General features: G+C 42.9%; 1 protein-coding gene across 2 annotated transcripts; it reads left to right on the top strand.

The window, feature by feature from the left end:
* Positions 1–11,468: 11,468 nt before the first annotated feature.
* Positions 11,469–49,357, top strand: GRP (gastrin releasing peptide). 2 transcript variants are annotated; one of them, XM_033933547.1, is made up of 3 exons: positions 11,469–11,726; positions 31,025–31,266; positions 32,685–32,744. In XM_033933547.1, the coding sequence occupies exons 1-3, from the start codon at positions 11,564–11,566 to the stop codon at positions 32,712–32,714; spliced, it is 435 nt and encodes a 144-aa protein (XP_033789438.1). In that variant the 5' UTR covers positions 11,469–11,563; the 3' UTR covers positions 32,715–32,744. The 2 variants fall into 2 exon arrangements, with proteins under 2 accessions (XP_033789438.1, XP_033789430.1); XM_033933539.1 differs by lacking the exon at positions 32,685–32,744 and adding an exon at positions 49,175–49,357 and having other exon boundaries at positions 11,476–11,726.
* The last annotated feature ends 22,732 nt before the right edge of the window (positions 49,358–72,089 follow it).

Here is a 72,089-nt window from a genome sequence, read left to right as displayed (position 1 = left end):
AAGAACCTTCTCAGATGTGCCAAGTCAAGGGTCCGAAGGCAGATTTTTGTCTTGGTAAGTCAACTGCTGGCAAAAAGAAGAGTGAAGGGGCTTATGGGGAACCACAAGTCTGTCTATTCTCATCTCCCTATGCATTGCCTTCCAGGAAGAGTTTGTCTGAGATACCCCGTAGGGTTATTCATGCTTTGCTCAGGATACACCTTAAAAACAAACACACAGACAAAACTAAGGACAATTTTGAGAGTTTTTAAAAGTTTACCTTTCACCAAACAGTTTCAACGGAGTATGAAAAAGGCCAGCAAAGTCTATTACAAGTATATGGGCTCAGCAAAATGGGAAGCATGGAGATGGAAGCTGGTGGAAGAGGAGTATAGATATGAAACTATTTACATATTATAAGAACATAAGATTTGCCGGTGCTGGGTCAGACCAGTGGTCCATCATGCCCAGCAGTCCGCTCACGCGGCAGCCCTCTGGTCAAAGACCAGCGCTCTAACTGAGACTAGCCCTACCTGAGTATGTTTTGGTTCAGCAGGAACTTGTCTAACTTTGCCTTGATGGAGACTCCTATTAGTAATAAAGAATGAAAACTATCAATTGTCCTTGCCATTATAAAGTACTAGGTACATAGGGACTGAGCGGAGTAGAACGGGTACAAGTGAATCGATTTTTCACTCCTTCAAAAATTACAAAGTATATAAAAGGTTCTACTTATTACTGCCTTATTGAAAACGTAATAAAAATTTCTGAACTAAAAAAATTACAAAGATTAGGGGATAGAAACATAGAAAGATGACGGCAGAAAAGGGCCATAGCCCATCAAGTCTGCCTACTCCATTAACCCTCCCCAAACAACCCCCTAAGGGGTCGCTCACAGGTGGCATCACCTCTACACTGCCCTCGTAAAGATCCGACGTGGGCATCCCATTTTTTCTTAAAATCTTGTATGCTGCTGGCCACGATCACTTGCTCTGGGAGTTTGCTCCAATGGTCTACCACTCTTTCTGTGAAGAAGTACTTCCTGGTATCCCCATGAAATTTCCCGCCCCTGATTCTTAGCGGATGTCCTCTTGTGGCCGATGGACCCTTGAAAGAGAAAATGTTGTCTTCCACCTCTATGCGGCCAGTGATGTACTTAAATGTCTCAATCATGTCTCCCCTCGCTCTTCGAGAGAGTATATCCGCAATCTGTGCAGCCTGTCCTCGTATGAGAAATCCTTAAGCCCCAAGATCATCCTAGTGGCCATGCACTGAAACGACTCAACTCTCAATACGTCCTTAGTGTGGCCTCCAGAATTGCACACAGTACTCCAGATGAGGTCTCACTATGGTTCTGTACAATGGCATTATGACCTCTGGCTTCCTGAAAGTACAGGGAAATACTTTCCTAGAGGAAAAGTCCATAGTCTGTTATTGAGAAAGACATAGGGGATGTCACTGTTTGCCCTGGATCTGTAGCATGGAATATTGCTACTCCTTGGATTTTGGCCAGGTAATAGTAACCTGGATTGGCCACCTTGAGAATGGGCTACTGGGCTTGATGGACCTTTGGTCTGACCCAGTAAGGCTATTCTTATGTTGTTATATTCTTTTGGTTTGTATGTACAGCCTATGGCTCCTTTGCAGGCATAGGATATCAGTTTGATGAATTAAATTATACCTACTGTTTGCAGCCCCTTGCAGCTTGGAATTAGGAGTGTGTGTTTGTTAAATAAAAGATGAATTTAGACACTTCAAACTAAAACAGAAATATTGAGGGTGACACAGAAAAATTATTCTGACTGCATAAATCCGGTTCTTGGATAATACAGGTTTTTGAGTGGAACATCTGAATTGCAAATGTTATTGTTTCCTTCAGAAAGTTCTCTTTTAAGAGGTAATTTTATAAAGGTTTAGACTACTTTACTCACAGAAATGGTCTTTTATGTAATAAAGTGTTAGTATTCAAAGAGGTTTAACCAGACAGTAAGGCTCCAACTCATTGAATCTTGCTGGTTGACTGCAGATACTCAGCTGCATTTAACTAGGTACAAGGGGCCGCTGAAAAGTTCTCAACCCAACCAAGAAAAGAATGATGTGGAGCCGGGAAACTTACAAGTTACTCCACACTTTTCTTGACACTTCATTTCAATGATATGAAATGAAATGAAAAGTGTCAAGAAAAGTGTGGATTACTTTGTACCTTTCATGGCCCATCATTCTCTTCTTGGTTGGGCTAAGAACTTTGCAATGGCCCCTTGTAGTGCCACTGAATATCGTTTCTAACCAGTCGATCCCTAACCAGTTAACTCGTGAGCAGTCCAGGGGTGGAGTTTGGGCAGAGTTTCTGCTTGGCTGGTTACTGACGATATTCAGTCCACTAACCAGATAAGTACGTGGTTAAGTAAACAGTAAAAATACTCTCCTAACATTATCTGCTCAGTTAAATAATAATAACTTTATTTTTATATATTGCCATACCACAAATAGTTCTAAGCAGTTTACAAGGAAAGATTGTATGCAGACAGCAACATTACAGAGAACTTTCGAAATTACATTGGCATGTTAAGTTTAGTCAGGTTTATCTGGAAGTGTTTTGGAAGTACATCAGGTTGAAGTGGAGTCAGAGAAATTTGTCAAAGAGATAAGTTTTTATTGACTTCCTAAACGTTTGGTACAAAAGTGCATTTGAGATGAAGTTGGTTAAACATTTGTTCCAATTGCCTGCTTGGAATGATAGTGTTCTATTGAGGTATCTCTTGTAGGAGCAGCTCTGGGCACTGGTCCAAATATTGACTGGTGCCTGGACTATTTTTAGGTTGCCACACTAACCCGGATATTCAGTGCCAGAGCCCAAACGTGACCCAGCAAGAATATCCAGGGTTAATTCTGCCCGTCGCTGTGATCTACTTACAAGCTTCTTAACTCTACGGGCTGAATATCAGGACCTAAGTATTCTGGTTCAGCAAATCTTATAAAATTTCTAATTTTTGTATTGCTGCTGGATGTATGTACTGCTGTACACAAGTCCCTGCCCCAGAGAATTTACAATCTAAATATATATCTGACAGTGTAACAGGTTGGGTAGGATTTCCATGAGAGGGTCGGCATACACACACCCAGGAGACCTTTTCAGTTGAACAAAAAGAGGTTTATTTCCACCCTGGTTTGATCCTGTTAATTCACAGGAGCAGGAAGACGTTATGCTTTAGAACAAAACACACTTCAGTGGTATCACAATTATCCTTCTTGATTCAAAATTGTTTCACACGCTGGATATGTCAGAGCTGACATAAAACTTCCCAATCTTCAGTATAAGGGTAGTTTACCTTAGCCAGCCATATACCAAAAATCTTGTACTGTCAGCTCTTTCTCTTGTCTCTTTCATCCCAGGGCTTTGATCCAACTTATGGCTAGTGATGTTTCCTATCTCTGAGACTTCTCTCTGGGAAGTCTCTTCCAAAAAATCTCTCTCCCTCAGGGACCTCTCTCTCTCTTGGGGACTCCTCTCTCAGGGACCTCCCTTGAATTACTCCCGGACAGGACAAATATCCTCCTCCCTGCCTGAGTTCCGCCCCTTTGACCCAGCAGGGTTGCATTCCTTTTGTTTAGGTAACTCACTCTTGGGCTACCAGCCCATGCTGTATGGTGGAGGAATGGTAACATTACTGAGGGAGAATCCCTTACTCCAGGGGTGTCCAAACTGCAGCCCAACAAGGAGTTTTGTGCGGCCCAGCTTCTCCTTCCCTCCCTCCGGCGGGTAGTTTTCTGGCTGGCTCCCTTGCTGAAGTCTGCGGGCGTCCTAGGCTCCTCGTGTGCATATTACTGCTTTTTTGGGTTCCTCTCCACAGTGTCCCTTTAATGAAGGTTTATTATTAGATACGTACATCTTCTATATTAGTGATTGCAAATTTGGGACCTGCTTAGCCTTTTTTTTACTCATCAGTTAGTGTTTGTATGGCCCCAGAAATTTTTTTTTCGTGCAATGTAGCCCAGGGAAGCCAAAAGATTGGACACCCCTGCCTTACTCCTTCAAAGATAAACAAAATGAAATAACAAAATGGCACTTTTTTGGGGCAAAAGACCAGAAATCAGACCTTCAAGCCAAAGAAAATACTTTATTGACAAGCATGTAAGCTCCATTATATACTTTGGCCATCTCTTGAATGGACTCCTGATGCAGGCTCGTTAGCTGAAATATGGTCTGTGTCAAGTCCGGTTCCACTGTACAAGGTTGTCAATAAAGTACATTTTTTGGCTTGAAGGTCTAGTCTTCTCTGCTCTTTTTAGCATCCTCTTGGACTTGGTGCAGAATTTAGTGCTTCTGTTTTTGTGGATTTTTTTTGTTACCGGGGATATACTAAAAAGACTGGTTATACATTCATAAACATACTGTACATATATGCATGCATTTATACTGTAGGTACACTAAAGACTGGTTGATATATCACTAAAGATACCTTAAACATACTGGTTATACATACATGTGCACACTCCCAGAGATATACCGTCAGATTATGCATGTGAATTAATGTATCCACACAAGTCTCTACAGCTTTTTCAATACACAAACTATAAAGGAGGTGCTAATATTTACTCACCAAATGCATATACAGTAGTTTACTGACATATTTGCCTATGTATGCACATAAATGCAAAAATCCACCTAAACACACTTGTGCATATGAGTATTTTATAGCTGGGTATACACATGAGCAGAGTTTGGGTGGAGCACAGGTGGGACTCATGTGCATTATTTATAGAATAAGTTATGCATGTATCTCCAGCAACTAGTAGTGGAAATTTACACAGCTATGTGGCTGATGTACCTCATGTCTATCTGGATATGTGTATCTATCCCTGGTTACATTATCATTCAATAATTCTATAAACAGTGCCTAACTCAGTAGGTGCCTAAGAAAACAGCACCTACCGCAAATCAAGGGTAGGCATTATTTCATGTTATGCCTAGTCTTAAATTGCCATTACATAAAAGACAATCTACTATGTACCTTCATTTTTGGAAATTGCTTAAAACTCACCTCTGTGTATCGGATCCCTAAGCATAACTACCTCACCACTGATATCTCCCTAACCCCTTGCCGTTGTGAATACTTCCTAGTGAACAGTCGTACACAAGGCTCTCAATAAAACCAACACCAACTACTCGCAAGAAAATTATCGTACGTCAAATTTTAAATCAAGAGTGTCCAACCTTTTGGCTTTCCTGGGCCGTAATGGCCCCAAAATATGTTTCTGGGGCCGCGTAAACGCTGCAGCAAGACAGAGAAGGGAGCCAGCAAGACGGTAAACACCTGGGGGCAGCAGAGGAAAACACTGCATTGCCCTCGACTGGGGCCGCACAAAATACTTCACGGGGCCACATGTAACCAATCATCAATCTTATTGTGAACCGTAATGAATCCTAGCAGAGACATGAGGGCCATAAGAATCAGTGGTGTAGTAAGGGGGGTGCTGTCCGCCCCGGGCATGGTCTTCCTAAGGGTGCAGTACCCCTCCTCCACTCCCCCTGCTCCTCTCTTTGACGTGTGTCCGTTGCCTTCCCCCATACCTTTTTTACATCCCCATGCTGCTCATGCTGGAGAAGTTAAAAAGGGAAGGGCAGGGGAGGGGGTGGGGAAGAGGGCAGGAGAGGGGCACCACTCACCCTTACTACGCCACTGATAACAACCATATGACAACTGGCAACTGAATTAAGTGATTTAAAAAATTTTTAAAAAAAACCTGCAAAAGCTGCTTTTGGATTTAAATTGAATTACTGTTAAATAACATCAGTTGTGTATTGTCTGCCTTTGATGTGGCAACAAGAGTCTTGTCTGCTGATCAGGCTCCTACATCTGCAACATCCTTCCATCATGTGCCCAGCTGCTTAAGCATCTTACTGTTACTGCAACAGATTCATCAAGGAGCAATTCCAACATTTAACAGACATTTATTTTCCTATTCATCCACTACACAGTTTACCGTAAATATTCAAATTTAAGTCGAGACCCCTCTTTCCCCCCAAAAAAAGGAGGAAAAATGGTTGACTTGAATATAAGTAGGGCGGCTTAATATTCAAGTGTCCTGCACTGCACCCAGCACCCTTCCTTCCTCCCCTGTCAGGCACTGCACCCATCACCCTCCCTGCTAAGCTCTGCACCCAGACCCCTTCCTTCCTTTCCTCCCCTGTCAGGATCTGCACCCAGCACCCTTTCTTCCTTCCTTCCCCTGTCAAGCTCTGCACCCAGCACCCTTCCTTCCTTCCCCTTTCAGGCTCTGCATTCTCCCTAGGCTCTGCCCTCTGTGCCCCCCCCCCCCCCCATCCCTGCCCTATCTGCATACCTCTGCCGATTTCTGGTGGAGATGCAGCGGGCAGGAGCAAGCTTTCTGAACTCCTGCCCTGCTGCTAACTGGCTGCACGGATCCACTTTGTTCATCTTCTTGTGCACTGCTTCTTGGCGCTGAGCAGCTTCCTTACTGGCTTCTGCGAATTTACGAGAGACAGTAAGGAAGCCACTCAGCACCAAGAAGCAGCGCCAAATCGCACTGCTGCTCGTGCCACTGAGATAAACAAAGTGGATCCAGGCAGCCGGTTAGCAGCGGGGCAGGAGTTCAGAAAGATTGCTCCTGCCCACTGCACCTCCACCACAGATCGGCAGAGGACCCACTGCACCTCCACCAGGGATCAGCAGAGGTATGCAGATAGGGCAGGGAAGAGGAAGGGGGGCAGAGCCTTGCGGCGGTGGCCTTAAAAAATTCTGGAAGGGGACATTGACCCGAATATAAACCAGGACCCCCATTTTTGGGCCAATTTTTTACCCAAAAATCCCAGTTTATATTCAAGTATATACGGTAGGTTCTCTTCTACACCTGTGTCTGAAAGACAATCCAATTAAGAGCATAGGATTACCATACTGGGACAGACCTAAAGGTCCATCAAGCCCAGTACCCTGTTTCCAACAGTGGCCAAGCCAGGGACCAAGTACCTTCCCCGATGATGTAAGTGGGGAACAGGCTGAAAAATTGGAGCACATAGAGGTAAGTAAGGAGGATGTCCTCAAACAGATAGACAGGTTAAAATGCAGCAAATCACCGGGCCCGGATGGGATCCACCCAAGGGTTCTGAAGGAACTAAGACAAGAAATAGCGGGCACAATCCAGCATGTTTGCAACCTATCCTTGAAAACTGGAGAGGTACCAGAGGACTGGAAATTGGCGAATGTCACACCTATCTTCAAGAAGGGATCGAGGGGTGACCCCGGGAACTACAGGCCGGTGAGCCTGACTTCAATTATAGGGAAGATGGTGGAAGCTATGATCAAGGACGGCATTTGTGAGCACATCGAGAGAAATGGCCTACTGAGAACAAGCCAGCAAGGATTCTGTAAGGGAAGGTCATGCTTAACGAACCTTCTGTACTTCTTTGAGGGAATAAGCAGTCGGGTGGACAATGGGGAACCCATAGACATCATTTACCTCGATTTTCAAAAGGCTTTCGACAAGGTGCCACATGAAAGGCTGCTTAGGAAGCTGTGGAACCACGGGGTGGGAGGGGATGTGCACAGATGGATCAAGCACTGGTTGTCGGGTAGACTGCAGAGGGTCGGAGTAAAGGGCCAATATTCTGACTGGCGGGGAGTTACGAGCGGTGTGCCACAGGGATCGGTGCTGGGGCCGTTACTCTTCAACATATTTATCAATGACCTGGAAAAGGAGGCAAAGTGCGAGGTTATAAAATTTGCAGACGATACCAAACTGTGCGGCAGAGTTAGGTCCAGGGAGGAGTGTGAGGACCTGCAAAGGGACCTGGACAAGCTGGAAGACTGGGCAAACAAATGGCAAATGCGCTTTAACGTGGAAAAATGCAAGGTCATGCATATAGGGAAAAAGAACCCGTTGTTCAACTACAAATTGGGGGGGGCATTGTTGGGAGACAGCAGACTTGAGAGAGACTTGGGTGTTGGTGGATGCATCACTGAAGCCATCTGCACAGTGCGCAGCAGCCTCGAAAAAAGCCAACAGGATGCTGGGCATCATAAAGAGGGGCATAACAACCAGGACGCGGGAAGTCATCATGCCATTGTATCGAGCGATGGTGCGTCCACATCTGGAATACTGCGTTCAGTATTGGTCGCCGTACCTCAAGAAGGACATGGCGGTACTTGAGAGAGTCCAAAGGAGAGCAACGAAACTGGTAAGAGGGCTGGAACACTGCCCATACGCTGAAAGGTTGGATAGGCTGGGGCTCTTCTCTCTGGAAAAAAGGAGGCTCAGGGGAGATATGATAGAGACCTTCAAGATCATGAGGGGCATAGAGAGGGTGGATAGGGACAGATTCTTCAGACTGAAGGGGACAACAGGTACGAGGGGGCATTCAGAGAAACTGAAGGGAGATAGGTTCAAAATAAATGTAAGGAAGTTTTTTTTCACCCAAAGGGTCGTGGACACTTGGAATGCGCTACCGGAGGAAGTGATCAGGCAGAGTACGGTACAGGGATTCAAACAGGGATTGGACGGATTCCTGAGGGATAAAGGGATCGTGGGATACTGAGAGAGGTAAAAAGTATAGAAACCCAACCAGGTCGTGCATGTGCAAGACCGGAGGGTTAGGACTTCGATGGGAAGATAGGACTTAAATGGGAAACCAAGGTGGCAAGGGGGCCCCTTCTGGTGATCCAGACAGGTCGTGACCTGTTTGGGCCGCTGCGGGAGTGGACTGCTGGGCAGGATGGACCTATGGTCTGACCCGGCGGAGGCACTGCTTATGTTCTTATGCAACTGAATCTTTGGGAAGGTTGTACCAAAACCAAATCAAAATGGAAGGCTCTATTTGTGATTTTTAAACAGTTGTATTGTCCCTTTTTATTGTATTGTATTGTATTTTTATTGTATTGTCCCTTTTTATTGTATTGTATTTATTGTCCCTTTTTAAACAGAATATTGTCCCTTTGTATTCTTTAATAAATAGATTTAAATATACAATCATGAGTTTGAGGCTTGTGCAAATGAGGACAGAGTCCACCAGGATAAGGCAAGGATGAGGACAGAGCTGGTGGGAACAGGGCATGGATGGAGACAGCCTGTGGAGATGGGGGACAGAGCCTGAGTGGGGTGGGGATGGAGACAAACTTGTCCCCATGTCATTCTCTATCAAACTCCTCTGGCTTTGCGGCCGAATTGCTGCTGTTTGAAGGAAGGAAAGAACCTGGCAAGATCGGGTACCACCCAATGTTCAGTGCAGGTTACCTGCACACTGGGCCGCCTTCACCCACCATTCAACCGGAGCCCAGCTCTCAGACTGATGCAGCGCTCCCTGACTTTGCAGCCATCCTCCCACCCAAATATCGTCTGCATCTTCCGATGTTTAATGTACTCTGGTTTTCTTTTGCTCAGCAGAGTGTTGAAATCTAGAGTGCCGGGTGCTGTTTCTTGCTCTCTTTTCCAAAGTAAAGACTTTCTTGCAAATAAGAAACGTGCTGCACTGTGATATTGCGAGCAGACCTGACAGCCTCATCTTTTACGCCTTCTCCACAGTTTCTACCTTATCACGTTGTTTAGGAAGAAAGAAATAGGACAAGATGCAAAGTGCCCTTAAGTGACAGCAAATGCCATTATCTTTGTATCAATTTTCATAGACTGTGGTAGGTTTATTTATTTATTCAATTTTCTATACCGTTCTCCCAGGAGAGCTCAGAACGGTTTACATGAGTTTATTCAGGTACTCGAGCATTCTTCCCTGTCTGTCCTGGTGGGCTCACAATCTATCTAATGTACCTGGGGCAATGAGGGGATTAAGTGACTTGCCCAGGGTCATAAGGAGCAGCGTGGGTTTGAACCCACAACCCCAGGGTGCGGAGGCTGTAGCTTTAACCACTGCACCACTCTAGAAATCAAAATGTAGCAGAAGTGAGCCAAGTATAGGATAATCAAGCCATTGTGACATCACTGATGAGGCTGGCTATTAGGCAGTGGTAGAATGAGGTATTATGACATTATCAGAGGCTGAAGCTTTTCACACTATTTATTTATTCAATTTTCTATACCCTTCTCCCAGGGGAGCTCAGAACAGTTCACATGAGTTTATTCAGGTACTTAAGCATTTTTCCCTGTCTGTCCTGGTGGGCTCACAATCTATCTAATGTACCTGGGGCAATGGGGGGATTAAGTGACTTGCCCAGGGTCACAAGGAGCAGCCTGGGTTTGAACCCACAACCCCAGGGTGCGGAGGCTGTAGCTTTAACCACTGCGCCACACTTTTCCAGAGTAAAAGACTTTATCAAGTTTGCCCTCATAATGTTCCTGCACTGACAAGCATCTTTCATACTGGTAGCTTGCATAGTACATAAAAGATAAACAGGAGAACCCGCACATACACAACACACACAATACAAAGGCATGCATGAACATTTTTTGTGGACCACGCATGCAATTTTGGGAAGGAGTAAAACGTGGACCTCACGGATCTTAACTGCACATCCATAAAAATCTGAGGTCCGTGCCACTTTTAGTCTCAGCATAGGTTAAGGCTCTGACAGACCTCTATGACAAGTTAGCTCTGATGCTTTTCCCTCCCTGAAAAGTGGCACAGACCTCAGGGCAAAAGTTTTGCCACTTTTAGTCTCAGCATAGGGAGGGAAAAGCATTAGGATCTGCCAGAGCTAACTTGACATGCAGTTTTATATAGTTTTCTCCTCCTTAGCCAGTGTAATTCTCTCAGGAGAGGGCAAGACACATATATAGGGAATGTATAGACATCCAGCATACACACAACACTTTAAACACCTACTGTATATGACCCCCAGAAAACCCCTCCCACAGATATTCATGGACAATCACGTGGTTGTCATGTCGGTCCACTTGTTTCACATTATATTTCTGCGCTTTTATAGACAGCACACTCCCAAACTATAAGCCCCTGTAACACGAAAGCATGCAAATAGACCCATCGTCGATTTATGAGGCACAGATAAGGCTGGTCGTAACGGGAAGCAACCTGTACAGCTAGAGATAACGCATCAGCTATATTGGCTGAAATGAAACACACACACGCATTACACAGCGCTGAGGCGTCACACACACACACTCCAAACAGAGCCAGAGAGGCACAAAGAAACAGAGAACTGACCTCAATCCCCCGCTGCCGACACCCCACACACGCACAGAGAGAGAGGATGGATGGCCGCATGCAACTGGCACAGACACGGGGGGGGGGGGTGAACGCGCTGAGTGAATTACAAAGTAGATCAATGTATTCATATATGTGTTTGCGGAGGGGGGGGGAGACCAGGTGCCTTGCTGCACAAATAAAGTTAGCCCCGGGCCGCCTTCCCGTTATCTCCCAGCAGGGACTTTGATGAACATTTGGTGACAGGTGAGCGGAAGAAGGAACCAGTGCAGCCACGTAATTTAGGAAGAGGGAGAGCTGCATTATGTTTTGCTCCCCCCTCCCACCCCCCCCCCCGTAGGTGCGACGCCTGGGCTGCTCCGGGTCGCGCAGACGTCAGGTTCGCGTCCCGCGCGGCCCCTTTATAAAGAGCGCCGGGAGCCCGCCGCCGCCTCACTTCGCGCTCTCGCTGCAGCCATGGCAGGAGCTCGCAGCCTGCTCGCTCTCGTCCTCTGCGGCTTAGTCCTGTTCAAGGTGCAGCTGGGCCGGGCGGCTCCCCCCTCTCAGCGGCAGCAGCAGTTCCAAGGCGAAGAGGCGCTCCTCTCCAGAATCTACCCCCGGGGCAGCCACTGGGCTGTGGGTAAGGGAACCCGCCCTCCTCTTCCTGCTTCCCCACCGCGATGCGAGCGAGCTTCCTCGCTTGCAACCGCCCCCCCCCCTCCTTCTTACTTCTTGCACACTTTTGTAACTACATCTTTGTTAGCTTTCTTTTGTCTTTGTAAACCGTATGTGATCCCCCCCCTCGTTAATGACTGATTCACTCTTTATCCCAGGACAAGCAGGCAGCATATTCTTGACTGATGGGTGACGGCACCGACGGAGCCCCGGTACGGACAATTTTAGAGTGATCTCACTCTAAGAACTTTTAGAAAGTTCTAGCTCGGCCGCACCGCGCACGCGCGAGTGCCTTCCCGCCCGACAGAGGCGCGCGGTCCCTCAGTTTCTTAGTTTCCGCGGAGCTAAGAAGACGCGTTTTTTTCAACGGCTGTTGAAACTTTTTTTCTATTGCCTTCCCGCTCGCGTAAACTTTTGGCTAATTGGCCTTATTTCGTTTCTTTTTTCTTTTTTGTAAAAAAAAAAAAAAAAACAACAATTTTTTCTTTTCTTAATTTGATTTTCCCCGGCGGGGCCTTCTGCCACCATCGAAGCCTCGGCCTTCGATTTGGCGGAAGCCGTTTTTCCTTTCATGCCCCCTCAACCGGGTTTTAAAAAGTGCCAGCGGTGTGCTAGGCCTATATCTCTCACGGACCCACACAACTGGTGTTTACAGTGTTTGGGTCCTGAGCATCAGGCCTCTACTTGCACCCGCTGTGCCACTCTAAAAAAACGGACATTAAAAAATCGCCAAATACAGCAGCGATTACTGTTCGGTGCCGAGATGTCCGACCCCGTTCCTTCGACTCCGGCTTCGGCACCGATTCAGTCGGCACCCTCGTCTTCGACGCCGCGTGATTCCACACCGGCGTCTCAACAGTCAGGTAAGCCGGCTAAGAAGCCTTCCCCGCTGGACCGTCTTCCGGCCTCGAGTGCAGTGAGTCCAATCCTGCCGCCTGTAAGACGCCAGCGGAAGCGCTCCGCCCCTATAGAGGTGAGTCCCTCGACATCGGGCTCCTCATCTCCGGGGCGTCGAGCGGCACCGCAGGTACCGCAGAAGAAAAAAGCGGTACCGGTGCCATCCCTTGATGACCGCATTACGGCCATCCTTCAGGTGCAGCTTAAGGAGCAATTAGAACGGCTCCTTCCTGCTATCATGACACCGAACCTTCCGGTGCCGGCCCGCACCGAGCTATCGGTATCGCCTCGTTAATGACTGATTCACTCTTTTTCTACCTCAACTTAACCTTCAGACAGATTTTTCTCCTCTGCCTTCTCCCTCTTCCTGATATTTCTCTGTTTCTCGGCCTCTGCCACGCTTTTATTGTCTCTTCATTCCGTTTTGGCTACATTTTTGTGTTGCTTCTTGTATAGACAACGTGCATGCAATGGAAGCTTTTTGGTATTTATCAGACATTCTAATATTAGGCGAATACAGTAAAACCTTGCATTGCAAGTAACTTGGATTTGCAAGTGTTTGCAAAGACAAGCAAAACATTTTATTAAATTTTAACTTGATAAACAAGCAAGGTCTTACAGTACAAGTGCATACAGTATACACGTGTTGCATCATCACAACTGAGCCCTTGGTTCTCTCTCTGATGCTGCAGGAGTACAGTGACTGTTCTAAATGAGTGAGGTCTTGCAATACAAGTACCTATAGTATTTTGTATTAAAGTTTTTGGGTTGTGGAACCAATCATCTTTAGTCTCCATTATTTCTTATGGGGAAATTCACTTTGATATAGGAGTGTTGGATTACAAGCATGTTTTCGGAACAAATTATGCTCCTAAACCAAGGTTTTTACTGTATTTTGGTTCAGCAGTAGATGGAAATTATTTCCCCTAGGTAAAGAGACTAAATGATTCTTTAACGTGACTGGCAGGATGGAGAAATTAGTTTAGATTTGCCTTTAAGAAACCTCTGCTTTGCTTCTTGTGGGCAGTAAAAATGGCACACAACCTAAAGAAAGTGAATTATAAAGACAATAAAACCATACAAAAACTGGAGAAAAAGAAACTTTAGCCTTTATACGCTCCTCCTACTTTTGTAGGTTTTTTTTTTTGGGGGGGGGTTCTTTTTCTTATTTGTGGCTTGCATTTTATTGCTTATTAATTCTATCCTAGACTGCCTGGCTGTTGTAGATAATAGACTATTCACACTATACGATCAGATACAGCAAGAAAAAAAACCAATTATTTCATTAAAGGTTTCACTTGTGTGTTTTTGCTGCATCTGATCGTCAGCCCATGCAGATTTTAATTGGAGTATAGAGTGGACATTAGCTGGAAGGGTGAGGTGGTTTGTTATTGTTTGCCAAGATGTGATATTTCCAGATATGTTTCTAACACGTTTTGGTTTGTATTCTATTTTATATGCTGACACAATAGCTCAAATAGATAAGCCTGAGAGGGAGATATTCATTACAGACCCCAAACGGGCTCATTTGTTAATTCTTTTGAGTCACTGCTTTCTTTTTGACCATAATGGGATGATTTCATTGATAAATCTTGGAGGAAAGCTTTCTAAATTATCCCTAGAAGAAAATCCTCTTCCAGAGTAATTTCATAAAGCTGAACATATTTACCCTGCTCAGCAAGAGCTAATACTGTTTTAAGAGGCTCTTTCTAGACATTTTCTTTGAATTATCTAAAGATACGTTGGGAGGCTTGGGTTTTTTGTTCCCCTCCCCCCCCCCATATACTCAAGGGGTGCTGAAATGTTTTCACCCCAACCAACCAACTTCCTAAATTCAAAGCGTTATTTTGTCACTGTAGTCGAATGTTATCTTATTCCGTTAAATGTCAATTTGTAGAAACAAAATTCTCTGTGTCATGACATTGTTTCAGATCATTGATTTGAATCGCATCATGTCATTCTCTTCTTGGTTGGTCTGAGGACTTTTCAGCACCCCCTCTACTATGCAAGGGCATCATAACTATAATTGCAGAAGAAAAATGATACTTGTCATTTATTTGAAATTATGGAGCTTCATTTAGAAAAGATCCATTCTGTGTCTATGTAAAAACTTTAGGAATACAACTTGTAGAAAATTACAGCTGAGGATTGGTTTTTGGCTCTTTAACTTTCCAAATACACTTCTCCCTCTGTATTTGCTGTGATGGGGGATTAACAGACCCGTGAATACAGAAAAACCACATATGTTCGCTGTTTTCTATTAAAAACCATCATGAATATGGTGAAACTGAATAACATGGTGGGAGACCTGACCTGTTCTGAAGGAGAGGCAAAACATGGTGAAGAAAGTGCCGGGAATCAGCGATTTTTCTCTGTAATCGCTTGGAATCGGTGATTTTTTCTTTGCAAGCTGATGCAATGGGGGGTGGGGGGGTGGGAGGGAGAGGAGCCAGCAAGCTGAAACCGTGAATACGGAGGGCTTTGGTGTTTGCTTTGGTGCATTTTTAGAATCCAACACAACAATGTCCTATCCGGCAGAGTTTACAGCCTAAGTGGATACCAGGTACTTTAAGTATGTAACTCATCTGTTTGCTTTAATGCAGAATCTAAAGCACCTGTGTCCCACCTGAAAAAAGTTTGTCTAGCCCAGGGGTAGGCAATTCTGGTCCTCGAGAGCCGGAACCAGGTCAGGTTTTCAGGATATCCATAATGAATATGTATGAGATGGATTTGCATGCACTGCCTCCTTGAGATGCAAATCTATCTCATGCATATTCATTGTGAATACCCTGAAAACCTGACCTGGCTCCGGCTCTCAAGGACCAGAATTGCCTGCCCCTGGTCTAGCCTGTTGAAAAGCTCCATTGAGAGAGGTTAACACTGTCTCCCTAGACAGAAACCTAAAACGACAGACTGATGGCAGCGAAAGGCATAATAACATATAAAGGAACAAACGTAATGTTTCCAACAATGCTAAAGGCATAACCCATCAAGTCATCCTCTATTGCCTTCCTTTGCAATACTGCAAATAGTATTAGTCTCTGGCTTTATTCATTTGTCTACTGCAAACTGTTAAGAATCCATTCCGTTATCATATGGAATTATATTGTTTGGTACTTCAGTTACGAATAGAAGCCTGCTCAGTAGTTCAAAAGAATAAACTTATTATTATGACAGGTGCTGCTTTGCAAATGATTACAAGGAATTGGAAGCAATGGGATCGGTTAAATATGCTGTTCTGGTCGGAGACTCTTTGCATGTATTACCAATATGAGAAAATGTTAGCAGGAAAAATAAATGAGTCTCAAAAATTCTGAGGAATCTGGGGTCCATTAGATTGTTTTGTTAAGCTTTAGTAGTATAGTGAACCTGCCAAATTAAAGATTTCATATTTTACATACAAATCCAGAGAAGGGGGGAGGTAAGGGGTTAGGGTTAGGTTTTTGTATTTCATGTATAGTACATAAGTGCTTTTAAGGAATGTTATGGATGGATAATTTGTTACATTTTCTGTAAGATGTTTTTATAAAACCAATAAAAAAAATTTAAAAATGAAGAAAAGAATCCTCTGCTTGTACTGTACCATGTTTCTTAAATTCTGATTCTGTTTTTCATGGACTGGCAGTTTGACTGTGTTCATGCGTCAGTACATTACTGTGAAGAAATCATTTCTCACTTTAAACCCTTCCAGCCTCATACTTTGACTCCTTTATTCTAGAAAGTTCTCTGCATTGACATAACTTGTTCCCGTGCATGTCCACCTGCAGAGCTCTTAAGTTCTTCTCTGCTCTAATTCAAATCCATTACTTTGAATCCTTCTGTCATTTTATGAAGGGGGGTGCTGAAAAGTTCTCAGCCCAACCAAAAAGAAAATAACATGGTTATGGTTCAATCAGTGATCTGAAACCATGTCAAAACATAGAGAATTTTGTTTCTGCAGATTGTCACTTAAATAATAGAACACTTTTCAGGTATAGTGGCAAGATAATGCTCAGAATTTAGGGAGTTAATTGGTTGGGCTGAGAACTTTTCAGTACCTCCTTATAGGTGGATAATAACTTATCAGTGTCTTAATTGTAACTTCACTATCCCCCCTTTTTACTAAACCATGATAGCGGTTATTAGCGCAGGGAGCTGCGCTGAATGCTGCGTACGGCTCCCGACGCTCATAGGAACTCTATGAGTGTCAGGAGCTGCGCGGAGCATTCAGCGTGGCTCCCTGCGCTAATAAATACTATAGTGGTTTAGCAATAGGGGGGTATACTTCCAATAGTACTGAACTCGATTATACATCAATCAAAAATCAATGTTCAACAATATACTATTATAGAAGCATATTGCTGCAATATAAAGGATCTTCAGAATGTTAGCATAAACAAGAGAACAAATCAGCATTAAGTTTGATTGAATCACCAGACCTCAAATACCCCGAGACACTACTTAAATAATCTTTCGTGTCTTTACTGGGGTAGTAGAGTTCATCGTTGGTCTTGGTAAAGCGACATGTGCTCTAAATTAATTTTGTAAACTTGATTTGATAGAATACGATAAATATAAAGTGCTTTTAGTGCTAAAGAAAGGAAGGCACTTATCTCTTATGCCCGATGGCTGCCCACACGCAGTTTCATCAGGGGCTATGCCTCCTTTTATGCATGCACCAAAATTGGCTTTAAGGAAGAGCGAAAATAACCAGGACCCGCACAGCTGGTTATTTATTGTATGCTATCAAATCAAGTTTACAAAATTAATTTAGAGCACATGTCACTTTACCAAGACCAATGATGAACTCTACTACCCCAGTAAAGATACGAAAGATTATTTAAGTAGCGTCTTGGGTATTTGAGGTCTGGTGATTCAATCGAACTTGATGTTGATTTGTTCTCTTGTTTATGCATTCGTTTCAAATTTTTTTTGTTTTCTTCAATTCAAGTGGATTCTTCAGAATGTTAGCCACAATGATTTTGAATCTTACAGCTCAGTTTTTCATTAATCTCTTAGGAACATAAGAATAGCCTTACTGGGTCAGACCAATGGTCCATCAAGCCTAGTGGCCAAAACCCAAGGATAGCAATATTCCATGCTACCGATCCAGGGCAAGAAGTAGCTTCCCCCCCTATCGTTGTCAATAACAGACTATGGACTCTTCCTCCAGGAACTTGCCCAAACCTTTCTTAAAACCAGCTATGCTATCCGCTCTTACCACAACTTTTGGCAATATGTTCCAGAGCTTAACTGTTCTCTGAGTGAAAAATTTCCTCCTATTGGTTTTAAAAGTATTTCCCTGTAACTTCGAGTGTCCCCTAGTCTTTGTAATTTTTGACAGAGTGAAAAATCGATCCACTTGTACCCGTTCTACTCCACTTATGATTTTGTAGTCTTCAATCATATCTCCCCTCAGCTGTCTCTTTTCCAAGCTGAAGAGCCCTAACCTTTTTAGTCTTTCCTCATACGAGAGAAATTCCATCCCCTTTACCATCTTGGTCGCTTTTCTTTGAACCTTTTCTAGTGCCACTATGGGCTCCTTTTACGAAGCCGCATTAGCGGCTTTAGCGCGCGTAACTTAATCGCTTGCTACCCCGCGTTAGCCGAAAAACTACTGCCTGCTAAAGAGGAGGCGGTAGCGGCTTGTGCGTCCAGTGGTTTAGCGCGCGCTATTACGCGCGTTAAACTGCTAACGCGGCTTCGTAAAAGGAGCCCTATATCTTTCTTGAGATGAGACCAGTATTGAACGCAGTACTCCAGATGAGGTCACACCATGGAGCGATACAGCGGCATTATAACATTCTTAGTCTTGGTAACTATCCCTTTTTTAATAATTCCTAGCATCCTGTTTGCTTTATCGGCGGCCGCCACATATTGGGCGGACCCTAGCATCCAGTAACTGATTCAGGTTATTCTTCCCAATGTGCATCACTTTGCATTTGTCCACATTAAATTTCATCTGCCATTTGGACGCCCAGTCTTCCAATTTCCTAAGGTCTACCTCGGTTTCCTTATTTTCATTTTTTCATTTATCATCCTTAATTTCATTTGCCTTTAATTTCAAAATTCATATAAATATTCTGAAAACTTATCTGAAATTCTTCTGTAATTGATAATGCCTGTCCCCACATGAATTCATGTTTCAAATACTTTGGCGTGGTCAAGGCTGCATGCTGTTTCAGCGCAACACACTTAAATTGGCTTAACTTATATTGCAATGATATAATGTAATAGTATATTGAACACTGATTGTTAATTGTAGCTTCACCATGTTATCAAAATAATTGTAGCATGCAAAAGGGTTTCAAATCGAAAATGCTTACATATCACTTTCATAATTACATTACATTACATTAGTGACTTCTATTACGCCTATACCTTGCAGTTCAAGGCAGATTACAAAAGAGCTAACTGGATATTTCCAGTAACGTTACAATTTTTTTTTGGTTATAAAAGAGGTAAGATAGCTGGATAGTTTCCCGGAGAACTTGCAAATTGGATAGTAAAAATGACTGGACATTTCTAGGTAAGATTACAAATAGATTACAAATAAGATTACATTACATTTTAGGGATCTGTATTCTTGGTTGGTATTTTGAGGAGGAAGAGATTACCAAAGTGGAGGCTTTGGAAGGGGAATTTACCGGGAGGAGAGGAAAGAGGGGGAGGTACCTCCCTGTGTGGTACCTCCCTGTGGAACCTTATTGCCTCTGTGCTCGTATAATGGTAGCAGATCTCCAGATGTCTGACTTTCTTATCTCCTCTTGACAACTTCCTCTAGTTCTTCCAGGTGACCATTTGCAGGATTGTAATTTACCTGCTCCTGACTGTGCAACCTCACCTGCCTGGTCCATGCTAATAGCCTGCTGTTGCTCTGTTCATTTAAAGGTATGCCACCTGCTAGATGCACAAAGTAAATGAGGCTCACAGACAAGACCAAGACAAGACCTGGATGTAAAACAGCTAAAATTATGCTAGGAAGCAAGTGAGGAAATCACTGTTCCTTTATCCTGTGTCACATTGCTTTAATTCAGCACAAAATTCTAGTAGCCATATCTACCTTGGGGAAAATTGGATTTTGTGTAGAACCCCGGGTACTCTTGCCCTTCCATGGCATCCTTTTCTTTCTTGACTTCTGAAATTAGAATTCTGGGAAAGGTTTTGACCAGAATTCTACTTAAGTGGTAGAGGCAGAGGAAGAATAATTTGTGATGTCGGCAAGTAGAAGATTTTAAGCGAGTGAATGAGAGAGAACTCATCTTTTTCCTCAGCTAGCAAGCAACCTCTTCTCCTCGGCATACTCCATGAATCCAGTCTCTTTCCATATGCAACTGCTTCAGTATTAGCACTTATCTTCACTTGTGGCTATATTGGCCACGAGAGCGTTTCAGTTCTCGCCTTTCTCGCCAATCTATTTTCCAGGAAAGTTCAGTGGTGCTGATGTTCCTTCTCCCATGCTCTCCCACTTTTCACCCTAGCAGATGCTGGACAGACACTATCTGCTGGACATCTAAGATTGTGCACAGAAAGTGTCAACTTTAAGAAATTACTAAAGACTCAACTATTTTGTCTGTGCTTATATGCAAGAGGTAGAAACATTTCTCATGTCCCTTCGGACATGCGGCCGTCCTTTACGTCTTGTTTGATATTAGAAACCACCTAGAGCTTAAGCAGTATATAAATGTGTTAAATAAACAGTTATGAGGGGAAGTGGGAGATATAAGTGACTAAAAGCAGCTTGGTGTAGCTGAGAGTAGGAGGAAAGATGGAGTCCTGGTAAAATAGAATTCTCCAGCAACCCCAGTGTCTTTCCATGTACTTAGCTGCAGAAGTGTTGAGAAGCAGGCATCAATTTCTTAATGCTCCAGTACACACCCCAAAATTCAAGAGACCACACAGGAGACAGGTTTTGAACTGTTTTATGTCAGCTCTTGTCACGCATATAGGTACATAGAAAATGGTGGCAGATAAAGACCTTATGGCCTATCATGCTCACCCATACCCTCTATCTCATCCTCTCTCTTAGAGGTCCTATGTGCTTGCCCCATTCTGTCTTGAATTCAAATACAGCCTTCTCCACCAGGAAGTCATTCCATATGCCCACCACCCTTTCCATAAAGAGGTTTTTCCTTCAATTGCTCCATTCTATTTCCTTTCAACTTCATTCTACGTTCCCTCATTTCCAGAGCTTCCTGTCAGTTGAGAGACTCGCCTCCTGTACATTTATGCCATAGAAATATTTTTGTCTATTAGAGAATGACACGGGGCAAATTTGTCTCTGTCCCCACAGAAACTCAATTTCCCCGTCCTGTCCCTGTGAGTTTTGTTGCTGTCCTTGTCCCCGACCCTGTCCCTGTAAGCTCTGCCTTAAGCGCACAAGCCTTGAACACTTATGCAATGTTCTCCCCAGAAATTTTTTCCAGCCGGGTGGCATGAAAAAGTAGCCGGGTGGGGTGGGATGGGGAAAATTAACCCCCCTCTTTTACTAAGGTGCGCTAGCATTTTTAGCGCACGCAAACCCCTGCGCTATGTGGGAAAACTAACGCCAGCTCAATGCTGGAATTAGCATCTAGCGCGCGTGGCAATTCCTCCGTGCGCTAAGCGCACGCTAAAACCACTATCGTAACTTAGTAAAAGGAGCCCTAAATGTGTACTATTTTTATTAGTTAATTATTATTATTTTCCAATGCTCAATATGACTTCCTTTTTTAAGGTTTGACACTTGTGCCAGAATATTTTTACTAAATTTAAGAAGTATTTGCCCTCTTTCAAATGGTATAGAGGTTAAAAAAGGGAAAGGCGTTAATGAAGTCATTAGGTTCAATCTAGCCATTTATTTCTGCATGAATTTAAACAACTAAAAAAAAAGATAAATATAGCCCAGTCATACAAGAAATGGCTCTACAGCAGGGGTGCCCACACTTTTTGGGCTTGCGAGCTACTTTTAAAATGACCAAGTCAAAATGATCTACCAACAATAAAATTTTTTAAAAAACACAAAGCACACTGTATGCAGAGAAAATGTTAATTATCATTTATATTCTGCGGGTTTTCAAAGAGGTCAAGGCAGACGATTCTATGCAAAGTCACCTCAGGAACAACTATACAAAAATAGACAAATATACCCCCTCCCTTTTTACTAAATCGCAATAGCGGTTTTTAGAGCAGGGAGATGCATTGAATGCCCTGCGCTACTCTCGATGTTCATAGGCTCCTTGCGCTAAAAACCGCTATTGCGGTTTAGTATAAGGGGGCCAAAGTGCAAAATATAGACAGCAGATATAAATTCTCAAAACAGACACATTTTGATCACTAAACTGAAAATAAAATCATTTTTCCTACCTTTTTGTCTGGTGATTTCATGAGTCTCTGTTTGCACTTCCTTCTTCTGACTATAAATCCAATATTTTTTTTCTTTCTGCCCCTCCCCTTTTCTTTCTGTCTCTCTCCCCCTGCCCCCCCAAACCATCGCGCCAATTTCTCCACTTCCCCGATTCTTTCCCTACCCCCCTAAGCCACCATGCCGATTTCTCCCTGCTTCCACGAGCCAGGCCAGGAATGTACAAGCGCCGGACTCACAAGACTTCACCTTTGATGTCAATTCTAACATCAGAGAGGAAGTTCCAGGCCAGCCAGGCAGCAATTGGCTGGTCCAGAACTTCCTCTCTGACGTCAGAATTGACGTCGGAGGTGAAGTCTTGTGAGTCCGGTGCTTGTACGTGCCTGGCCTGGCTCAGGGAGGCAGGAAGAAAAAGATTGCCAAGGCAACGCGATCGACTCACATTGCCTTTGCGATCTACTGGTCGATCGCGCTCGACCATTTGGGCACCCCTGCTGTTATGGTATCCTGTTCTGATCTGAGGAAAGGGGTTTAGTCCCCAAAAAACTGCCTTATTTCCATTTCCTATTTATAAACTTTAATCAATAGATACAATACTACTTGATTCTACGTAAAGCAACAAAATTTTTTTTTCTATCTTTTGTAGTTTCTGCTTTAATTATCTTGTCTTCACTCTTCTTTCTAGCCAGCATCTGTCTGTTCTGTCTTCCATGCACCATCAGCCCCTTCCATCCACTCTGCCCTCTCCCCGTTACATATGGCATCTTCACTCTTTTTATGCTCCTTCAATAAACTGTCTATCCTGTGCCCCTTCTCTTCTCCTTTCTACATGATTGATTTCTGCTCTGCCACTTCTCCATTTTTCTTTCTCTGTCACCACCCCGTCCCCTATGCTCTGGCATCTCTCTCTTCTCCTTTCTTTCCTTTGCACCCCACAGTCTGGTATCTTCCCTTCCCTGATTCTCTGGCATCTCACTCCTTTCCTTTTCTTCCATCTCTCCCTCCCCCTCCATGCTCTGACATATCCTCCTTCCTCTCCCCCTTCCTTTTCCCTTGGTCTGGCATACTTTCCTTCTTCCCTCCATGCCCTGGCATCTCGTTTCATTCCCTCCCTCATCTTCTTTCTCCCTCCAGTTGGGTGCAGCAAGTCTCTCCCCCTCTGCTCCCTTTCCTCCTGTCACCCAAGGCCTAGCGTCATGAACTTCTTCAGGCAGCAGCATTCACAATTCACTGCTGTTGCCAGCTTCGGGCCTTCTCTGTCAGGTCCTGCCTTCATGGAAACAGAAGTAGGCAGGACCTGGCAGAGAGGAAGGCCTGAAGTTGGCAACAGCAGTGAATTTTAAATGCTGTTGCTAGCCAAAGAAGTTCATGACACCAGGCCGAGCACCCGGGGCAGACTGCTACTCTCCCCCCCCACGACCCTCCTATCTCTCCCTCCCTCCCATCACGAGACTCTAAACAGCACTTCTCTACTCTAAGCAGGCTGCTTCAGGGCTTTCTCCTGCCATGATTCCCTCTGGCACGTCACTGATGAGGGAAGGAGGTAAAGGAGGGTTGGAACGGGTTGGGGGGGGGCGCCCGGGATGATGATGAGGCTGCTGCTGCCAGCGAATCCAGCAAGGGTAAGGCCCCAAAGCACAATACTGGAGGGCCCCCCCTGACCATTTTGGGCCCTAGGCCTGTGCCTACTGGGCCTATCCTTTAATCCGGCCCTGCTTCCCCCCCCCATATGCCCTGACATCTCTCTTCCACTCCATGGTATGGTATCTTCTTTCCCTCCCTCCCATGGTCTTTGCATCTCTTTCCTCCTTTTCCTGATCTTCCTTCTCTCTCCCCAATTGGGTGCAGCAGTATTTCTCTTCCCCCTCCCCCCATTGGGTACAGCAGTATTATCAGCATTTCTCTTCCCCCCCCAATTGGGTACAGCAGAAGCAGCATTTCTCTTCACCCTCCCCCCTAATTGGGTGCAGCAGCATGACTCTTTCCCCCTCCCCCCATTGGGTACAGCAGTATTATCAGCATTTCTCTTCACACTCCCCTCTAATTGGGTACAGCAGTTTTTCTCCTCCCATTCACCCCCCGTCTCACACACCCGGCAGATTCGCTACAGACAAAGGCAAGTTGCAAGTTTCCCTTCGTCGCTGACCTATCTCCCAAAGGTCAGCGACAGAGGGAAGCTTACAATTTGCTGCTCTTGCTTACTTCGGGCCTTTCTCGTTGCCGGGTCCTGCCTTTGCGGAAACAGAAAGTAGGCAGGACCCGGCAGCGAGAAATGCCTGAAGTAAGCAAGAGCAAGTAAGCTTCCCTCCGTGGCTGGCCTATCTCCTGCATGATCCGGGGCTCTAATGGTCCGTGCCGGCTTCTCTTCCCTACCCCCCCCCCCCCCCCGACGTAACTTCCGGTTTCGGAGGGAAGCCGGATTTGAGTTGCTTGCTGGGTTTTGTTTTAAGTCTGGCGGGAGTCTTTCGGCGGCTCTTCACGCTGCGCGAAAAGCAGTGGCGGCAGCAGGATTCAGCAGATGACAGCTGGGCGGGCATCTAAATTTGCTGGGCGGAGCGCCCGGCTGAAAAGCGCTGGGGAGAACACTGCTTATGATTTTAAAAACGTTTGAGGCTTGTGCAGATGAGGACGGAACTTGCAGGAACGGGGCAGGGACAGGAAAAGAACTCGCAGGGACAGGGAAAAACTTGCATTCTCTAATGTCTAGATCACATTACCCTATTCCTGCCTTTCTTCCAGAATATACACATCTTTGAATGTTCCAGAATATACACGTTGATCTTTAAATCTGTCCCCATTTGTTATAGGATACAATTTAAAAACTTAATTTTGGTTCATCAGACTATCATCAACCAGAATATTTACATTCTTTAATCCCTTATTCACCAAGGAGAATATAAAGATTGATGCAGGATAATAGGCAGGTTCTCCCTTTGGCCAAGATGGCCAAATGGGAATCAACAAGAAACAAAGCATTCTATTTCATTGGAATCATCTACCACAGGACATTAGATACAGGCATTTAAGACTATGCTAAAAACCTTCTATTTTGGGGAAGTGTTGCTGACATTTTGCCATTTTACTATTGATATTCTGTTAACACAAAATACGTTGTTTATATTAGTGTATCGCAAACTGAGCCGCTGCACTCTATAGTGTGCCTCTTGAGATTTGAGGTGTGCCACGAGATGCTGGGGAGGAGGAAAGGCTCTGGTGTCAGCTGACTGCCTACAGGATGTGTCTCTCATGGTGAGAGACATGTCCTATAGGCAATCAGACAGTGCTAGTGCCTCTCCTCTCCGCGTGTCTTCCCTGCCTGGTCCACTGGTGGTTCAGGGCCCATCGGGAGGGCCTTCGCACATGCATCAATGTTGATGTGATGTCGTCGTGTCAATGTCGGCGCACATCCGGATGCCTGGAGCCACTATGTTTACTGTGCTGTAGCTCGACAAAGTTTGCAGGACACTGGTTTATATCAACTATCAAGTAACAATATGCAAATTAGGATGTCTTCCTTCAATGCCGGGTGTTCACCAACCAAGTTAATCATATCAAATGGACCTCAAAATCCAAAGGATACACCTCTCGGAATTTAAAAATTCTTTAAGGGAGTGATACAGACCTATTACTGGTCCGCTCCAGAAAACAAAGCCAGAGAGAAAAAAACTCCCTCTAGAAGGGAGAAAAGGTCTTGGGCTCAAGTCAATACTTGGGATTTAAGGACACTTTAACGTAACACCCTTCATTGAGGAGGTTACTTCACTGAGGTAAATCAAACAACTGAAAAATAATCCAAGAGCTCGGGGGATGGCAATATACTGTATTAGCAAAATCAGCACTACTAAAATTAAAGGTTAATCTTAGCTTGGCAGAGCCTGGGCGTCGCTATAATGTGCTGGATTGTGCAGTCCTTTTCCGTCAGCATTCAAGCGATGATATGGGTGTTTCTTTAAATGTCCTTAAATTCCAAGTATTAACTTGAGCCTGGTTTTTGAGCCAGAGACCTTTTCTCCCTATTAGAGGGAGGTTTTTTTTTTCTCTCTGGCTGTGTTTTCCAGAGCGGACCAGTGATAGTTCTGTATCACTCCCTTAAAGAATTTTTGAATTCTGAGAGTTGTATTAGAGAATGGTGGTAGTGACCCGCGGCTAGCCCGCCAAAACGGTGGGGGATGGGAAGTGCTCACTGCGTGCACAGGGACAAGGTCATCCACCGCCCTGTGGAGCGGTGAATGGCCTTGTCCCCACAGTTAAGGGATGGAAAGCGTGTGGTCACCGCCCTCCCTACAGCTAAATCTATCTCCCTCCCTCCCCCTTACCTTCATGGCAGAGAGGGAAGGGTGGATGCTGCGGGGACAGGGAGGTGAAGGGGACAGTTGGTTTTTTTTTCCTCGTGTCATTCTCTAAAGTTGTATCCTTTGAATTTTGAGGTCCATTTGATATGATTAACTTGGTTGGTGAACACCCGACATTGAAGGAAGATATCCTAATTTGCATATTGTTACTTGAGAGTAAGGGTGTATTTGCTAAAAAAAAACTTTTGGTGATAAAGTGGAAGGGAGATGTTTAAAGAGGAATCTGAACTATGAATAATGCTCTTGGTTCATTAATGACTGATATGTAATCTACTGTAGTTCCCTGCTATTTTTAGTAGGTTAAATGTGTGTACTGAAAGTATTGTTATGTTGCTCTTTGAATCCTTGTGAATGTTTTATGCTGTAAACTGCTTAGTTATAGGTGGTTAAGAAATTTTAGAAATCCACTTCTCCCTCCAAATCCGCGGATTCGGTTATTCGGGATTTTTTTTTTTTGGTAAAAGGAAAAGCTGCGTACCGGACCTCCCCAGACCGTACCTGGTGATCTAGCAGGCTTTCGGGGCAGGAGCAATCTTCCTGAGCTCCTGCCCTGTGTAAATCACTCATACAAAATAGCTGCGGGAAATTTCCGTCATAGTCTCAAGACTACGGGAACTCATGGCAGCCATTTTGTACCTGGTGATCTGCACAGGGCAGGAGCATATGAAGATCGCTTCTGCCCTGAAGCCCGTTACACCACCCTGTAAGGTCCGGGATGCCGGGAGGATCAGAGCTGTTAAGCAAACGAATCAGCACACTGGTTTTCCAAATACAAATCGCCACCTTCCATGCCCTATGTGCTTAGGCCCGCCTTCCAAGCCCACTAGAGGGCAGAGCAGGTCAGTTAGGTCGCACTTCCGTCCTCCTATGAGGTAGTTTGAGTAAGAGCTAAGGAGATAAAAAATGATTACACTTCTCCCTCCGAATCTGCAAGGTAAGGTCTGGGTTGCCGGGGGAAGGCAGGGGTGGGTCAGAGCCAGCCCAAATGTTCTCGGATTTTCAATATTCGCTGGCCGGCGCTGCCCCTAACCCCCATGAATAGAGAGAGAAGTGTAGATAAGTTATATCATACTATACCAGTTGTACACTACCTGGGATGCAACCTTTATCTCTCTTACGGGCCCTTTTACTAAAGCTTCGCATGCGCTAATTCCATTACAGCAGAACCAGGATAGGCCTGCTCCCTAAACACACCCATTCACCTATGCCCCACCACCCCTTTCCTTCCCAACACAAATACACAAACTTTACAGATGGTGAAAATTAGTCGCAGCCCTGTTTATTGCAAATTACACATTAAATATATAAACAGTATATTAACATCGCACAAAATGCCCAAGCTACCTTAAACAAAAGTTATGGCCCCCTACCCTGCCATATTAGCAAGGATCTGAGGGTGGTATGTCCCCCACATGCCCCTTTCTCCAGGGTCACCTGACCCACCAGGCATGGCTTCCAGCCGGCCCACCGCTCATCCCCTGATAAGCCCAGCAGCCAGTAGCTCAGGATACTATGCCCCGAGTCACCACAACCCGGCCCTCTGAGCCATGACACAAAGGGCGGGTGGGAAAAGCCACCTTGGAGGACCAGGTAAGCCCCAAGCCCTCCCAAGTCCCAGCTTTTAAACCCCACCCTCCTGATGCTTTCCCTAGCCATGGTGGGAAAGACCCGCCAGCCTCTCCCCTGCCTCCAGACCTCTACCTGACCAGCCCCGCACCTATGACAAGCTACCACACAGGCCTCCCAGCTCTGCGTTAGGTTTGCCCATCGAGATGGGCTCTCAGGCTACCTATTAGTGTTCACTAAGGCCCAGATTCTCTAAATGGCACCATTTTTGTAGGCGCCCAAGCTCGGTAAAAATTGTGGTTTAGACAACGTTTTAAACTGAGTTTCAAAGCTCCTATGGCGCCTAAAAAATAGGTGCCAGAATCGCACCTCTGTAGGTTCTTTAGGCCACCTAATTCCACTGTGGGTGTGACTAAATGCCAGAAATGGCATTCAGTAGCCTAAAGCGCCTATGGAGGCATTATTCACATCAAAGGTAGGCACCAGAAATGTATAAGCACATAAGCATTGCCTCTGCTGAGTCAGACCATAGGTCCATCATGCCCAACAGTCCGCTCCCTCGGCGGCCCCCCAGGTCAATGACCTGTAGTGATCTATTACTCAAGAGCATTTTGTCTTGTATAGTAACCCTCTAATTGTACCCCTGGATTGCCTTACCCTTTAGGAACTCGTCCAATCCCTTTTTGAAACCCAAAACAGTACTCTGCTCAACTACCCCCTCTGGAAGCGCATTCCAGGTGTCCACCACCCTCTGGGTGAAGAAGAACTTCCTAGCATTTGTTCTAAACCTATCTCCCTTCAATTTTTTTGAGTGTCCTCTAGTTTTTGTTGCCCCCGCCAGTCTGAAGAATCTGTCTCTCTCTACCTTCACTATACCCTTCATGATCTTATAAGTTTCTATCTTATCCCCTCTAAGTCTCCGCTTTTCCAGGGAAAAGAGCCCCAACTTCTCCAGCCTCTCAGCATACGAGAGGTTTTCCATGCCCTTTATCATTTTTGTCGCTCTTCTCTGGACCCTCTCGAGTATCGCCATATCTTTCTTTAGGTACGGCGACCAGTACTGGACGCAGTACTCCAGATGCGGTCGTACCATTGCCCTGTACAGCGGGAGGATAACTTCCTTGGTTCTGGTAGTGATACCTTTTTTGATAATGCCCAACATTCTGTTCGCCTTTTTTGAGGCCGCTGCGCATTGTGCTGCCGGTTTCATTGTTTTATCCACCAAAACCCCCAAGTCCTTTTCTAGGTTGCCTTTTCCCAATGTCATCCCCCCCCATCGTGTAGTTGTACATCAGGTTCCCTTTCCCTATGTGCATAACTTTACATTTCTCCACATTAAAACTCATCTGCCATTTATCTGCCCACATATCTGGCACCAATCTTTGCAGGAGGCACAATTCCATCACCATTGATGTCACAAGATTGACATGCGATTGGCGACCGCTTTCAAGGCGACCGCCGATAAATGCATTGGTTAGAGAATCTGGCCCTAAATGCCAAGAAGCCCATAGTTTCAAATAGGCTTCTTAGCATTTGGCATGCCCTAATTCCATCAGCATGTGCTAAGCTTTAGTAAAAGGACCCTTAGTCCCTTTCATGCATTTCTTCACACTGGGCAGCAAACTTTCTCGTGTGTCTTAAGTGGCTGTGATGGCTTCAATTTTACTTATTTATTTAAAAATGCCTTGCACACAAACATCCAACAATTCTGTGCGAGTTACAATATAAAACATGCATAGCAAATATGAATTAACAGACTAAAACGCACACAATACATACTAAAATAATTTTACAAAAAATATCAGCTCTCGTATCAAAAACTGAGATACCTAGTAACATACATTGAAGCCACTCAGGAAAAACATCTCTTACATGGCAGTTTTTAACCATCTTCCTAAACTGCAGCAGACTAGACGCACTTGTTATTTTGAAAGGCAATGTGTAGCTTGGGGGCAGGGAGAGACGGACAGAAAGAAAAAAAAAAAAGGGGGGGCAGGGAGAAAGGAGGAAAGTTGGATTCATGGAGGGACAGAGATGTTGGTTGGGGAATAGAATGAAGTCTGGAGGAGAGGAAGCATGCAGGAGGCAGAAAAATAGAGAAATATTGGATTTACAGTTAGAAGAAGGAAGTGCAACCAGAGACTCATGAAATCGTAGTGTGACGAAAAACAGCTAACTTCACAGATTTCAAAGACAGTACTTCTAAATAAATATTGTTTTACGAGTATAACACAAGACGGCCGATATAGCTGTAAAAGAGACCAACACTGGACTCCTATCATGCAGTAACTTAAATATCAGAGAGATTTAACTCAATCTGAGAAGCAGTTGGCAGCCAATGAAGAGCACACAAAACAGGCGTGACATGGTCAACTTACAAGCATTCACAATCATTTTTGTGGTTAAGTTGAGAATGTATGATAGGTTGTTCCTTTAACTTGTAATACAATTTGGACATGCAATCAAATGTACTTGGCTCTACGCTGCAAAAGAATGACTTTTACTGCATTTAATTTAGGTTGATACGTAGATGTCCTGGTATATAATAGTGTGATTTCATGGATGCGGCACATAGGCAGACAGTTTACGGTAAATCAGAAGAAAGTCTTTATTGTGTCTTTATTCATGCAGTTGGGTTCATTACATTAACATAAGCCTGTCTTCTCTAAGGAAGGCAAGTCAGTTTGACTACTGAAATATACTTTATTTCGGTTTACCTAAGTATCCTCCCTTTTACTAAACCACGATGGCAGTTATTAGTGCAGGGAGCCGCGCTGAATGTTCCATGCTGCTCCCAATGCTCATAGGAACTCTGAGCAGCACGGAGCATTCAGTGTGGCTCCCTGCGCCAATAACCTCTATCGCGGTTAGTAAAAGGAGGAGTATGTGATTGAGGCCTTATAAATTGCACAAAACACTGCAGCGTGGATCATTGTGTGGGCTTCTAAATTTGATCATATTATACTCATCTTGTGTGATTTACATTGGCTGCCTATTGCATTGCGTCTTGAGTTCAAAATGATGCCAGTCAATCAGCTGTAATTTTTTAACTTTCCTCAATCATTTTATGAATTTTTCTTTATTTTTTTTGTGTGATAATTTAAACTAGTTTAATTGTTCTCATAGGGCACTTGATGGGAAAGAAGAGCACTGATGAGCTTCCCGACATCTATAAAGGTGCAGACACAATCCCATCTTCCAAATTTCCTGAAAATTTCAAGCAACTGGAAGGATCCAAGCAATTAAAACTAATATTCAAGAACTTGCTTGATTTGATAGATGAAAACCGAAGCGCTCAGGCTCTAAGGGAAACGCTTCCATTGTATAACAGGAAGTGGGAGGCAGAAGACAGCAACAGTCTAAAAGAGGTAATGTGAAAGTATCGAGTTATAAATTTATTCTGCTGCCAAACTTAGACCTTAGGAGCTTTGTGTGCTAGGATTGTTAATGTACCATAGCTGAGCGAGAAAAGTTTAAGGATCCTTCATAAGTCAGGGGCTTAATACAGTGGTTCACAAACCTGTCCTATCGTACCACCAGCCCGTCAGTTTTTCAAGATAGCCTTAATGAATATGAACGGGATAGATTGCGTACCTATCATCTCCATTATATGCAAATCTCTCTCATGCATATTCATTAGGGCTATCCCAAAAACCCAACTGGCTGGTGGTCCTCCAGGACAAGGATGGGAACCACTATATTAAATATTGAACTAAGGCCAGTACTGGGCAGACTTGCACAGTCTTTGTCTGTGTATGGCCGTTTGGTGGAGGATGGGCTGGGGAGGGCTTCAATGGCTGGGAGGGTGTAGATGGGCTGGAGTAAGTCTTAACAGAGATTTCGGCAGTTGGAACCCAAGCACAGTACCGGGTAAAGCTTTGGATTCTTGCCCAGAAATAGCTAAGAAGAAAAAAATTAAAAAATTTAAATTGAATCAGGTTGGGCAGACTGGGTGGACCATTCGGGGTCTTTATCTGCCATCATCTATTATGTTACTAGCTTAGTACACTGGTGAATATACTACCCCGTGTATTCACTACTAGATGAGTTCACCTATGAGTTCACCAAATGCTTTATCCTGTACCAACATTCAAGTTTGGTATCTGCTGAATAATGCCAAAGCATAATTGCCTTGAGGATTTCACCAGTACCAGCAAAAGGATAAATTATATTGCATTACATTACATTAGTGACTTATTTTCTCATTACCTTGGGGGTTTAAGGTGGCTTACACAAGAGGTTATCTGGACAGTTCCAGAAGAAATTACATAGTTGAGCGGGTTACTTCGAGGGATTGAGATGCTTCCTGCGGAGTTAGTTTGTCTTGATAGATTTCTTGAATAGCAGGGTTTTTATTTCTTTTCTGAAAGTTTTGTAGTCTGGTGTCTATCAATAGATTGGATCGTTTCTGTTTTAAAATGTTACCAACAAGGTTGCTCGTTTAGTAATCACATGTTTAGAAGATTCTAGAAACTGGGAAATATTTAAAACTATTCTGAGACACAATCTTATCCAATTCTCCTTCACCAGTTTCTTTAGTACTCCTGGGGATGTAATTAAGTTATCAGGAGTAAATAATTCCATCTGATTATATTGCAAGACATCCCTCATATACATCTTCAGGAGTTCCAAAGGAGCCAAATGTGATTATAGGAAAATTCAGAAATCTAAGTTTTTGGTTTTTTTTTCTTAAACATAGAAACATAGAAATAAACAGCAGATAAGGGCCACAGCCCATCTAGTCTGCCCACCCCAATGACCCTCTCCTACCTTTCTCTGTGAATAGATCCCACGTGTCTATCCCATTTGGCCTTAAAATCAGGCACGCTGCTGGCCTCAATAACCTGAAGTGGAAGACTATTCCAGTGATCAACCACCCTTTCAGTGAAAAAGAATTTCCTGGTGTCCCCGTGCAGTTTCCCGCCCCTGATTTTCCACAGATGCCCCCTTGTTGCCGCGGGACCCTTGAAAAAGAAGATATCTTCTTCCACCTCGATGCGGCTCGTGAGATACTTGAATGTCTCGATCATGTCACCCTTCTCTCTGCATTCCTCGAGTGAGTACAGCTGCAACTTATCCAGCCGTTCCTCGTACGGGAGATTCTTGAGTCCCGAGACCATCCGGGTGGCCATTCTCTGGACCGACTCCAGTCTCAGCACATCCTTACGGTAATTCATCCTCCAGAATTGCACATAGTATTCCAGGTGGGGCCTCACCATGGATCTATACAATGGCTTGACTTCAGGCTTACGGCTGACGACACTCCTGCATATGCAACCTATGATTTGCCTTGCCTTGGATGAAGCTTGCTCCACTTGATTGCAGTCTTCATGTTCTCACTGATGATCACCCCTAAGTCTCATTCTGCTTCAGTTCTTGTTAGGATCTCGCCATTAAGGGTGTAAGTCTTGCATGGATTTTGGCTGCCCAGGTGCATGACTTTGCATTTTTTGGCATTGAAGCTGAGTTGCCAGGACCTCAGCTTCAATGCCAAAAAATGCAGTCATGTGTTTTGTTTTGTTTTTGCTCTTGCTCTAGCCAAATTCTCCATCTTTTCCAATTGATTATGTAAGGATAAGTTAGCTTTGCTATTAGATAGCAGTTTTTTTGCAAAACCTCCACAGAAATATCTACTTTATCTAATCTAACAGTAAGTGATAGATTTCTTGAATAGCAGGGTTTTTATTTTTGTTCTGAAAGTTTTGTAGTCTGATGTTGTAATCAGTAGATTGGATAGTTGGTGGTCAAGCTTCACTGCCTGCGTGGCCAGTAGGCCATCGTACATTTTTTTTGCGTTTGATGAATCTGATTTGGGGGGGGGGGGATGCATGAATGGTGTCTGGGCTCTCCTTTGCCTGGTTGTGGCAGTTTGGATAAGGCGGTTAAAGTAGGCTGGGCTGTCTCCATTCATTGATTTAAATAATAGACAGTAAAATTTGAATTGTATTGCTTGTATTGGGAGCCAGTGTGAGTCGAGGTGAATAAAAACAAAAAACTGTAGGAAATCTAATGTGCCTTTATCTACTCAAAGGGAAAATGAGATTGAGTATTAAAGGCAATTATGCTCCTACAACATGCATAAATGCTTAGAATAATGTTATTTCAGAGCACATGGATATCTCTAGAAGTCTAAAATGTGATTTTTGGAAGAGCAGAATTCTGATGTCCTGTGTTAGTTTGTCTTAATGGCAATGGAGGAAGGGAAGGGGTTGGGACTTTTATACTGCCTTTGTAGTTATACAACCACACTCAAAGTGGTTTACATACAGGTACTTCAGGCATTTTTCCTATCTGTCCTGGGTGGGCTCACAATCTATCTAATGTACCTGGGGCAGGGAAATATTAAGTGACTAGCCCACGGTCAAAGGGAGCAGTGTGGGTTTGAACCCACAACCTCAGGGTTCTGAGGCTGTAGCCCTAACTGCTATGCGACACTCTCCTCCATAGACATGTGTATTTACATTTTCTTATATATTGCTTCTACTATATTTGAAGCAGTTTACATTCAGGAACTCTTAAGTATTTCGCTCTCTGTCCCTGGGGAAATGAAGGGTTGAGTGACTTGCCTAGAGTCACAAGGAGCAGCATGGGGATTAAATCCAAAACCTTAGGGTGCTGAGGCAGGAATTCTAACCACTAGGCCACTCCTGTTGTGGGTACTAGGGATGAATCAAAATTAGAACATCAACTGAAGACACGTATCCAAATCTATAAAGGATGTTTTTATTTAGACCTATTTCAGTCGCATTCAGGGTACAAAAAGGTGCTCTTATTGAGCAGTTGACCACTGTTTCAGTTCTGCTAATTAAACGGCTTTCAAGGCAGATTGTTACCCTGGTTAGTTGGCTGTGGTTATAAGAAGAGTGGGAGGAGAGAAACATAGGCCTGTTTATTCTAGACCACTGTTCTTCAACCGCCTGTCCGCAGACCGGTGCCGGTCCACAGGAAATTTCTGCCGGTCCGCACAGGGCCGGCAAGATTAAAATGACCATAGGTCCATTTTCAGACCTCTTGTCCCGTTGTCCCCACACACAGCGTCCCGAAGCTATGCTTAGGTACAACGGGACAGGTGATCATTTCCTTTCCTTCTTTCCCCGGGTCCCCTTCTCTTACCGCCCTGCCGCTACAGCTAAAGCCGACGGGAAGTCTTCTTTCCGACGTCAATTCTGACATCTGAGAGGACGTTCTAGGCCAGCCAATCGCTGCCTGGCTGGCCCAGAACATCCTCTCAGACGTCAGAATTGACGTCGGAAAGAAGACTTCCTGTCGGCTGTAGCAGCAGCGGCAGGGCGGTAAGAGCAGGGGAAAGGAAGGGAGGCTTTTTTTTTGCGGTGCAGGGAGGGAAGGTGGTAGGCAGGCAAGCAGGCTAGCTTTGGCCAGGGAGGAAGGGAGAGAGGCAGGCTGGCTTCGGGGGTGGGGGTGGGACAAAGTGTGGAAGGCAGTGAGAGGGACATGGGAAGGAGGCACTGGGAGCACTAAAGACAGGAAGGGGCACTAAGGACATGGGAAGGAGGCACTGGGGGCACTAAAGACAGGAAGGGGCACTAAGGACATGGGAAGGAGGCACTGGGGGCACTAAAGACAGGAAGGGGCACTAAGGACATGGGAAGGAGGCACTGGGGGCACTAAGGACATAGGAAGGAAAGGAAAGAGGGAGGGAATAGAAAGGGACAATTCTTGGGCCTGAGTGCAGAAATAAAGAAATGAAAAAGGATACACAGACAGAAGGAAACGCAACCAGAGACTCATGAAATCGCCAGACAGCAAAGGTAGGAAAAATGATTTTGTTTTCAATTTAGTGATCAAAACATGTCAGTTTTGAGAATTTATATCTGCTGTTTATATTTTGCACTATTTTTTTATAGTTACTGAGGTGACCGAGCTCGCGGAGATGGGGCAGAAACGGAGCTTTTAAATTTTAGTCCTAGTAGTTTGCCGGTCCACAGGTGTGAAAAGGTTGAAAACACTGTTCTAGACCCTCCTTTAGTTGGCAGAAGCAGCTGGCTGCTTCCTCCTCTGTTTTTCTCTGTTGTCAGAATAACATGTGGCCCCACTTGTGTAGGGTTACCAGATCTTCATGAAGGAAGATCTGGATCCATGGCCATGCCCCCATCCCCACCCCCCTTAACCTGTTTGTGCATCAGGACAGCATCCACGCATGCATGGATTACATTGTGTACGTGCGTGGATGCGACGCAATAACTTCACGTGCGCGATATCGCATGGCATTTGCGGATGCCGTCCTAATGTCGGCAGCTTTTCAAAACCCAGATAAAGTGCCGGGTTTTGAAAAGCCGTGTAGACGCCTGGACATGTCCTCAAAAGGAGGACATAGCCAGGGAAAACCGGGCGTCTGGTAACCATACACTTGTGGGAGTTTTAAAATGTATTTAAATTACAATTGGGGTGGGGGGCAGTTTCTTTGCCTAGGGCCCACCGTAGAGTTAATATCCCAGATATTAAGCACTCTTGGTACTGAGCAAACTCCTTGAGTGTATCCAGGGAGGGGCATTTTCCGTTGTGTTTAAACTAAAACTTAATTTTATAGATCGGGTCTTCAACCAAAAAGGTGCTTGACTCAGGTTTACAATAATGTAAGTATAGTACATAAATATAGAAGAAGAATATAATGTAGAATTTTCCAAAATGTCTAAAACAGTTTTCAATGCTTTCTGAAATAAAACGAAGGGGCCTAGACTTCTAAGTGAAAGCGGTAACTCATTCCAGAGCTCAGTTAGTTTGAAAATGAAAGAGTGGCTGAATCTCTTGAAAGTTTTCTATTTTTACCCCTAAGAAATATAAGGGCTCCTTTTACTAAAGAGTGCGCTAGCGTTTTTAGCACGCTAAATGGAAAATACTAATGCAAGCTCTATGGAAGCATTGGCGTCTAGCGCGCCTGCTAAGCGTGCACTAAAACCGCTAGAGCACCTTAGTAAAAGGAGCCCTAAGTTGTGTTTTTTGTTTAAATTTGGTTTGTTTGGTTTTTTAATTTATTTGAACTCCTAGCGAGATGAGCAGCCATAATCATTTTGAAAAGTTGTCTCCTATGACCCAGTATCTCTACCCCCATTTGGAAATTCTCATATCTGTACCTGCGTGTGTGTATATACACGCACGTGAGCATTGTCTGGAGTATTAAACTGTAAAGTGTTCTGCAAATACATCTGAAAGTGACTACATAAATCCCAGCTAACACCTATGAGGATCAATGTTCATCTGATATAGTGACTCTTTTTTATTAAGCGACACTATCTGCATATGTAGTGGCATTTATCTGGATGGGCTGCATGTGACGTGGTTTGCAAGCAGCGTTATTCGCCTGACCTGGGATTCAGCAGTCTGCAGTAGTAGGGCATCAAGATGTGGTAAAAGGTGATCTTTTCCTGTAACTTAAATTCCCCCTTTAATGACATTATCATACACTGTTAAATGATCTGTAAACTAGCTAGAACTGATCCAGTGCATTATAAATTAACAAGACTAAGAATGTTATAATGCCTCTATCGCTCCATGGTGTGATCTCATCTGGAGTATTGCGTTCAATTCTGGTCTCCTTATCTCAAGAAAGATATAGTGGCGCAAGAAAAGCTTCAAAGAAGAGCAACCAAAATGGTAAATGGGATGGAACTCCTCTCGTATAAGGAAAGACAAACGGTTACGGCTCTTCAGCTTGGAAAAGAGACGGCTGAGGGGAGATATGATTGAAGACTACAAAATCCTGAGTGGAGTAGAACAGGTACAAGTAGATCAATTTTTCACTCAGTCAAAAATCACAAAGACTAGGGGGACATTCGAAGTTACAGGGAAATATATTTAAAACCAATAGGAATTTTTTTTTCACTCAGAATAGTTAAGCTCTGGAACGCTTTGCCAGAGGATGTGGTAAGAGCGGATAGCATAGCTCATTTTAAGAAAGGTTTGGACAAGTTCTTGGAGGAAAAGTCCATAGTCTGTTTTTAAGAAAAACAGAGGGGGAGAAGCCACTGCTTGCCCTGGATTGGTAGCATTGAATGTTACTACTGTTTAGGGTTCTGGAATCTTGTTTCTCTTTGGGATTCCAGAATCTTGCTATTCTTTAGAATTCTGAATTGAATGTTGCTACTCCTTGGGTTTTGGCCAGGTATTAGTGACCTGGATTGGCTACCGTGAGAACGGGCTACTGGGCTCGATGGACCATTGGTCTGACCCAGTAGTTTATTCTTATTTTATGTTCTTATGATAAAGCACAATTACATGAAAAAGGTGTATTTATAAAAACCAGAATACTCTTTAGTTATCTTAATACAGTATAATCTCGTTATAACGGACTTCAAGGGACCTGGAAAAACAGTCCGTTTATATCCAGAGTTGCATTTTTTTAAAAACTTTATTTAGGTCAACTTGAAACAACATTCAATCAATGAACAGTCACTGCATAAGCATATCAGCAACATCAATAACAAAACTCAGCAAAACATTGGTATGGCACAAAATGATTGCAAAACCAGAACACTAAAAGATGTTCTAAAGCATTGTGTCTTACTGTACTGGAAAGAAATACTCATTTTCATCTGGGCTGCATTTTGATACTATATCACTGGCATGCCATGCGCCTTCTAGCCTGCATGTCCGTTATATCTGAACAAAACTACAGCTAAAAGCGGCTCTGGGGACCAAATTGTTGTCCGTTATATGCGAGTCCGCTATATGCGATGATTTTCTGTATGTTTTTATAAAGATGCACGGCTGGGACCAGCAGGCCTCGTCCGCTATAGGCGAGGTTCCATTATAAGCGAGTCCGTTACAACGAGATTATACTGTAGTTTGCTTTTCCCCAAAACAGGGAAAAAAAATCCTGAAATTTCAGGTTTTGTTGTGGGTTATTAATAAGGCGCAATCTTACAAGAGTGAGTACTAGTAACAATATTAGTCCCATAATTAAAAGAAAAACAAAAATTTATGTAAATGACATGGTACCTGAAATGAAAAGTTGGGCTGCACCCCCTTGGTAAAAAGGTTTTATAAGTGGCGTAATAAGCATTACAAGGGGGTGCTGAAAAGTTCTCAGCCCAACCAAGAAGAGAAAGATGTTAGATATGGTTCAATCAATGATCTGAAACAATGTCAAAACACAACTTCATTTCTGCAAATTGGCACTTAATGAAAACACTCTTCAGCTTCAGTGGCAAAATAACACTCAGAATTTAGGATGAGAACCTTTCAGCACCCCCTCATATTTGATATTTTTAATTGAATTAGACAGCTGCCATCTTCTACATCAAGTGTGATAAATATTTGAAGAGCTCAAATTGAATTACTAAGAACAAGAAAATATTTTGTATTTTTAAAAATGAGAAGCAAATTTTATGATTAGAGAGCTCAAAGGTATGTATTTGCTATAGTTGTTTACCAGTTGTAACAAAACTTCCCGCCAATTTTATGGGATCTCCAGAAATGGCAGTTATGAAGTCAATGCAGTGTCAACCTCTTTATTTCATTCTGAAATCAGGACTGTGGGAGACTAGCCTAGTTTGGCTGCCTAGCCAGGCTTGTCCAGATGTCAGCACATAAACAGCCAAGACAATTGCATAGAAATAATTTTTATTTTATCATTTGCCTCACACAAAATAGAATGAATTTGGCTAACCTCAGCTTGCTACAGGCAACAGTCTGTTTTCCAAGGCCTGCCTCTACCTATCTTTATGGAAAATTAGAGTTCATTTCTCTCCCTCGGACATCTCTAGAATAAACCTTGCCTGGGTACATAAGAATAGCCTTACTGTGTCCATCTATCCCAGGGGTAGGCAATTCCTTTCCTCGAAAGCCAGAGCCAGGTCAGGTTTTAAGAATAGCCTTACTGTGTCCATCTATCCCAGGGGTAGGCAATTCCTTTCCTTGAAAGCCAGAGCCAGGTCAGGTTTTAAGAATAGCCTTACTGTGTCCAGGGGTAGGCAATTCCGTTCCTCGAAAGCCAGAGCCAGGTCAGGTTTTCAGGATATCCACAATGAATATGTATGAGATGGATTTGCATGCACTGCCTCCTTGAGATGCAAATCTATCTCATGCATATTTATTGTGGATATCCTGAAAACCTGACCTGGTTCCAGCTCTCGAGGACCAGAATTACCTACCCCTGATCGAACCTATTATTCCATCTTCACAGAGGCCAATCCAAGTCGCAACTACCTGACAAAAACCCAAATAGTAGCAATATTCCATGCCACCGATCCAGGGCAAACAGTGGCTTCCCCTATGTTTGTCTCAACAGAAGACTATGGACTTCCTCCAGGAATTTGTCCAAACCTTTTAATACCAGCTACATTAACTGCTCTTACTACATCTGCTGGCAACAGGTTCCAGAGCTTAACTATTCTCTGAGTGAAAAAATATTTCCTCCTATTGGTTTTAAAAGTATTACTCTAACTCTGAGTGTCCCTATGTCTTTGTGTAAATCTTGATGCAGTAAAAAATTGATCCACTTGTACCCGTTCTACACCACTCCAGATTTTGTAGACTTCAGTCACATCACCCCTCAGCTGTCTCTTTTCCAAGCTGAAGAGCCCTAACATTTTTAGTCTTCCTCATACAAGAGGAGTTCGATTCCCCTTTACCCTATTGGTCACTCTTCTTTGAACCTTTTCTAGCACCACTATATCTTTCTTGAGATAAGGAGACCAGAATTGAACGCAATACTCCAGATGAGGTCGCACCATGGAGCGATACAGGGGAATTATAATATTTATAGTCTTAATATCCCTTTTAAATAATTCCTAGCATTCTGTTTGCTTTTATGGCTGCTGCCGCACATTGGGTGCAAAGCTTCATTGTATTGTCTACGATGACACCCAGATCCTTTTCTTGGGCGCTAACCCCCAAGGTACCTAACTTAGTAGACATCTACCACTTTCAGGAAGGCGCCTAGTCCAAGGCACCTACCAGAAAGATTGTTTACCAATCGAAGCCAGGATTATAGTCGTATTTGCATGTCTATTATAAGACGTTGCTATGTTTTGCACCTATTTACCTTTCAAACCATTTTGTATTCTCTACTAATTTGAGATACACATGGAACTTGTGTTCTCTTTTCCCACGTTGAAAGGATGCATTTATAAAAGATTCCTGGACAAAACTATCTTATCAGGCTTGTATTTGGAGTAAAACTATATGTGCACGGTTAATAATTTCTTCTACATATCAATCATTTAGAACAGTGGTTCCCAACCCTGTCCTGGAGGATCACAAGCTAGTCAGATTTTCAGGATAGCCCTAATATTCAAGGGGCAGATTTGCATGCTTGTCACCTCCATTATATGCAGATCTCTCTCATGCATATTCATTAGGGCTATCCCAAAAACCCGACTGGTTGGTGGACCTCAAGGACAGGGTTGGGAACCACTGATTTAGAAGATCTCTGAAAACTTACTTATGATAAACTTCTTTAAATTATCTTAGTGATGTATTTCAGGCATGTGTTTATGTATTTTTGCTGTTTGACAGCTTCTGTTGATGTAAACTGCTTTGAACTGCAAGGTACTGTGAGAAATAAATATACTTTTATTATTATTAGACATGGTTAGAGGCAGATCATGAGCCTGTTTGGTTTGTAGGCACCTGTTTTGGACTTAGGCGCCAGTACTTAGGCCAAGAACATCCTGGCGTAAATAGAGTATGCCTAAGGTTAGAATGCCTACCATCACCTAAGTCCACTTTAAACAACACCTAACTTAAGATTAATATGCGCTAAGTGCCATGTTCCTTGGTGCCTATATTTTATCTGCTGTTTAATAATAATTTTTATATACCACCCAACCAATACTTCTGGGCGGTTCACATCAAGAGAACTGTAACATTTCAATGAAAATACAAAGTCAGAGAACATAACAGTAAAGTTAGTGTACAAATCTTTCAGACAGGTAAGTTTTCATCGACTTTCTAAATGCATAGTAAGATTGTGTTTGAGCAATCAAAGAACTCATCCAAGAATCGTAGCCTGTTTAAATACCACTGAATATCGGCAGAGATTGGTTAAATCTCGCTGAATGAATAGCATGTTTAACTTTATCAATACCAAATCAAAACCTGCAAAAGTGTTTGAAGATTTTGTATCTCCCCTGAAGCAGGACTTATGAAATGGGGGCCTTGGTTGGTGTAGGTTGACATTTACACTTATTGTTGATTAGAACTTTTCACCAATTAGGAGATGAGCTTTTTAGACCAATGATTGCAATAAACAGCTTATGTTAACATCAGATTGCAACAGTGCATGAGCTATGAAAGATTTGAGGTTTTTTCTCCTCTTATATTGACTTAATTAGGTCCTCTTTTACAAAGTCGATTATCATACTGGCCTACAGAACTGCACCAAAGCACACTGGGAATTAATTGGCTTTAGTGCCATTGTGTGGCTTTGTAAAAGGAGGGGGTGGGGTGTTAGTGTTTATAGGCAAATATTATATTCTAGAGTATGTATTTATAGTCAATTATATGCCTTTTTTGGTTGTTGTGAATCAAACCAATGGCCATTGTGCCCAGTATTCTATCTCTGACAGTTGCCAGTTTTTCCTACATAATTTACCTCAGGTATACTCGTTAACGACATTTTCTGGAAACAAATTGTATATTCAGCGAAACAAAAAATACTTCCTAAAATCTGTTTTGAAATCTGCTACTAGTTTCATGGTGTGATCCGTAGTACTTCTGAGGTGACTCATTTTCCTTCATGGCTCAAAGGTGTTTCCCAGAATCCCCTTCAGCAGAGTAATGTAGGCAATTGATTGGAAAGAAACAAATTGAGGCAAAGGATATGACAGTACTATCAACGTGAGCAAAACATCTACAGAAACTCTTATATGCTACCTGCACCAATAGGCCAAAAAGTCCCACCAGCACTAGTGTATTATCCCATACAGATACTTCTACATGACATCCCAGCAATGTTAACTCCTGTCATAGACTTTGTACAGTGGAAGATAGGAGAAGATAAAGGAAGAGGCAAAATTCAGCATGAAAAGGACAGAAAAAAGGGATAGGAGCTAGTCTTTGCTGTTCTACCTGAAACAATTTCCAAATCTTAACATTTCAAGGCTGACAAATGGAAAAAAAAACATCAAATATAATGCACAAATCTTGTACAGGTTACCTCAAGAGACTCATCCCTACCCTAATATACACTTGTGTAATGATTAAAATAATGCTGTTGCTGTATTGGTCTTTGTTAATATACAGAAATTCATGTTCCTAAATGAGTAGCAGATAGATGCCTTCTTATTGGATATTTGTGACTAGCTCTTCAGAATATTTCTTTCCCCCCCTCCATTTTACAAAAGTGTGGAAGAGGTTTTCAGCGCCGGCCTGCGCACTGAATTCTCTGCGCTGCTTTGACAGTCATAGAGTTCCTCTGAGCGTCGGAGCAGTGCAGAGCATACAGCGCACTGGCTAGTGCTAAACTCTTCTGTGCTTTTGTAAAAAGGGGGGATAATGAGAACATTGAAAGAAATACTTCAAATTGAGTTTTTAATTTAAAAAAAACCAGAGAACATAGATACAGATTCCTGACAAGAAATACAGAAGAGGAAAGGTGTACCAGGAACAATACGACTTTGACACAGACATTCAAAATAAGGAAATTAATCTTTAGTCAGAAAATTCTAATACTGTATAATTTATGGGAAAACTGCTCTAACAAGGTTTAGGCATCTTCTACTGTATGTGTGAGGCATTAGTGACCTCTGGTGTCTTCCAGGTCAAATTGTAATTTAATTTTAAAAATGTTTTATAGATGTATCAGATTTTTTAACTTAATCTGATAAATGTATGTATTACTTTATCAAACTGTCACCAAGATATGTACCAAACTTAGTACATCTCAAACACCTCATCTCCAGTATATAATCCCCCAGCTCCTCAGAAGTACCACCTGGGCTTCAAAGTTTTCACTGCCCTAGGCTTTATGTACTACCTCCTCACTGGAACCGCTATCACTGAATGGTCCAATATGTCTGTGTAAAGCAGGGGTGTCCAACATGCGGCCCTGTGAAGTATTTTATGCGGCCCCAGTCAAGGACGATGCAGTGTTTTCTTCTGCTGCCCCCGGGTGTTTACCGTCTTGCTGTAGAGTTTGCGCATTTGGGGGGGCCCCAGAAACATTTTTCAGCCAGTGCGGCCCAGAGAAGCCAAAAGGTTGGAGACCCCTGGTGTAAAGCTTGCTAAGGGCTGATAAACATTGAATAAACCTTCTGTAGGTGAAACATGTTGGCTCCTATTTCCCTGAAAAGAAGACCACAATCAAAAGCTAAGTACCCTTGAAATATGCTAGAAGGGTTTGTTAAATAAAAATTAAAGTTTGTTACTAAAAAAAATTGATAGCGGCTCCAGTGAGGAGGTAGTACATAAAGCCTAGGGCAGTGAAAACTTTTGAGCCTTAGTGGTACTTCTGAGGAGCTGGGGCTTATACACTGGCGACGATGAGTTTGAGATATGTACTAAGTTTTGTACATAGCTGAGTGAGTTTGATTGGTGATCCTCACAAGAACATTTATAAAAATTGAGTGCCGTTAGGATAATTGTATTACTTTTGGCAGCATGTGTAAAACCATGATGCCAATAAAATATTCTGAAGCTGTGTACAGACAGTTTAGGCTGCTATTGGTTTTATAGGCCTCTCTATTAAATGCTTTCCACCTGTTACCTTATGGTAAACAGGTAGGGCCTGATTCTAAACATGGCAACCTGATTGTAGGGTTCAGTAGGCATCCTACTGTGGTCTAACAAACCAATTAGGATGCATGGTTTTTTTGTTGTTTTTTTTAATCAATGGTGCAAAGGACGCCTACAATTGTTCACACATGTACAGAAATGTCTAGGCACCCCTAAGGACACCTGAGGCTGGTGTAGGCATGGTTTACACTGGAAGTGGCTTAGGTGGCTATAGGTGTGTCTAGATGTTTCTCGTAGGGGCGAGTTAGGCTCCTTAAATGTGGCCTGTAAAATGCTGGCCTACATTGAAGGCGTCTGTGCTGTTTCCAGAATCAGGCCCGTAGGGTCCTTACACTAGTAATATGCTAAAACATAGATGAGACCCACAGCTATATATATCATTGTTGTCTTAGAATGATCTTCTAGTTTAATAAATCCCATGTGATTTTACCTTTGTATCAACATGTTGTATTTTTCACCCATGCTCCTTGTGTATCTTGTTTGTCTTTTTTGATAATCCTTGAATTTGACCTTTTTAAAAACATATTTATTTTTAATGTAAAGCGTTCAGACATTTGCTGAGCTGTATATCAAGATTTAAATAAACTTGAAACAGGTCAGAGTAGATTACCACATAAGTAGGAATGTATACTTAAACATAAGTAAGTTATAAAATTAATTTAGTCACAAACAACATGAGAAACAGCACAAAATGAAAATTTTCTGGCTGCCTATTCCTAGTTGATATACAATAGGTATTTCTTTATTAAATTATTTGCTCTCAGGACCAGTGTAGGTGTGGTGTTCTGCAGCAGTTGAATACTGTAAGCTAATTTTTCTGTAATCTTGAAATAAGGCAGTTGTGGAACAACATTTTAGAAAGGACGGCCAACTTGGAACATGGATGTCCATCTCGCATGGGAATGGCCAACAAATGTAGGCACCTTTGTAATAGAATTGCCTTTCACGGGGGGGGGGGGGGGGCAGGTATATTGTATAAACGGTGCTGGGAAGCGTTGTCAATGGAAAAAATGGCACTGTTTACAGAATCATGCCTAGCAGCACTTAAGCAGACTTGGGCTTCCTAGACATAGATACCACTCCATTAGACCAGCTTTTCACTCGCTTAAGTTGGCAGCACCTAAGTCAACCAGGCCTATTCTCTGCTAATAACCACACCCACTTTTTAACATAGGCGTCATTAGGCATTGGTTGGCTCCTCCGTTGCTAAGCATTCTAAAATTTTGGTGTCAAACTAATTGCTTAATTGAATGCATATTTTGTTAATTGAATACATATTTTGTTTATCATGCCAATTAAGCCAATTTAAAAAAATTAAGTTTGGCATGGATCCCGAGCTTAGGTGTCGCTAGACAGCCACAATTAAGACATCTAGCGATGCCTAGATAGGGCGCCATTTATAGAATATGATCATGGCTGATGTTTACTTCATACATCATAAGAATAGCCTTACTGGGTCAGACCAATGCTCCATCAAGCCCAGTAGCCCATTCTCACGGTGGCCAATCTAGGTCACTAGTACGTGGCTAAAACCCAAGGAGTAGCAACATTCCATGCTACCAATACAGGGCAAGCAGTGGCTCAATAACAGACTATGGACTTTTCCTCCAGGAACTTGTCCAAACTTTTCTTAAAACCAGCTACGCTATCCGCTCTTACCACATCCTCTGGCAACGCATTCCAGATCTTAACTATTCTCTCATATAGTCGCATGTCCGAATTCCCGCCAACAGCAGTACTGGTTCAAGATGTATTTCAAGATTAGAAACTAGCTCAAATATCATCTCACAATAATAAACTTCTCTTTATTATGACAGGGTTTGCCATACAGCTTATTCTAAGGAATTGGAAAAACTGGGATAGACTGAATTATTTATTCCTTTTGGTGGGAGTCTCTCTGTCATGTTTTTAAGATGGAATGTAATATGGCCATACATCAGGGATATTATAAGAAGTTTCTAAAGATTTGGGAGCCATTGACAAAATTTTGCAAAGAGTGATTGCTGATTATGCCCTTTGGTCATACACATCCAGGGTGGGTTGGAATGTATTTTTCAATTCTCAATTTGCGTGTAGTTCTTAGATATAATTATGGAGGAGGGATGATAATCTTTGTCAGATTATATTTATGCATTTTTATTGATTTCAATATAATATCAAGTAAAACTTGTACAGAAAGCAAATTTAACCAAACATATTACAATCATAAATCTATACTTAACAAATTAAGTAGTTTACAAGAAAAACTATTATGATGAAATTAGCTCAATTCCTCTTTGGATCCAAGAATTAATTTGTGAGAGAAACAAGAAAAACAACCAACAAAGAGTAATGGTATGCCTGTAGATCAGTTAGGGCGTTATTATTTTCTTTTAGAGCTCAAGTTTGAATTTTCTCCTTGTCCAGACGTGACATAGACAGAAAATTAGTCAAATGTTGGGGTTCAAAGAATACATATTTAATGGAATGGTAACGGACAATGCACTTACAAGGATGTCTTAAATAAAAAGTAGCCCCCAATGAGGTGACCCCCAGTTGCAAAAGAAGAAAGTCACATCTACGTTTTTGAGTTTCCCTTGAAACATCAGGGAACATTTGAATTTTATAACCAAGAAATTCCTTCTGTTTAGTCTTAAGAAATAGTCTCAATAACCAAGATTTATCTATAGAAAGAGCTAAAGTAGCTACTAATGTTGCAGGTGTTACCACTTTTTTGTCTGACTTCTCCAAGATCTCAGTAATATTCAATGCTTGTCCTTCAGTAAAAGCAAGTTGTTGTTGATGTGACGTTTTACTGGGACGATAAAAAACTTAGGAAAATGGTGGGAGATTATCTTCTGAAACTCCCAGTATTTCTACTAAATATCTCCTGAGCATATCTCTAGGTGTAATCATAGTTAGTTATTCTTGGAAAGTTTCAGTCATGTCGCAAGTTGTTGCTATGTACCTGATTCTCTAATACTCCACTCTTCTTCTAAGATTCAAATTATCTTTAATTATAGTTTCCTGAAGTTGTTTTACTGAAACCATATCCTGCTGAGACTTTTGAAGTTAATGTTTAGAAGAAGTCGTATCCAATTTTAATTTTTCCAATTCTTCTGAAAGGCAAATATGTTCATTTTCAATCTTTTGGAAGTTAGGACTAATTACTTTCCCAAAATTTGCTACCAGGTCCCAAAGGGCTTCTAGGGTCACCTCAGTAGGCCTAACCCAAAAAGAAGCTTGTATGGAAGTGCACAGTCTCTCACCTTCCTTAGAGTATTCTCTTTTCTGTTCCCTCTGGTTCAATCCTTCTCCAGCTCTTAAGATTCCCACAGAGTCTTCTCCGGAGATTATCTGAACCATGATCTCCGTTTTCAAGCTCTCTGATGTTAAATCTCCTGCCTCTGGGGAGAGTATCACCCCTTCTTCTGGGGTTTCCTGACCCCTGGGAGAGCTAGCCAACTGTGGTGGAGGAGGAGGTGGTGCTCTAACATCCGGGTTTAGAGTGGTATCTACCCCAAGAGGTATCCTGTCAGTCTCGCTCACTCACGGGATCCTCAGTGGGCTAGCAATCGGACTCACCGACATAGCTCCCTGCATCCTCCTTAGCAGCTCCTCAATATTGCTGAGGGGGGGGCCTTTGGAGCGCCGCAAGGCACCAGCAGCGCTCCTGCCTCTCCTCTTCGGCATTGTATCAAGAAAACAAATGAAACCCGGCTGAAAAACAACCATTGCTGGCGAAAGAACCAGGTACTAAGGAGCGCTTCGGTCGGAGCATTAACCTGGTTGCGCAAGCAGTGGCCATCTTGGATCCTCTCTTTGAATCTCTTTGTCATAGATTATAATTGTATCTGTATTTAATTACTTTTATAGAAATTATATGCACTTATTTATGGCTTTAAAATGAATAAAGAAATAATAATAAAAAAAAGAAACCAGCTCAAAAGACTGGGAATAGCAAAGTAATCATTAACCAGTTAAAAAGATCAGCTAATATGAACATAAAAACATTAATTTTACATCTAAGAGGAGATGCTATACTTTCTGAATAAAATAAGTTTAATACTTTTGTGAAAGGTAGCAAAATCAGTTAAGGAAGTAACTTGAACAGGTAGATTATTCCCCAATTTTGCTGCTTGATATGAGAATAATGAAGAGAGGCTTTTTTTTTTGTTGTTGTTGTTTGTTTTGATATCTTACAAAAACAAAAAGCCAACTTCAATACCCCCCCCACCACCCTTTTACAAAACTGCAAAAGTGGTTTTTAGCGCAGGCCAGTGCGCTGAATGTTCGGCACTGCTCCTGCCACTCATAGAGTTCCTAGGAGCATTGGGAGCAGTGCAGAGTATTCAGTGTGCTGATCTGCAATAAAAAAAACCACTTCTGCAATATTCTAATGATTGATGTGCATAACTAGGGCATACATTTTAGCACATAATTTGTAAAATTTCTGCCCCACATGGTTTATTGAAAAAAACGGTGCATTGTTTTAGAAGATGGCTTTATAATCTACGATTTCCATGCAGATATTTTTTGAAAAGGTTACGTGCCTTTGGACTGATTAACACCTGAAATGTTTTCTTTCTTTCTGTTTTTCAGATGGCAGATAACCTGTTTCAGATAATGAATAGAAAAGAAAGCACTCCAAGCTGAACTGAAGATAACCTTCTTGGGATGGAGTTAAAAAATAAAAACTAAATCTAAATCCTTTAAGAGACTGTGGGGCATGTTTACTAAAGTGTGCTAAAAAAAAAAAAAAAAAGCAAGGTTTTTAGTGCATGCTAACCAAAAGCTCAGGCCTGCGCAGTGGCATAGCGAGGGTAAGAGGCGCCCAGGGTGGTGGCACAACTCCCCCGCCCTCTCTTTCCCCGCTCCTGCCTGCCATGCGTGTTCTCCCCCACCGCTTCTTCCCTGAACCCACCTTCCGCAGGCCCAGTGGCATAGTAAGGGGCGGTTTGCCCCGGGTGCCATATTGGTAGGTGGCACCACCGCCTACTCTCCGGCCCCCCCCACCTCTTTCCATACCTCCCCACCATGTGCGCCCCCTTCCTTTCCACAGTATTTCTAGTTGAAGTCGTTGCTCGTGGCGGTCAACAACGTGCTCCTCGCAACCCTTTGGCTCTTTCTAATGTCACTTCCTATGCGCGGCACACGGAAGTGACTTCAGTGAGAGAGCCAACGGAGTCGCGAAGAGCACGTTGTTGTCTGCTGTGAACAACTTCAACTGGAGGTATAGGAAAGGTGGCGCACATGGAGGGGAGGTATGAGAAGAGGTGGGGGGGGCGGAGAGTAGGAGAGGTACCGGCACCCCCACCAATATGGCACCCGGGGTGGACCACCCCCCACCTTACTACGCCACTGGGCCTATTCTAATGGCTACCATGTGCTAAATCAACAATTGTGGTAAATTATTTTGTGCTAACTGGGGGTGGGGCATGGGCTGGCAAATGCGCAGTTGGGCTCGGATTCTATAAATGGCACCTAAAACAATAGGCACCAAGGAATGTGCTGAGGAATCCTATAAACAGCACCTAAAGTTGGCTCCTAAATAGATAGGCGCCTAACTTAATAAATTTATAATTAAAACAATTTTTTTTAAATTGGGAGATAGGTGCCTATCTTAAGCACGATCAGTGGTGTAGTGAGGGTAAGAGGCGTGGGGGTGGTGGCACCCTTCCCCGTTATCTTCTCTGGCCCCACCCCCTTCTCCATCCACTGCTTCCCCGCCCATTCCTGCCATGTGCACACCCCTTTATTTTCCCCCATACCTGCAAGCATCAACCCCAACCGGCTGCTCATGCCAGCATCACCTCGTCCTCCGATGTCACTTCCTAGGCGCTGGTCCAGGAAGAGCTGATGACGGCATGAGCAGCAGATTGGATTGGCTGCAAACGGTTAGAGAGGTATGGGGCAAGGGAAGCAGTATGAGCGTGAGGTAGTTGAGGTGGGTGGGCATAGAGGGAGTGGGAGTTGGAAAGAAGGATGAGTGATGGTGCCCCCACCAAGATGGCACCCAGAGCGGACTGCCCCCCCCATCCCCCCTACTACACCACCAAGCACTTATCACCACCTAACAATAAAGTAGGCATGTTTAGAGGTGCAATTCTCTGGACTTAGGTACCTATAATGTAGGCCTTTAAAACCCCGGCCTACATTATATGTGCTGAGAGTTGAGTCGGTTCAACGAATGGCCACCAGGATGGTCTCGGGGCTCAAGGATCTCTCATACGAGGAGAGGCTGACTAAATTGCGGCTGTATTCTCTCGAAGAACGTAGGGAGAGGGGAGACATGATTGAGACGTTTAAATATATCACCGGTCGTATCAAGGAGGAAGATGATATTTTCTTTCTTAAAGGACCCTCGGCAACAAGAGGGCATCCGCTAAAAATCAGGGGTGGGAAATTTCATGGCGACACCAGGAAGTATTTCTTCACCGAAAGAGTAGTTGATCATTGGAATGAACTTCCAATGCAGGTGATTGAGGCCAGCAGCGTGCCAGATTTTAAGAAAAAATGGGATGCACATGTGTGATCTCTAAGAGGGTAAATTGGGGGAGGGCAATCAGAGCTGGCAGACTTGATGGGCTATGGGATATCTAAGAGGGTTAAGTTAGGGGGATGGGTCGTTAGTGTGGGCAGACTTGATGGGCCTTGGTCCTTTTCTGCCATCATTTTCTATGTTTACATTACAGGTGCCTAAGTTTTAAGTTAGGCGCCCATTACAGAATTGTACCTAAGTGTGATTTGACATGTAATAGGCACCAATTACAGAATCTGGCCTGTGGTGCATAGAGGCTGTCAATCTTCATTTAGGCGCTCTTAATAGAATTGCACCTAAATTGGACTTAGGCACAATAGGCATCAAACGTTTAGGCATGCCAGGGTTTTCTTGGCCAAAATACCAGCGCCTAAGTCTAATATAGGTGCCTACATGGAAAACGCATCCACGATCGGCCCTTAACCACACCCACTTTCTGGCATTTACTGATTTAGGTGCCTAACTAGTACTTAATTTTAATTTAAACTAATTATTGAGCCAATTAAGCTTATCGGCACCAATTAAGCTGCTTAAATCATTGTTAGGCACCTAAATCATCTAGGCGCGCCATGTTATGTGCCTAACTTTAGGCATCTTTTATAGAATCTGTCTTGGTGCACCTGAAAAGGTGGTGGTAAGTGTATCTGCGCTAATTGGGCTTGAAGTAATGCATGGGAAGGAACTTTTCTGGGTAGTAGCTAGAGGGGCAATGCTGGACTCTCTCCCCCCAGCAGTTACTGCATTGCCTTTGCCACATATTAGTTTTGGTTGTTAACATGCTGTAAGTGCAAAAACCTACCATACTTTAGTAAACAGGCCCCAGTCGATTGTACCAGATAAATAAGATTTCCTTTACGTAAACAGAAATTTCTTTTTGTGTAAATTATTTAAATTCTCTTATGTTTTCAGGAAATTCACTAGAGCCATTGTTCTCAAGCAGCCTTCTCTTGTTTAAGCTGTTTTGCTGTAAATAAGGGTCTTCCAATGGTGTTTTGGTTTGGGGTTTTTTTACCATCTCTAACTTAATCATCTGTCTAATTCTACTCGTATGATTCGACATTCACAATAAAAGTTTAAAACTAATTCACCTGAAAAGCATTGTTTTCTTTAATTTCAGTTGAGAAATGCAGAACAGCAGATGTAATGCATTACAAATCATTCCTATGTTGCATAAATATTCCTAATCTTTTGAATTTTTATACAAAAAAGAATGTTTCCCATTCAACTATCATTTTAACAATTTCAGTGCAATGGGCGAAAGAGGATGAAATTATTTTGTTAGTTAAAATACAGTGAACTACAAATATCAATGTAACAAATCCCAGACCACCCAGCTAGGTTTGGGGAGCTACACAATTTCTTTAGTGTAGGGATGTAGGCCGGGACCAGCGCCTAACTGGTAGGCCATCCCATAAGTTTCACATCCCTCCTGTACCTGGTTCCTTTAGATAATAATCACTTTGCTGGATGCACTCAACTGGAACTTTATTATTCCAACTTCAGCAATAGGAAACTATCACAACAGGTTACAGGAGTTCTCCTCAACTTATTTACATAGTGAGAAGAGTATACAGGTTTAATTTATCATCAGATTAGTCTCCTAGTTTAGGACCTGATATTTTTCAGCTCCTGATCCCTTAGGGGAAATTGCCCAAAAGACAAGTTGCCACCAAGACCTGGGCAGAATCATGCAACAACACATACCTTATATCATGACTTCTGCCCCAGGTTACATCAAGTTTTAAGTTCCCTCCAGGAAAGTAGGAAAGGGAAAGCAAAACGGAACCCTTCCATTCCCAAGTCCTTTCATTGAGAACAATGAAAAGTGAGAGTTTCAAGAATTACACAGCAACTTCTTGGGATCTAGCTAGTTGCTTGGGACCTGGGTTGGCCACTGTTGGAAACAGGATGCTGGGCTTGATGGACCTTCGGTCTGTTCCAGTATGGCAATTCTTAGGTTCTTAATTCTTGGCCTAATAATGTTCGGGAAAGGAAAGAAGGGAGTCTTGGGATACGTGAGTTCCATTACTGGGTTTTCCAGAAGGAATCTAAGATCTGTAGAGCAATCCACTCTGCTTCTGTGGGAAGAAGGAGACATTGACTTATCCCAGGGGTGTCCAATGTCGGTCCTCGAGGGCCGCAATCCAGTCGGGTTTTCGGGATTTCTCCAATGAATATGCATGAGATCTATTAGCATACAATGAAAGCAGTGCATGCAAATAGACCTCATGTATATTCATTGGGGAAATCCTGAAAATCCGACTGGACTGCGGCCCTCGAGGACCGACATTGGACACCCCTGACTTATCCAATCAATGTTACAAGGTGCTTTCATGAACCAGCAAGGTTCACCCAAATGTAAAAGAGGAAAGATGCAGTGTAAGAATTTTGGGTACCAAGATATTTTATAAGATGTAGTTCTCTTAACATAGGGCAGAACTTCCCCTGTCTTAGGGCTAGATTCACAAAGCAAACCAATTGTGTACCAATCAGTTTGTGACCCCCTTTGCACCCTGATTTCCCTCCGGCCTGATTCACTTAACCTCTCTGCCGACCATCCTCTGATCCGTGCATTCAAATGAGGGCAACGGCATGCAAAGTAGGCAGGGACGTGATTCACTATAAAAAAAAACCATGCAACACTAACTGGGCTGGCCGATCACAAACGAGCGACTGCTGAGGACCAGTCGCTCAAGCCCTTTCCGACTGCCCTGCCTTCTGCTGCCCTGTCTGCCCCGATCTCCTGCTGCCCCAAAAGCCTCCTGCAGCCCCAACTCTCCCACTGCCCTGATCTCCTGCCTGCCCCGAATGCTTCCTGCAGCCTCCGACTTTCCCGCTGCCCCGGATCGCTTGCCTGCCCCGACTCTCCCACCCTTCCCCACAGTGCAAGCCCGTGGGCTTAAGTGGGTTAAAACCACAGGCTCCAAAAGTTAAAAAAAAGAAATCTCTGTCGGGCCTGGAGGTCCAGTGCACGCCTGGGATTGCTATAGAGAGATCCAGGCAGGCAGATGGGGGTATTCCTCCAATTGCCCCCATCTGCATATTGTAGTTTGGAGAATCCATCAGACCTGCCTGGATCACATCCCGATCAGGCAGGTTCGTGAATCTAGCCCTTACTGAAGTAAGGAGATGCAACTGACTTTTTGGCTGAGTGAATGGAGACCAGATTACTCACCAAGTAAACACATTGTTTTTCCAAACATTTCTACTGAAGATATTTTGATACAGCAGAATCTAATTTTTATCTGGGTTCAAAATCACTTACTTTGCCCAAAGAACTTTGAAGAGCAGTTTCCTCCTTGGTCAGGAACAATCACACCTTCAGGGAAATTCTGTAACAGGACACCTATATTTTGGCACCCAGAGGTCACCTGGTAGGAGTGCAGTTTTTTTTTTTTAAATATCAGGTCTGACAGATTATCTGTATTTAAAAGTATGTCTTTGTTGTATAGGGATTATCCATGATGTCCTGGTATCTTTAAGGTGAAGAGTGGCCTTAGCACCCAGAGATTGTGGGATCAAATCCCAATGCTGCTCCTTTTGACCCTGGGCAAGTCACTTAATCCTTACCATACAATAGAAGTGAGTTAAAGTGACATCGGTACCTAGAACCTTTAATGTGAAAGTCACTACAACACTTCTTAGAAGAGCCCTTTTGCTCTTTGGGGGGTAAATGTCTGTGTTAACATCTGAAACTGCTTGGGCTGAGAACTTTGCAGCACCCCCTCGTAAAACAGGCTTGAATGTACTGGGTTTGGTTTTTTGTATCTTTAGGTGGTGGTGGTGGTGGGGGGGGGGGGGTTGGTGACCACTATGGGAGTAAGGAGGGGTCATGCCTTAATTCCTACAGTGGTCATTTGGTCAGTTCGGTCACCTTTTTAGCATTTAGATGCTTTTAAAACAGGTCTAGCTCCAAACATCTTTAAAAAAGCCCAGGTTGGATAATGCCTGAGGAGTGTCTAAGTCCTAAGCCTGTCCAAAACACACCTATAACACACCTCCTTACGATTTGGAAGCACTGGAGACAAAACAATCAGAAAGACATCTAGAAAGTCTGTATTGAGAATGTCCACTTGGACGTTTTAGACATCCAAGTGCTAGTTTATGCTGTACTTTGGGCATTTATCTTTTTTGAAAATGAACCCCATAATTTAATAAGCCCCTAGGCAGACACTTTGTCTTAAGCCTGGAAGACGGGGAAAAGAGACATTATATAAGTTATTTATTTTATGGGACATGGGCTAGGGCCAACTTAAAAGCTGGTAGGTCAAGCAAGCTACAATGGCTTAATAAACAAGAATAAAATGGGGGTAACAACCAAATAGCAAAAAATAATTTTTATACATATATATAAACTTAAAAAAAAAAAAGCTTCCTCAACAAATAAAAGTATAATAATACTAATAAAGGAGAAAAAGGACATCATAATAACACAAGGATCAGATCATAGAATCTGTTATGACTCAAGCCATTTCAGATCCTTATCATGAAAGCAAGTTCTCCAACCACCAAAAGAGCAAACAGAATGCTAGGAATGATTAAAAAGGGGATCACGAACAGATCGGAGAAGGTTATCATGCCGCTGTACCGGGCCATGGTATGCCCCCACCTGGAATACTGAGTCTAGCATTGGTCGCCGTACATGAAGGACACAGTACTACTCGAAAGGGTCCAGAGAAGAGCGACTAAAATGGTTAAGGGGCTGGAGGAGTTGCTGTACAGTCAGAGATTAGAGAAATTGGGCATCTTCTCCCTTGAAAAGAGGAGACTGAGAGGGGACATGATCGAAACATTCAAGATAATGAAGGGAATAGACTTAGATAAAGACAGGTTGTTCACCCTCTGCATGGTAGAGAGAACGAGAGGGCACTCTCTAAAGTTAAAAGGGGATAGATGCCGTACAAACATAAGTTCTTCACCCAGAGAGTGGTAGAAATCTGGAACACTCTTCCAGAGGCTATTATAGGGGAAAACACCCTCCAGGGATTCAAGACAAAATTAGATAAGTTTCTGCTGAGCCAGAACGTATGCAGTTAAGGCTAGTCTCAATTAGGGAACTGGTCTTTGGCCTAATGGCTGCCGCGGGAGTGGACTGGGCACTGATCTGACCCAGCAGTGACAATTCTTATGTTTTTATGACCTTTAGCTGCTGTAACCTGATACAGTACAGATATTTTGTTTCTTTCAGCCCTTTCCTCCACTCTACCTCAAATGTAGTAGCATCCTGTGGACATGGTTCATGGGCTGCCCAGATGATACAGCCAATCTGCTGCGATCATCCTTGCCCCTACCCTTGAACTAAACGGGGTGAAGAGGGTCACCACACCTCCTCACTATAACAAGCCAGTAACTGTTTTGGCTCTTTCACTTGCTCAAGCCCCTGAATCCTTACACTTTGTAAGTGCCAGAGGTGTCTAACCATGTTAGTATAGACTGGCTGATTCCATTCCCTCTCAGGAGTCAGCTGCAGGCAAGGCAGAAATGGATCAGGTATGGTCAGTGGTGGGAGAGGCTCCAAAGACAGCCTTTTGATGGCAAAGTGAGAACTTAAAATCTTCAGGGGAGTACAGTCCCTTTCAAAAGGTCCAAGTCCTTCCCTACTTCTAAAGCTCCCTTTTTTGAGATTATCAGAGAAACTATTCCAGTCCTCTGGCAGGATCTGGTGCCAGAAGGTCTGAGTGTCTCCTACACTGGGGCAGGTGCAGGAAAAATACAGGAAAAAAACCCAGGTCAAAAGTGCAGCCTAGAGACCCTAGGTCTGTATATAGCCAAAAAGAATCACTCATTTAGTGCTAGCCACCAGCTAGATACTAACACGGGTTTGCTATTAAGAACAGCAAGCAAAAAAATACATACAGCTCCAATTGTGTATTTCCCTTGATTGTAACAAATAACTAGATACTAATTGGCATTGACAACCAATTAATGGCTATAATTGGTGCTAATTTGCATTTACTAGTATAATAGAGGTGTGTGCAGGGTCATATCTGGTCTCCATCCCCATCAATCCCTGGTAAATTATTTTCTGTCCCCACCCCATCCCTGTAATTATTGGTACCATCCCCGCACCATCTCCATCATATTGATACCATTCCTGCACCATCCCCAACCTGCTTTTAACAGGTCTTGTAATGTCTTCCTTTCTCCCTTCCGCAGGTCTGTCTTCCTCCCTCTACTCCCAGGTCCAACTCTCTCTGTACCTCCCTCCCTTCCTTATACCCCTAGGTCCAACTCTCTCCCTCTCTGCCCTCTGCCCCAGCCTCAGGTCCAACTTCCTCACTCCCTTTATCCCAACTTCCTCACTCTACCCCCAGGACCAACTATCTCCCTCCTTGTACCCAGCCTCAGGTCCAGTTCTCACCCCTTTATTTCTACCCCCAAAGTTCAACTCCATCAAAGACATCTCTCCCTATTTCCTCCCTCTTTCCCTTTCTCCCATCTTGACCCTGCCCTGGTTCTTTTACATCCCTCCCACCCACCCACCACCATGACCAAAATTGCATGTGCAATTTTGTAGCACTTTTTATAGAATTTGGGAGAATATATGGTAATTGATTGTGAGTACCTCGTGAAAGGCAATTCTATAATTGGCTTCATGCAGTTATGCATGCCATGTGTGCATAACAGCAAAGAAAAACAGCATTTGTGCACGAGTGCACTATGTGGTACTCTATAAGATAGCACACAGTAGCATAGTAAATGACAGCAGATAAAGACCTGAATGGTCCATTAGTTATACCCATTAAAAATATATGATTAAATTAACTTGGCTCCTCATTGATATTTCTGGGCCATAGATTGTGAAGTCTGGTATAGTCCTAGGTTCCAAATGCTGAAGTTGCCATCAGAGCTCACTCCAGCCTATTCTACTATCCTATTTTCAGGATATCTACAGTAAAGTCTGGCCAATCACATCCTCATGTTCCAAGTTAGTGGAGTTCCCATTGATGCCCTCCCTAGCCCATGTGCTATAGTACATACATGCAAGAGGGTATATATGTGGGTGGAGAATGGGAGGCAGTAGCATAGTAAGCGGGGGGTGCAGTTTGTCCTGGGCACTGTCTTGGTGGTGGCGCCTTGCCTCCATTCTGCCCCCCCGCCACTCTTTCCGCCATGTGCGTGGCTTCAGTTCCCCACCATCGTATCGCTAACTCATGCCGTTGCGAGCAGCAGCTTCAGCTTGCTGATTGCGCAGGCCTAGGCACTCCCCTCTGGAGTTACTTCCGGGTCTCGTGACTAGGAAGCGATGTCAGAGGGAGAGCTGATGGTGGCAAGGGTGGCAAATTAGAGATGCTGGGGAAGCTAAACAGGTACGTGGAAAGGGAAGGGGAGTGCCTGTGGCAGGAAGGGGCGGGATTGGAGAAGAGTGCAAGGAGGGGCATTGATGGGAGGGGCTTGGGCATGTGTCTAACTAATGTGCACAATTTATAGAATACTGTAAGTGACACATACCGCATGGTGCACTTAGGCATGCCCATTCATGCCTGCCACTGAACTGGCATAAATGATCAAGCCTAAATATAGGTAGGCCAATATGGATTTATTATAGTATTCTGTAACAGAATCAGGGTACCCAGATACCATTATAGATTAGGTGCACTGAAACAGAAGTACCCTGTTATACAGCTGTCCACTAAAACTTCATGTGTCTTCATATGGCACAGATATTAATTTATTCAAATGACTTCATAAAATAGGTTTTCATGGGAAGGGTGGAGATGCCTGGAATACCCTTCCAGAGGAGGTACTAGAGATAAAAATGATAGTACATAAGAACAAAAGAATAGCCTTACTGGATCAGATCTATGGTCAATCTTGCCCAGTAGCTCTCCTCACAGTGGCCAATCCAGGTCACTAGTACTTGGCAAAACCCCAAAAAGTAGCAACATTCCATGCTACCGATCCAGGGCAAGCAGTAGCTTCCCCCATGTCTGTCATGACTATGGACTTTTCCTCCAGGAAATTGTCCAAACCTTTCTTAAAACCAGCTATGCTATCCGCTCTTACCACAACCTCTGGCAACGCGTTCCAGAGCTTAGCTATTCTCTGAGTGAAAAAACATTTCCTCCTATTGGTTTTAAAAGTATTTCCCTGTAACTTCATCGAGTGTCCCCTAGTCTTTGTAAATTTTGATGGCGTAAAAAATCGATCCACTTGTGCCTGTTCTATACCACTCAGGATTATGTAGACTTCAATCGTATCTCCCCTCAGTCATCTCTTTTCCAAGCTGAAGAAAGTGTGAGATAATCACAAAGAATGCCTGGCGCCAAGAGGATGGAAATGAAGCACTGGGTTATCCTGCACGGAGCAGCAATTGCCTCTCTAAAGCCAGAACTTGTAGGAGAAGGCACTTGGGTAGCCTGCATGGAGCGGTAGTTGCAACCATAAAAGGCGTTGTATTTTAACAGATTAGGAGAAGGACATGGGAGAAAGGGGCCTGGGTGTTGGCTTTCCTATGGGAATTTGCAAGTGTATCAATAAAATGGGCAAATTATTGACGGACCTTCAAACTCCCAAAATCAGAAAAAACTCACTTCACCAAAAAAAAACCAGCCCACTGTCTCAAAAACAAAAGTGAAAGAAATAACTAAATGGGTTTGAAAATCAAAAAGCAACATGCACGTATATCAATTGCCAGCATGTATCTATTAAATTATTTATAACAGGGGAAAAAGACCTCAGACACCCCTTAACAATGGCAACAATGGTATCACCCATCTGCCAAAAACAGGGTCAGTGTAATCATAGGTCATTAACAAACTCTGTATGAATTTGTGACAATGCTATGATTTAGCTAAGCAGAAAGCATAAAAGGCACTTATCTTCTGTCTTCCACGATCCGCAATCAAATTATTGATGGGCCATTTTGGTCCTCATCTGCCATTATTTGCTATGTAATTGTTGCATAACTTAGGATATCCACCCACAAGAGCCAGTCTATGTGGGTGCTGGACACTCCCATATTAAGCAAGCCTCTTCATTGTGTTCATGAAGAAATAACTTGCATTTTGTCACACCCCGCCATCATTCTCAAATGTTGACACTTTGGCCCTGATTCTATAAAGTCTGCCTAAAGTTAGGTGTCAATATCGGCACCGATTCTATAAAATTGAGGTGCCCAATATACTGTAGATCGCAATTAGCATCAGCTAAGCATGCTTATGCAGCGCTCAGAGTCCTTACATTTAGGCGTCCCCAATTTATGCCAGGGTTTTCGCAACCAAAAGTTAGGCACCGATATCGGAGACTAACGGCGCCTAATTCAGAAAGAGACACCTAACTCAAAAACACACCCATGATCCGCTCCTAACCAGGTCCACTTTTAGTATAGGCGCTTGGGGATAGGCACAGCCGGCCAATCAGGTTTTCAGGATATCCACAATGAATATGCATGAGAGAGACCTGCATGCAAATCTATCTCAGGCACATTCATTGTGGATATCCTAAAAATCTGATTGGCTGGGGGGATGCCGAAACAATTTTTATAGAATTAAGTTTTATGAGTTAGGCACCTAACTTTCAATTAAGTCAAACTAAAGCCGATTGCCAGTATCCACTTAATATTCATTCCCAACATTTCAATGTGACCTAAAGATGTTTTAAGTAATGCTGCAAATACAACTAGTACATTTTGGCTTTACAGTGGCAGTCTGTAAATAGTCTGATTTACACACAGTTACTTATCTCCCCGACCTTGAAAGAGGAGCATGAAACATATCGGCAAGGGGATGAACTAAAATTAAGTTAAGTAAAACTATGAAATTTACATGGAACTCATAAGATATGCCATAAGGAGCAAATAACATAAGCTATATTTTCAGGATCGATGAGGATTGCTGCTGCTTCGAGTTATATTACTCGAGTAGTGGCCTGAAGATCTCTATAAGCACTAATTGTATTTGCAGCATTACTTAAAACATCTTTAGGTCACATGCAAGCTCTGCCTATACACCCCTAAATGCCCCCTCCACTCCAAAGCAGAACAAAGACTCAATATTCCCGCAGGGAGATCCCTCTGAATGAGTACGGCGTACAAAAGATCCTACAGCCATTTCCTACCTCAGCTATGGAACCGACTACCAACACAGATCAGGTTGCTAGACTCACTAATGACCTTCCGTAGAGCAGTAAAGACCTTCCTCTTCTGCCAATCGGGCTATCAAAAACTGCCTCCTCAATATACTTCTCCTAGTACTCTTCGCTATGACCAATCTGGTCTCTAGAGTTGTCATGATGAGTCTGTTTTCAAACGATTGTGAATGTCTACTTGTAACCTGTTCTGAACTTCTGGGAGAACGGGATAGAAATCGAAATAAATAAATCAATCGAAATGTTGGGAATGAACATTAAGCGAAGAGTGTCGTGTGCCTAACATTTGAAAAGTTAGTGAAACTTCATTGACAGAATGCCAGTATCAGCACTAATTAAGCCTACTGATCAATTAAGTTAAATGCTGATAATGATAGATGCCTAATTTTAGGCAGACTTTAAAGAATCAGGGCCTATGTATCTATCTATAGCTTCATTACTTAGTCGAGGTAGGTGGGGGCCTCGAGTATCATTTGGGCTAGCCATGGGTTCAGCTTGGCTGCTTGGAAGGCGAGGGTTTTATCTAGGAATCTTTTGAGTTGACAAAGCTTTAGCGAAGGGAAGGCGAACAGCTGAATTGAAAAAAATACTTCAATGACTCCTCCTTCCGCCTACTAGTACAATCTTCCATTCTCAGCATTCTGGACTACTGCAATATTATCTACCTGAGCTCTACAAAGAAAACCACCAGGAGACTAAAAATGATCCAAAACACCGTCATTCGCCTCATCTATGGCCTGAAGAAATGGGAACACATCACCCCGTTCTACCACCAACTTCACTGGCTGCAATTCGAATCCAGAGTTCTTTTCAAGTTCGCATGCTTCTGCTACAAATCGATAAATGGCCTTTCGCCAAGATACATCACCCCCCACTTTAACCTTTACTGCACCAACAAGAAACCCCGCAGAATTCAGCTGTTCGCCTTCCCTTCGCTAAAGCTTTGTCAACTCAAAAGATTCCTAGATAAAACCCTCGCCTTCCAAGCAGCCAAGCTGAACCCATGGCTAGCCCAAATGATACTCGAGGCCCCCACCTACCTCGACTTCAGAAAATCACTCAAAACCTACCTTTTCAGCAAACAAGACCCTTAACCAACCCTTCAGATAATCTCAGGGCCCCTTGCTCAGCTCATCCCCTCCTTCATGATAGCTCCTTTCTCCCCCTTCCTCTTCTACCCTCTCACTTCTTCATCTGCCAAGTTTGACTAAATTTGTTGTTAATCCGATAAATTTGTTGTAAATCTTCCTTCTTCATCTGCCAAGTTTGGCTAAATTTGTTGTAAATCTTCCTCTTTCATCTGCCAAGTTTGGCTAAATTTGTTGTAAATCCGATAAATTTGTTGTAAATCTACATGTCTATGCGGATCCTAATCTAATTAATGTAAACCGCCTAGAACTCGCTGGGTATGGCGGTATATAAGAATAAAATTATTATTATTATTATTATTTCCGTCAGGTAATAGAAACAGAGAAATAAAGGCAGATAAAGACCATGTTGCCTATCCAGTCTGATAGAGAAGAATAGAGCGAGCCTGGTCTTCAAACAAATCGCACTTTAATAGCAACCAATAACATACATAAAACCTTCTGGCACCTTATAGACTCAACACAGGCCATGTTTCAGCTAAGCCGCCTGATTATAATTTATTTCCCTAAATTATTGTTTTTACTATTTATGTCATATGGCACTTTCCAATATGTTTTATGACTCCTGATGCAGTCGAAACATGGCCCATATCGAGTCTATAAGGGGCCAGGTTTTCTGTATTTATTTTTTAAATTTCTATACCGTCTAGTTCTTAGGCTGCGCAGTGGTACAAATTAATATCTGGATTAATGAATAAAAAACCAAAGACGAGTCTTAGAGACATTTGGAGCATTGAGATTAAGCATCAAATTTCTGCTTCTCAATGGCCACGTATTTGGTTTTGGAGGATGAGATGTACAATGTCTGCATCTATGAGACAAGCATGGTTTTTCTTGTTACATAGAGAATTCTGGACCCCTGTTTGTTTAAAAAAATTAGATAGCTCTAAGTCTGATAGATACTGGCATTGTCATCTTGAAGCAGGGACTTTAGACCATTTATTATTCTATTGTCCATTTATTATGGAATTTTGGAAATCAATTTGGAGTCAAATAAATTGTTTATTAGAAAATCATGTGGCATTATCATATGATACAATATTATTTGGCATGACAATGAGGGCTAAGACCCAAATATCCTTTAAAAATAATAAATTATTACTCATTTTGACAGGAGTTGCCATACAACAAATAACACTTAATTGGAAAAGTTGGAATAGATTGAATTTTAGTTTTTGGCGGAATTCAGTATGCCATATTTATAAAATGGAAAGAACATTAGCTATTCAAAAAGGGAACTTTAATAAATTTCAGGATGTGTGGGGGCCATTATCAGAATATTGTAAAGAATAAGTATATATATTTTTCCCCTGATTAGTTCAAATGAAAATAGGGTGGGGGTGGGGGGAATTTATTTTTGAAAAAATGTTTTTATGAAATATAAAAGGGTGGGAGGGAAGGAGATAAATTTAATTTGATAAGATTAATTTGTAGAATTTCAAGTGATATATATATGTTTAAAATGATAAAAACCAATGTTGTTGTACTTTATGTAAGTTATAAAATGAATAAAGAATTAAAAAAAAAAAAAAAGCTACACTTCCCTGATCAATCTTTTGCTGGATTCTGAAAATTCCAGTAGATGGCGCATTTGCCTAAAATACCGTACTCTATTTCTTTCAAGTGGCAAGCTGCAGTCTTTGAGATCCTCTTAACAGATTATTTTGACTGTACATGAAACAAAAGAGCAGACTCGTACGGAATGATGTAATAAAGTTTAGTGCAGCTTCTGCATATACAGTAGCTTTCTGTGCTTTGTGCATGAACACTGTTCGTTTAAACACATGGTAATGAACGTATTAAACCCAGATGCAAATAAATGCACAGAAGACCTGAATGCTGAGTGCATTATATATATATACGTGTGGGAAGCTATATATATATATACATATATATATAATGCCCAGGAAGAGTAAGCTCATTCTTCTGCTGTCAGCATTAGTGATAATTTCATCCCTGTTTTTTTCCTCTTTACTGCAAGCATAAAAGGACTTACAACCTTTTTTTTTCTCTGATTATGCTGAAGGGGATGGGTTAAAAAAAACCAAAAACCAGCGGGGGATGAGGAACTAAGGGGGAAGTGTGCTGAAATAGATGATGAAGTTCTGCACTGTTGATATAACACAATACAATGATATTTCTGCACAGAATAATATTCATGATTGTGAAAATGCATTCCAGCACATGTACATAATGCACACATGTTAAAACCCTGTGCACAGCTACAATTTTTCCCAAAATCAGCAATATTTATGGGTAGAAAGCATTCCAGTACATGTGCACAAGTGCTAATATAATTTTGTGTGTGTATATAATATAGCTTCTGCTAGCAAGGACCAGCATGTATATGTTTTGGTACAATCTCCCATATTAGTGCACATTTTTTTTGGGGGGGGAAGACTGATTTGCATGCTATTTGGTAGCGAGTCGGGTTTTGAGGATATCCACAATGAATATGCATGAGATATATTTGCATGCAGATTCTGATTTGCAGATAGATTTGTATGAAAACCTGATTGGCTGGGTTTTCCCCAAGGACTGCAATGAGGACTGTTCTAATTTACGTTTATTTCATCATCCCTTTTAGTGGGTTAAAAGAAAATGTTGGGCTGGATATTTTAAAATAATTTGGATTTCGCTCATGCCTCTTTTATTGTACTCTAGGTATTTTCCTGTCCCCAGAGGGCTTGCAATCTAAGGGGGCAATTCTAGAACTGGGATCCCCAGTTTAGGTGTCCCGATGCTGCATGGGAGCACCTATACCAGTGGTCTCCAACTCAAACCCTTTGCAGGGCCATATTTTGGATTTGTAAGTACTTGGAGGGCCTCAGAAAAAAATAGTTAATGTCTTATTAAAGAAATGACAATTTTGCCTGAGGTAAAACTTTATAGTTTATAAATCTTACCTGTTGGCTAAGTCTTAATAATAATAATATTGCAATTTATAGCTAAAGAGACATATGATCAAGAAACTGTTTTATTTTACTTTTGTGATTATGTTTAACATACCAAGGGCCTCAAAATAGTACCTGGCGGGTCGCATGTGGTCCCCGGGCTGCAGATTTGAGACCACTGACCTATACTGTAATGGGGTTCTGGATGCCAATTATAGAACACTGGTTTAAACCACATTGGCACCTTTTTATTAAAGCTGTGGCAAAAGTGGATTTAGTGTACCTATACTGCTAGTCTTTTTTGCACGCTAAGACCACAGAATTAATGGCCATGGGATAAATGGAAGGGAAGGAGAGGAAAGATGCCAGGGCATTAGAGGGGGGGGAGGGAGGGTAAGGAGAAAGAGATGCCAAACCATGGGATGGGGTGGGAAGGAAGGAAGAAAGGAAAGGAAAGGAAAATAGAGAGATGCCAGAGCATGGGGGAGAGTGGAGAAGGAGAGAGAAAAAATGGAGAGGGGGGTGAAGCTGAAATGAATAATGTATAAAGGAGGAAGAAGGTGACATCATACCAAGAAATGGCTGCTTAGCCCAAGAGCTCCATAGGGGCAATTAAGTTAGTAGCAGTACATAGCTTCCCACGCATATATAGCTGACCTTCTTTGAAGAGAAATCCTGCCGGAAGACATGGCAATTCGAAAGAAGCTTGAGAATTTCTGCTATATGGAGGACGGCAGGGAGAATTGGGCTGCGTGTTGTCTGATAAGAAAGAGATGGTGATGGTGCAGTTCGGCTCAGAAGGTGAGGACTCATCACCCTTGCTGTCAGAGGACCCTTGCCATATAAAAAGGGCCTACATTTAAGGTGCCTGCCTTGCACCTACAGAAGCACCTAGTGTCGCCTAAGGACACTTAAGGCCACTTCCGTCATAAACCATGCCCACTCTGGCCTCAGGCATCCTTAGGCATGCCTAGATGCTTCTGTAGGCACAAGACAGGCATCTTCAACATAGACACCATTTGCCGTATCGATTTAAAAAAACCAAAACATGCATCCAAATTGGTTAATTAGATATCAGTAGGACGCTTTCGGGATTCTGTTACTAGAATCCAGGCCTTTGTGTAGAACAGGAAACTCCTAGTGGAAACTGGGAAGTGGACCTCCTTGAAGAAAATGGAAGCCAGCAGAACCTGAGACACCTGTCAGGCAAGTTAAAATAATCCACTGTTATTGTTACACTATTCAAGCTGTCAGGGCTAGGGCTGGAGATTGGGATTGTAGTAGGGTAATCGGTGTTTGTAAACATTCCAGTCTCCATGGAAAGCTCTAGAAGAGGAAACCCTATCTGTCTTGGCTAATAGGGGTAAGCAGCCCTGGGATCGGTAGCATGGAATGTTGCTGCTCGTTGTGATTTGGATTGGCCATTGCAGAAACAGGATACTGGGCTAGATGGACAACTGGTCTGACCCAGAATGGATTTTCTTATGTAAAGAGTAGGTGTGTTGCCTTCTATCCTAACTGTGATCTATAATTACATTTATTGGTATTTTTCCCTTCAGCACTCTTTTAGTTGATCCCCCTAAAATGTTGTGTATTTGGGTTTTTTCTGGTAAATTGAAAATTCTAAAATAGTGAAAATCCCCCTGCATGCCTAGAATCCAGAATCCCCCCTTCCCTTCCCTTCCTCTTCTCCCACACATACTGATCCAAAGGATGACAGAGTAAGATTCCGAGCAGCCTTGTGGCAGGGAAGTGAGTAAGGATCTAGATGATTTTAATCCGGGTTTAAGAAAAGGTTTTACAGTGAGCAATTAGATGCTGGTTAAGGAATTAATCACTAATGGGCCATTAGCTTTGACTGCTATTGTACAGTTAACGAGCCACAGCAGGATTATTAGAATTTGCACCCAATTAGGAGGAGAAGATATTTGCAATAGGCTCCACAAATGAGCTCTTCAAATATAACAAGACAGTTTGGGAAACGGTGAATGAGAAAAGACTGTTGAGATGTTGTGTTTATAATTTAATTTTCTAGGCACTTGAATGAATTCATGCTGTGCACGGAATGCTCTCTTAGGATGCTTTTGCTTGACAAATATTTAATATTGTTCTATTTTATTTATTTATTCGTTTTTGGGTTTTTTTTTACCTCCTTGCTGAAAAAATTCACTCAAGGCAGTGAATAGCGGTAGGTAAGAGACCACGGCTTAGATTCACTAACCTGCCCAATCCTGTCCGCTCTGTGGATGATCCGAGGCATGCTGACGGATTCACAAATGGGGGCAATGCACATGAGGGTAATCGTAGGCACGCCCCCCCCCCCCCAAACCGACTACACGGATCGCTCTCCAGCGATCCTGATGCATGTGCAGCCTGTAGATGGTCTGTGCATGCGTTTGATGTCCGTGTTTTTTTATTTTACTTTTTTACTCGCGAGCCAGTGGTTTTAACCCGCGGATTTAAAACTACAGGGTTACGCTGCAGGGAAGGGTGGAGAATTGGGGCAGAGAGCAGGGTAGAGAAGAGTCGGGGTGGCCAGCAAGAGTCAGGGTAGAGAGCGTGGGGCAGCAAGCAGAATCGCGGCAGAGAGCAGGGCAAAGAAGAGAGTCAGGGCAGAGAGCAGGAGATGCTTTACTTGGGGCAGAGATCAGGGTAGAGAAGAGGGCTAGTGGAAGTTGGCTGGGATCAGGGCGGCAATGGAGCAGGAGAGTTGGCAGGGTCGTGTGCGACTGGTCCTCAGCAGTCGCTTATTTTGGGATCAGCCAGCCCAGTCGCTGTTCCTGTTTTATTTATTTATTTTTTTTAGTGAATCGCTGCCTGCCTATATTTGCATGTCATTCCCCCTCATTTGCATGCGCGGATCGGGTGCGGGAGGAAGGTTAGTGAATCAGGTCAGGGTCGCAAAGTGGTCAGGACATGATCAATGTCCTTAGTGAATCTAGCCCCATTTCACCAGTAAAAATATTCAAATAACATTATGACATAGTATGTTACAATATCAACACAATGTGTACTAAAAAAAAGAATCATAATTAGCACAGGGTGTAAGCAGAGGAGGATCTCTAATCAGAAAATAATGGGTATATATTGAAGGAACTAAGGCCAGTACTGGGCAAACTTGCACGGTCTGTGTCCCTTATATGGCCATTCAGTTGAGGATGGGCTGGGGAGGGCTTTGATGGCTGGGATGATTGAGATGGGCTGGAGTGGGCTTTGACGGAGACTCCGGTAGATAGAACCTAAGCACACTACCTGGCAGAGCTCTGGGTTTCTGGCCCAGAAATAGCGAAGAAACAGGACCATGTAAATTACATGATTAATTTATAGAACGTGTACAGTTGAGCAGAGTGGATGGACTATTCGGGTCTTTATCTGCCGTCATTTACTATGTTACTATGTATGTTGAAGGACAAGCAGGAATTAGATTAAAAATAAGGGTAACTAACAAGGAAAAATCGCACTTGGAGTCACATAAGGGGCAGGAAAACTATTTCAGCTAGAGTAGGAGAGGATAAGCCAGTGGTGCTACAGTATTTGCAGCTGGTTTTAGGCCTTGTGTGTGTGACTACTGGTAGCTATTTAGTTCATTCTTCCATTTAAGAGTTGGAAGAAGATTCAGACTTTCACCTGCTAGTCTTGCATTGCTCTATTTTTCACAATGACAAAGATAATAAGTTTTGGGACCAATATTAAAAGGATTTATGCTCTTAACTTAGAAACATACTTAGCTTTAGTTATTTCTTCATTCTTTTTTTAAACCTTGGGAAGGACCTTACGGATCAACCAGTTTCGCCCAAAGGCTTTTTCAAGAACGGGTCCCCTGCAAATAAGAGGCAAGAGTTGATAAGTGCATCAGTTTCATTGTTCTAAAACTTTAAACTAGTCCCTCAATATCTTAGCAGTTCTAGTTTTAGAAGTAAAATTACCCCTTTTGTTTTGCTCCACAGCATCCCGACGTGTGTTCTTCTATGTAAAGATAGCCGCGGCAGTTTTTGGTTCTGTTTAAATCAGGTGACTCATTAACTACCTCACTGATGACATCAGTTCAGTGGGAGGAGCCTAAACTAGTGTCATCCATTCTATTTCTAAATTTAATCCTGCTGGATGCACCGAATTCAGTGTGTCCAATTTGAGGGACTAGTTTAAAGTTTTAGAACAATGAACCTGATGCATTTACCAACTCTTGCCTCTTATTTGCAGAGGACCCGTTCTTGAAAAAGCCTTTGGGCGAAACTGGTTGAACCTTAAGGTCCTTCCTGAGGTTTAAAAATAGAATGAAGAAATAGCTAAAGCTAAGTACAAAAGTTTTAAAGTTGTATAAGAAAAGCTTATCGATTTGCACAAAACATAGAATATAGAGCACAAGCACTTAAAAAAAAACTAAGGTCTGATGATGAATAAAAGCCAGAAAGAGAAACAAGCCTTCAAATAATTTGGCTGGTGGTTGGCTGGAACTGAAGACCATAGAGGTACTTAGAAAGGTATTATCTGAAAAAAGATCACTTAGAAATTAAGCACTTTGAAGTTTATTATATGCCGTTGTGGATTGATGGTGTATATTACATAGACAATGTCATAAACAACATTGGGCTATTTTAATACATCAGTTGAGTCATTTACTATGTTACATGCACCTTGTAGAGTCACACTACGTGCCAATCTAGATAATGGTTCATAGACAACAGCGCAAAAGACAAAAGCGCGCGCCGACAATTGAGCGCAGTGTGGAGGCGCACGCCGCACAAAATTACAGTTTTTAGGGGCTCCGATGGGGGTTTTTGTTGGGGAACCCCCCGGTTTACTTACTAGACATCGCGCCGGCGTTATGGGGGTTTGGGGGGTTGTAACCCTCCACATTTTACTGCAAACTGAACTTTTTCCCTAAAAACAGGGAAAAAGTTAAATTTTTAGTAAAATGTGGGGGGTTACAACCCCCCCACCCCCACAACGCCCCCACATCGCGGCGCGATGTCTATTAAGTAAAGTGGGGGGGCTCCCCCCCACGCCCCCCTGGTCAGAGCCCTAAAAACAGTAATTTAGAGCGGCGCGCGCCTCTGCACTGCGCTCAATTGTCTGGGCGCGCCTTTGTCACGGCGCGCTTTTGACCTGACACCCTAGATAGTGCTGATTTTTTAGGCATCTTATAAGAATGAGGTCCAAAATATTTAACATTTGTATGGCATGGTCTGAATGGGCCTTTCTAGTGACATGAAGCAACCAGTATATTAATTATTCTCTGGATATTGTCTGCAGACTGTAGTACTGAAATTAAACTTGTCTACCGTAGTTGTCTTGAGGAGTCTCATTGTGTTTAATTTTTGTCCTTTCATGTTGTTTAGTTTGCATATGGTATCTGTTAAGTAGTTTTGTCTATGTTTTTCCCTTTCATCCTTCCGTGTTGTGTTTGGAGGTGATTACGTTCAATATTTTCCTATTCTTCTAGCCAACATCTCAATTGATCTCGTTTTCATGATTGCCTTAGCTTCTTCCTGTAGTGCTTTGGAGGATATGCCTTTTCGATATCATCAGCTGCCATATATGTTTCTCAGGATTCTTCCATCTCACAGCAGACCAGAGGTAGAGAGTGACTCGTTCAATCTCCAAATGTTGGAGGGGTATTGGTTTGTTTTATTTGCAAGGTCAAGTGTACTACAATGTGTTACATTCACATTAATAAGCTCTGTCTTTTATTAGGTAGGAGGGAATCAATTCTGAAATAAATTTAATGTCTCTTTGAGGAAAAGGGTGTAATACGAGAGGGAGCTACAAAGATTTTTGGGAAATTAATGATTAAGTCACAAATTCTGTAATTCACTGTTTTATACGGTCTCTTGCTTATGTAAACCGCATTGATCTGGAAGGTTTTGTGGTCTATATATGTACGGTACAGTACCGTACATTTATAGACCACAAAACCTTCCAGATCAATGCGGTTTACATAAGCAAGAGACCGTATAAAACAGTGAATTACAGAATTTGTGACTTAATCATTAATTTCCCAAAAATCTTACAAACAAAGATGTTTTCAATAGTTTTCGGAAATGCAGATATGAGCCTTGGGGTTTTTGATCTCTGTATCAATCATGGTGACCTTCTTTAAACTCAATCTAAATTGGAATTTTATAGAGATTAATTTTTTTATCCTTGACCTCTCTATGGGATAGAGAGCACATTTGATATCTCGATAATCACAGTTCTCCGAATTTTATAAATGGTGCCCAAATTTGCACATCCAAGATATTCACAGAAATTAATTGAGTAATGAGCTATTAGTGTTCCCCCAGTCATTCGTGATTTGCGATTCCAGTCATTCGTGGTATTCTCCGACCGGGACTTCCTGTGCTAAAGTCAGGCTTCACCAATCAGGAGCTGCGTGTCAAAGCAGCTCCTGATTGTTGAAGCCTGACTAGTGCAGGAAGAGGCAGTCGGAGCATACCGCGAGTGATTTCCTTCACTCGCTGTCACTCCAGCTGCCCTATCCTGCCTCCAGCTGCCCTCTCCTGCCTCCCTAGGCAAAAAACCATATTTGCGTTTTTTTTAATATTTGCAGGGGTTCCTGGAACAGAACCCCCACGAATATCAGGGGAGTACTGTAACTATCAATGATTGGGATGCTAACAATCAATTATTGAAATTAATTGGCATTACATGGGATCTGCATACACATCTATGTGCTATTCTAGAAGGCAGGGTGCCTAATTTCAATATTGCCTAATTTAATGGGTGCATGGCCATAGGAGAGGCATGTGTATGTCAGGAAAATTTGAAAAGTTGCATGCATAAGTACAAAATACTGCCTCAAAGCCAGGGCAGGATTAATTCGTCAAGGGTTCTTAGGCACACAA

Source organism: Geotrypetes seraphini, chromosome 1 (genome assembly GCF_902459505.1).
Source record: "Geotrypetes seraphini chromosome 1, aGeoSer1.1, whole genome shotgun sequence".
Classification (NCBI taxonomy): domain Eukaryota; kingdom Metazoa; phylum Chordata; class Amphibia; order Gymnophiona; family Dermophiidae; genus Geotrypetes; species Geotrypetes seraphini.
The sequence above is the reverse complement of the archived record's forward strand: the minus strand, read 5'-3'. Positions and strand labels throughout refer to the sequence as shown.

What these genes read in the sequence shown, in the direction of transcription:
- GRP (XM_033933539.1), top strand. Translation starts at nt 11,564, where the DNA reads ATGGCAGGAGCTCGCAGCCTGCTCGCTCTCGTCCTCTGCGGCTTAGTC. An exon ending in GGGCAGCCACTGGGCTGTGG is followed by an intron (nt 11,727 to 31,024) that starts GTAAGGGAACCC and finishes TTGTTCTCATAG; the next exon opens with GGCACTTGATGGGAAAGAAG. An exon ending in ACAGCAACAGTCTAAAAGAG is followed by an intron (nt 31,267 to 49,174) that starts GTAATGTGAAAG and finishes TCTGTTTTTCAG; the next exon opens with ATGGCAGATAACCTGTTTCA.